General features: G+C 40.6%; 5 protein-coding genes across 6 annotated transcripts; 1 reads left to right on the top strand and 4 right to left on the bottom strand.

Moving 5' to 3' along the window:
• Positions 1–17,161: 17,161 nt before the first annotated feature.
• Positions 17,162–17,947, bottom strand: LOC109173063 (uncharacterized mitochondrial protein AtMg00810-like). Its single transcript, XM_019322321.1, has one exon. The coding sequence runs from the start codon at positions 17,945–17,947 to the stop codon at positions 17,162–17,164; it is 786 nt and encodes a 261-aa protein (XP_019177866.1).
• An 8,279-nt stretch (positions 17,948–26,226) lies between these two features.
• LOC109173098 (BAG family molecular chaperone regulator 7-like) lies at positions 26,227–27,081 on the bottom strand. Its single transcript, XM_019322356.1, has 2 exons — positions 26,788–27,081; positions 26,227–26,421 (listed from the first exon to the last, which is right to left on the bottom strand). Exons 1-2 carry the CDS (start codon positions 27,064–27,066, stop codon positions 26,242–26,244), a joined length of 459 nt encoding a protein of 152 aa, XP_019177901.1. The 5' UTR covers positions 27,067–27,081; the 3' UTR covers positions 26,227–26,241.
• A 16,662-nt stretch (positions 27,082–43,743) lies between these two features.
• Positions 43,744–53,099, top strand: LOC109173234. Of its 2 annotated transcripts, XM_019322546.1 has the most exons (5): positions 43,744–43,754; positions 50,430–50,603; positions 51,210–51,885; positions 51,928–52,783; positions 52,886–53,099. In XM_019322546.1, the coding sequence occupies exons 3-5, from the start codon at positions 51,239–51,241 to the stop codon at positions 52,907–52,909; spliced, it is 1,527 nt and encodes a 508-aa protein (XP_019178091.1). In that variant the 5' UTR covers positions 43,744–43,754; positions 50,430–50,603; positions 51,210–51,238; the 3' UTR covers positions 52,910–53,099. The 2 variants fall into 2 exon arrangements, with proteins under 2 accessions (XP_019178091.1, XP_019178090.1); XM_019322545.1 differs by lacking the exon at positions 43,744–43,754 and having other exon boundaries at positions 50,298–50,603.
• Positions 53,100–60,264: 7,165 nt separating this feature from the next.
• LOC109173062 lies at positions 60,265–61,751 on the bottom strand. The gene is made up of 5 exons (XM_019322320.1): positions 61,487–61,751; positions 61,254–61,339; positions 60,850–61,166; positions 60,668–60,739; positions 60,265–60,552 (listed from the first exon to the last, which is right to left on the bottom strand). Exons 1-5 carry the CDS (start codon positions 61,749–61,751, stop codon positions 60,273–60,275), a joined length of 1,020 nt encoding a protein of 339 aa, XP_019177865.1. The 3' UTR covers positions 60,265–60,272.
• Positions 61,752–63,427: 1,676 nt separating this feature from the next.
• On the bottom strand, positions 63,428–66,776 carry LOC109173233 (putative leucine-rich repeat receptor-like serine/threonine-protein kinase At2g24130). The gene is made up of 2 exons (XM_019322544.1): positions 64,120–66,776; positions 63,428–63,955 (listed from the first exon to the last, which is right to left on the bottom strand). The coding sequence occupies exons 1-2, from the start codon at positions 66,707–66,709 to the stop codon at positions 63,561–63,563; spliced, it is 2,985 nt and encodes a 994-aa protein (XP_019178089.1). The 5' UTR covers positions 66,710–66,776; the 3' UTR covers positions 63,428–63,560.
• Between the last annotated feature and the right edge of the window lie 5,053 nt (positions 66,777–71,829).

The following is a 71,829-nucleotide window of genomic DNA, read 5'->3' as shown; positions in this document are numbered from 1 at the left end:
TAATTTCTAATTTAAAGACTAACACAATGTGAATATGATACGTATTAAACACCATGCATATATATAAATTCTCATAATCATGGTGTTAGGAAAATTTGCACTTTGCCTTTGCAAGCTAAGCTCATTATCAAACGTTACGTTAATTATTATGCCTATTCTTACAAACAGTACGAAAGTTACTACGTACCAACTTTATAGTTGATGAGTTTATTATTATGGACCCCTTTTTCTTGGTTTTTATTTCTTTTTACTTTTTTAAGTTGTTGACCTTGGTCCTATTAGTACTATTTCCGTCCAATAATATTGTCTAGTTTGAAAAACACATAAAATATTAAAAAATATATTTTTTTTTGAATGCTACGGCCTCTATTACAATGTAGTACATGTTCATATACTTTCTCAACCTACTGAAACTCAAAAAAAAAAAAAACCAATAACACCTCCACTGAGGCTCAAACTCACAACCTTTCATATAAAAATCCAACCCAGATACCATTAGACCACATAGTCTTGGTAAAATATATATTTAATTTATTGATTAATTAAGTCCTATAATTATCTATAATTTTATTTTAAATTTATATTATCCAAAAATATACACCGATTCTTCATCATCAATGGATGTCACATGCTAAATTAAAGTTGTCAAGTAAACCATGACATAGAAATCACACTGGTTACTAAAGTTTAGCAATTTCAACACCAGCCTGAAATTAAGAAAGAACAGGTAGGTATGACGGTAAATATTTATTTTATTTGAAAATTTCAAAGACATTTCAAAAGTATAGATACATGAAAAATTATTGCTAGCTTATTGTTTATTTAACCAATACTTGTCATTTTTATTATATTTCATTATAATTTGAATTTATTACATTGAAGTTTTAAAAATCATTTAAGAAACATTGATATATAGAAAACTTAAAATTAAATAAAAAAAATATAGTAATGCATATACAGAATAAAAATTATATTAAACAAAACATAGATACATTGCATACATACATATGTGTATGTAAGTTTATATACATACATATACTTAAATACCATGTGTATGTAAGTTTATATACATACATATACTTAAATACCATGTGTATGTAAGTTTATATACATACATATACTTAAATACCATGTGTATGTAAGTTTATATACATACATATACTTAAATATTCATGCGTATGTGAATTTATACATATACATATACTTAAATACCATAACTACTTTTAATTTTTATTTAATTCTTTTTAATGTAAGGCATTTAATTTGGACACTTGTTTTAGCACAACACACACTAAGGTTGAATCTTCAATCCCAAAGGCATCCCATATCCCGACCCGACATAGTATTTGAGAGAATGTAAATCACGGTAACTCAGTGGCTAGTAAATAGGGCCAAATGTTAGTGTGCACAAGGGATATGCTCACTGTGGACATAATCCTCGCACTGTCATTGCAAAGTTTTGAACGCTTATCTCTTCCCCAAATATTGTCTACTGAATCAGTGAGTTAAATTAGGCCCATCAGTGAGTTAAATTAGCCCGTGCAAGTACGATAAGTGTTAATCTAAATATATCAATCATTATTGCATGGACCATGGTCCACACAATTGTGTGGACCATAAATAAAAAATACATTTTTAATATACTAAGAGTACATTATTTTTGTACGTAAAGTACATTTTTTTAAAGTACATTTTTAATATACTAATGATACATTATTTTATACAATGTACCGTCAACATAAAAATAATGTACCTTCAATACAAAAATAATGTACTTTTAATATATTAAAAATGTACCTGATATTCATGGTCCATACAATAATTTGCCTAAATATATACACCATAATTAATTATCTTTATTTGTAAAATATATATGAAGAGATAATAAAATAAGTTTATAAAATATATATCATGATGGCTTGGTATTAAATTGTATAGCGTTTTCACTAAATTTATTCATAATGGTATCGCCTAATAATTTATAATAAATTAATTAAAAAGATTGTGACACACATCAATAAGTTACATTTAATACAAATATTATGGAGTAACATGTTATTATGTTAATGTATAAACTTCAACCAAGTAATTTAAATTACATTAATGTTTTTATTTTTGGAGGAAAATTACATTACTGTTAAAACTAGAAGCTTGAAAAGAACTTTTTTCATGTGTTAGTATTGGAATTGTGAACTTCTAGAATATAAATTGTGTTTCTACGTCAAAACATGCACATAATAGAATATAGAGTCACTATATCCTAATCTGTTGATATTGAGTGATGTAATATTTGAAAGGAACTTGTGAATATAAAACAAAATAATCAATTACATATATGTTAATATTGTGTGTTCGTAGTATATAAAATTGTGAATATTTTAACTCGGATCCACAAAATAATTTGCGATAATAACATGCACATGTGCAGTATATTATATGAACAGAAATTAATAAAGGGTTAATATTTGTGCCGTTTCCAATTGGCTCTATCATACAACACTTCTGTATATGATCATAAAAACTGAAGATGGATCTTAGTTGCTCATCATAATTCATTAATAATTGATGGTTTTAGTAAAAAATGTGATTAATTTTATAATTATTGCAATTATAAAACTGACTCACTAATTTTATCTTTATTTTTCAGCAACCCTTAACTGTTATCTATCCAAATAGGTCTCTCACACAAAAGGAGACATTATAAAAAGAATTCATACATTAATTAAATATAAAATATAGGCAAATAGAATAATAATATGTACGTAGTATAATTTTAAGAGAACAGTGTAATTGTTTTTTTTTTAAAAAAAAAAAGAAAAGAAAAAGAGAACAGTGTAATTATTGGAAAATCCTAAACAACAAAGATGCAATAATTTTCTTTGTGGGAGTTTTATACTTCGGACTTTTTTATGTATTATTTTTTTAATGACGAGAAAAATTTATTATTATTATCAGAAGGCGTGTAATGAATAAACTTCACTCTTGTATAATAGCTTATAAACTACCCTAACTCATAAACCACACACCCCTTAGATTTTAGGATGTGTAACATGTCCTTCTCTTAGTTTTTTTTTTTTTTTTTTTTTTTTCAATATAATAAAGAAATAAAAGTTTAGTTTGTACTTTAACCTTGCGCTTTGTAATTAGAAACAGAGTTAATTTCACCGGAGGTCCTTTGTCTTTGGTGGCAATTTCAAATTTTGTCCCAGATTATCGTTTTTGTCATTTTACATCCCAGACTATCGTTTTTTGGACACTTTTAGTCCTTCTCATGATTTTTTCTATTTTTAGTAAGTGCATTTTTGTCTCTTCATGGTTTTCTTTTGTTATTTTTCTGATTTCAACTAGTTTAATTGGTTTAGGACTTTACTAAAAATTGGTTGAAAAATATGGTTACTAAAAATCAGAGGTTACCTAAAGTTCTAAACCAATTAAACTTCTTAAAACCGGGAAAATAACAAAAGAAAAATATGAAGAGACAAAAGTGCCCTTACTAAAAATAGAAAAAATCATGAAAAGGACTAAAAGTGTCCAAAAAACAATAGTCTGGCAAAGACAAAGGATCTCCGGTGGAATTAGCTCTTAGAAACATGCAATAAAAGTTTCACTACAAATTAAAGGCTCTCAAAACATCATTAAGTGCTATTATGATCAATAACATAATATTCCCTTATGTACTACTTTTAAGTGAAGTAATAATGTACATTAATTATAATCAAAACCATCACCAAATCTAATTATTTGGTAGTAAATATTAATTACATCATTACAAGTGGATTAGCTTTAAAAAATGTTTGGATTAGCTTTAAAATTTTTTTAATAAACAATTTAAATAAAATACCCAAAAAAAAAAAAAAAAAAAAAAAGTAAAGAGAACTGATACAATGCAAGTCTACACAATTTTGATATAGCCTAGGCATCTCTCATGTCTGCCAAGTAACAGTTTTAAACTCACAAATAGAAATTAATATTATGAAACCTCATTATTGCAGGTTTCTAATAAAGTAAATTAATTTATAGAGACTATTAAGTTTAAGCAACTTATCTTTTTAAACTTCTATTGACTCTTAAGAACATCTCCAATTGTTTGATTTTTGCACAACATTTTAAAAAGTTAAGTAGGAGAGAGCGAAAAAAATGAAAGAGAAAAAGAAAAGGAAAAAAAAATTCTGACAATTAGAAAAACATCAAAGGAAAGTCACACTAATACGTCAGAGTGGCCGCCGACTGACGACCACTCTGACACGCAATGCGCTCCAAATGCGCAATTTACACCCCCTCTCCCTCCCCCCTTTTTTTCCCTATGTTTTTGCAGGAGAAAAGTTTAGCAAAAAATCATGCTCCCCATTATTAGACAAAAACTAGTTGTTCAATTTTTTTCATGTTCTAAAAATCAACAAAAAATTTCTATTGAGATTGTTCTAACATTAAGAGATCAATCAATTATTCTATATTAATTAATTATTTATTGACTATCAATGAATTGGATGATGACCTGATTATAAATTAATAAAAAATTTACTTTTTTTTTTTTTTTGTGTAAACCACACATTGTTGTCCAGGTCTTTCTCTGTCCGTTTAACAGTCCAGGTCCACCCGGTTCGCTCCGAGAAGCACAGAAGCTAGCCCAAAGGGAATCATCACTTGTGGAAATTGAACCCGGGTTATCCCGAAATTCTCCCCCACAAAGAAAGCTCATTTGCTACTTGAGCTACCTTGTTGGGTTAAAAAAATTTACTTATTAGTCAAATACAAAAAAGAATCTACATGTCATGCATGTAATGAATATTAGAGAGTGATTTTTGTAAGAGAATGTAACAGTACTTAATAAAAAATTAAAGAACACAAAACCTTAAGCCAGCTTGGTCTAAAAGTATATAAAAGCAATGGATAAGAAGCAAATTTCCACCAAATCACACACATATAAAATACCAATTCTTCCACAGGAGCAAATTAAATGAATTTAATTTGGAAAAAAAAAATTGAACTAACAATGATGGGCACACATGTGCTTGAAGATGCTAACATAATTATGATAAGCAAATCAATTTTACGTACATGCCATGCCTTTGCAATGTCTCTTTGCACCCCCACCATGTTCTCTTCCTTAATTAGCATGCCATTTTTTTTTAATTTCTCAAATAAAAAAAAATCATCCAAATTGTCCTGCTTGTATGCCTAAATGCATGTATAACATTTTTTAAATTTATAAATAAATAAAATATTACATTTTCCCTCAACCTAAATTGCATGTGTGGGGTTTGTATGTTTGGAAGAGGGAAAATCATCTAGAAAGATATTTATCTTGTGGGCCTTAATTTTTTTTTTTTTCCTTTATAAAAATATAATTATATTAATAATCGCCGGTGGTTCTTTTGTTTTTGCTTTAGAATATAAAATATAGTTTTTGTTTCCATGTATTTGATGCCATGGTCCATGTGCTTGCATTCCTTGCAATGTGGGCTTTATAGAAAGTATGTTCATTCGCATATTTTTATTAACCGTATCGTTCCTACAAGGGTTTGCAATCGTTATACCCTCGATCAGAATTCAGAGTGGACCCTTTTATCGAAGGACGTAGTTTTGAATTTTAATTTTGACGGTGACCGTTTTTTGTTCAATTCATGTTATAGTTTTTTTTTTTTTTTTTTTTTTTTTTTTTTTTTACTGTAAAGTATGTGTATGTGTCTTGTGTTATACGTTTTTGTGTCTTGTGTTATGCAATTTTATACTTTAATAAGCGTATGGATTTGATCTGTACCTGAAATAAAGCAAATATAACATACTGGTAGGGAATATCCTGACCGACATAATTTTACCCCGGTTGGTGTGCCTTTGTTTTTGTCTTCTTGTCTTTGCAGGTAACAGGTCGGGTTTCTTGTGAAGAACCCGGTCGGACCTCGACCGGGAGTTGCCCGAGCGGAAGTGTCGACCACCGAGTGGTAGCCCTTTGGCGAGAGAGCTGACAAGAGACACGTGGCGGCTCCACACGCTGACAGGCAGGGTACCCGGGACGGCGACACGTGGTGGCTACATGGGAAGCATGCCGAACGGCCGGATTTGTGTCTCCGGCGCCGCGGCTATAAATACCCGCAATAGCTACAGTGTGGGGGACTTTTGGACGATCGATAGGTTGTTGTTAGAGAATCCCGACCGCAGTCAGTCGGCACTCAGAGCAACCAAGTAAATTGTACTTAGGGCCTTCACCGTGATCAATAAAAGTCATTTACTTGCTTTAATTGGTCTCGTATTTATTTAATTACTGCGTACGTGGCAATTAGCAGTATCATTTTGGCGCCGTCTGTGGGGACCCGTACAAGAAAACCATTGTCTTGACGAGCACCCGGTCACTCACCAACCATGTACCCGTGGACACAGAACCTCTTTGCCGACGATCAGGCGGATGCAGCGAGCTCCTCCGACCACCAGGCCACACAACAACAAGGTCAAACGATGGACCTCAACCTCAATCTCTCACCACCACATCCATCCAACACATACCCGGCCGCCCAACAGCCGGTGAACTGCATTCAACCGGGGTACCAACACCCGGTCAGCAATATCCACAACAGCCGATGATGTATCCCGACCAGTATCCATACGGGTATTGGCCTGGCCAACCGATGTACTACACGCCCTCGGTTGGCTACCCACCATACACGCCTGCGTACACGGCTCCAGCCGCCGCCCCTCCAGTTTACCCGGCCGCACAGGTAGAGCCGCAGCATCAGCCCGCTTCCCGGGCTCGACGCTTGGCTCGTTCGCGGTTGGGGTCGGGGGGTGCTGATGCGATGGAGGCACCACGGCAAGCCCAGCAAGCAGCCATGGTTCCCGCTCAAGCAGATGACCCCGAAGAAGTTGCCCGAGCGGTAGCTTTTGATCGTCTTCGACAGGAGATGCGACAACGTTTGGGGCCCCAAGACCCGAACCGGCAGCCGGAGGACGTACAGATGCAGGAAGCCAGCCAGGAGGCTTCATCCGGGCATAGCGGGTCGAGATCTCATCGACGACGACGCGCTCGGGATGCAACCCAAGCCGCAGAGCTCAACGAGACCCGGGGATTGCTCTATAATCTCCAGGCGGAGTTTGCGCAATTCAGAAACGCGCACCCTGCAACACCCCCGGTCGACCAATCGACCTTACTCCGGACGCCTTTCACGACCGAGGTAATGGCACAGCCCTACCCGCTTGATTTGAAGGTCTCCGGGGAGAAGAGTTATGACGGTCGTACGGACCCTGAGGTCCACGTTAACGATTTCTACGGCAACATGATGCTGAAGCGCGTATCAGACGCCGTGATGTGTAGGGCCTTTTATTCCACGCTCACCGGTCGGGCGGCGGAGTGGTTCCGGACTTTGCAGCCGGGATCAATTGCAAATTTTGATGCCTTGGCGATCAAGTTCGTGAGGAAATTCATCACCTCCAAGGTGGTGAGAAAGCCTTACATGTACTTGGAGAAGGCCAAGCAGCTTGAAGGGGAGAGCTTGACCGATTTCCTTGTCAAGTGGAAGGCGGCGGTCGGGGAAGTTGAGCCCATGGATGATGCGACCGCCACTCACATGCTACACATCTCCCTCCGGGCGGGTTATTTGTATCAAGACTTCATTCTCCACCCCCCGGCTACTTATGAGGAGACCCTTCGAAGGGTCACAGACTATGCCAACGCCGGCGAGGCGAATGCCGTAAAGCGCTCGCAGGAGGTCGGGTCTTCGTCCCATAAACCGGTCGGCCGGGCGGAACACCGATCTAGTGATGACCATCCCCGATCCCGCACCAGGCCTGGTGAGTTTACGGCCCTGAACCGATCCGCAGCGGAGGCCATGCAGTACGCTCAGTCCTGCAATCTCATCAAACTCCCCCATCCCGATCGAGACGGCCCCGACAAGAGTAAGCATTGTGCTTACCACCGATGTGCCGGGCACGACACTGAGGAGTGTACCCACTTGCGCCAACTCTTGGAGGATTTGCTTAATCTGGGGAAGTTGGACAAGTGTGTGGGGAAGAGAGAAGACCCCAAGAGGAACACCGATCGGAGAGATCACCGGCGTTCCCATCACCGCTCCGATCGTTCTGATCGTGATGGACGCTCCGATCGGTCAGGTCAGGACTGAAGAGATGATCGAAGAGACGATCGTCGCGATGACCTACGGGACCTTGACCCTCCATCTAGCAGCCGACCAGCAGGAAAGCCGACCATCCACGTCATTTTTGGTGGATTGGATGATGCTTCCCGGTCGAGGGCCAATTGCCCGGTCGCTGTAGTGGATTCCCGGGACACCGGGAAGAGGCAGAAGATAGAGCCTATAACCTTCACCCTCGAAGATCAACCCAGTAGCGGTGACCACGACATGGAGGCGCTCGTGGTTACGATTGATGTTAAAGGGACGGATGTCCAGAGGGTTATGGTGGACACTGGCAGCAGTGTGAACGTCCTTTACTTGGACGTGTTTGAGAAACTTGGACTTGACAGGAAGGAGCTGACTCCGGTCGGTGTACCACTGTCGGGATTTACCGGGGCTCTTATCTACCCCGAGGGAAAAATAATGCTCCCGGTCGAGATCGGCACATCCCCGAAAAGACGGAGCTAGAGTTCGTTGTGGTCAACCTCCATTGCGTCCACAACATTATCTTGGGCCGACCTGCCATCATGAAGATCGGTGGGATAATTTCAATGCCTCACCTCTGCATGAAATTCCCCACCCCCAATGGGGTCGGTGTAGTCTGCCGCGATGTTCAATCCGCCCGGAAGTGTTACACCCGAGCGGTTAATAGACCTGACTCCGGTCAGTCTTCCCAGGTGAACACTATAGCCAAGGAAGAGGCAAAAGACCGGAAGGAGCAACCCGAGCCTTCCGAGGAAATAGAGGAAGTTCCCCTGTCCGAGGACCGACCGGACAGGAAGATCAAAATTGGCCGGGCCCTCACCCCCGAGCTACGAACAGAAATCTTGGCCATACTCCGGGAGTATGCCAATATCTTTGCATTGGGGCCCGAAGACATGCCCGGGATCGATCGATCGGTAATTTGTCACAAGTTAGCCGTCGATCCCGCAGCAAAGCCGGTCGTACAGAAGACCCGGCACCTTTCTTCCGATCGCCGTGAGTTTGTCAGAGAAGAAGTCAAGAAGATGGCGGCGATCGAGCACATCCGACCGGTGATCTATCTCGAGTGGGTGGCCAATATTTTCCTTGTTCCGAAGCCCCCAGCTTGGAGGATGTGCATTGACTTCACCGACCTTAACAAGGCCTGTCCGCTCGACCCGTATCTTCTACCGAGTATCCATCAGATGGTCGACGAGACGGCCGGGGCCGAGTTGATGAGCTTCATGGATGCATTCAAAGGATATCATCAAATAATGATGCACCATGAAGATGAGAGCAAGACAGCCTTCGTAACTCCGGACGGGCTGTATTGCTACCGAGTGATGCCGTTCGGCCTCCGCAACGCGGGAGCGACCTACCAGAGGATGGTCAACATGCGCTTTGCTGATTTGCTAGGCCGAACGATGGAGGCTTACATAGATGATATGTTGGTCAAGAGTCGGGACCGAACCGACCACACTCGGGACCTTCGGGAGTGCTTCCAGATCATGAGGAAGTACCAGTTGCGGCTGAACCCGACCAAGTGTACATTTGCGGTTCAGACCGGGAAGTTCCTCGGCTACATGATGACTAAGAGGGGAATCGAGCCCAACCCGGCCAAAGTGAAAGCGATTCTGGACATGCAACCACCTTCTACCGTTCGGGAGGTCCAGCAATTGACCGGTCGGTTAGCGGCTCTCAGCCGTTTCCTCTCTAAGTTAGCCGAGCGCGCTTTACCTTTCTTCAAGGTATTGCGTAAAGTGAATGGATTCGTCTGGGACGAAGAATGCCGAGTGGCTTATGATGAGCTAAAGCAGTACCTCATGTCACCAATCGTGCTCTCAAAGCCCGAGCACGGGGAAGAGCTAGACGTGTATCTCGCTGTCTCCGATCGTGCAGTAAGCGCAGTGTTGTGCCAAACCAATCCGGAAGGGGTCCAGCGACCGGTGTACTATGTAAGCCACGCACTACATGGTCCCGAGCTCCGGTACTCCCGGTTAGAGAAGGTCGTCCATGTCTTGTACATTGCCGCGAAGAAGTTAGCTCCCTACTTCCAGGGTCGAGCAATTCGCGTGTTGACCGATCAGCCGATCGGGCCAGTCCTCCGAACTGCTTCATCATCCGGTCGCCTAGTCAAGTGGGCGTTAATGCTGACCCAGTACGCGATCGAATACCGACCGAGACCAGCCATCAAAGGTCAAGCCCTTGCTGATTTCTTGGTCGAGTGCACCGCCCGGGATACCCGACCCCCCGAGGTTGCGGATCCCGAGGCTGAGTGGTGGTCGTTGGCTACTGACGGGTCAAGTAGCAAGAAGGGAGCAGGAGGAGGAGTCGTGGTCACAAGCCCAGAGGGATTCAAAGTTTACTTCGCCCTCATGTATCAGTTCCATCCAACCAACAATGAAGCCGAGTACGAAGCCTTCATTAATGGCTTGCAGTGTGCTCGGGACTTGGGGGCTGAATACATTCGAGCTCAAACAGACTATGCGCTCGTGGTCGGGCAGGTTCTCGGAGACTATGAAGTCAATGGAGAACGTTTGCAATTATACCGAGACCTAGCCATGGAGAAGCTTGCTCAGTTCCGGGGGTATACCGTCCGGCACATACCCCGATTGGATAATGCCGATGCGGACATCTTATCCAAATTGGCTCAAGACGCCCCGGAACACATGTCGAAAATAGCTCGGATTCTGGTGATCCCGAGACACAGCATCCATCGCCTACCGGTCAATCCAATCTAACCGGTAGAAGACAATTGGATCACCGATCTGAAGGAATTCCTCGAGCACGGTCAGCTTCCGGACGACCCCCAATGTGCTCGGAAAGCCAAGCTTAGAGCCCCGAGGTTCCAAGTCTTGGACGGTCGTCTTTACAAGCGATCGTACGGAGGCCCTCTTATGCGTTGCTTGACCGCGTTTGAGGCCGATTTGGTTATGAAGGAATTGCATTCGGGTATTTGTACTTCACACCAAGGAGGCCGATCGCTAGCCCGTCGTATCATGCTCATCGGGTACTATTGGCCGTCCCTCCAGCTAGACTGTGAAAAGTTAGCTCGGGAATGTGAGACGTGCCAACTGTTTGCCCGGATGCCTGGACGACCGGCAACCTTCTATCAGCCGGTCACGACTGCAATTCCCTTTGCTAGGTGGGGGGTAGACATTTTGGGTCCCTTCCCTCAACTCTCCGGTCGGAGAAAGTTTGTGATTGTCGCCATCGACTATTTTTCTAAGTGGATTAAAGCCGAGCCGTTAGCCACGATTACATCTCAGCAGTGTGCTCGGTTCCTTTGGCGTAATGTGATTTCCCGCTTTGGCGTGCCTGTGCATCTCATCAGCGACAATGGCCGCCAATTCGTAAGCCAGTATTTTCAAAATTTCTTGGCCACGATCGGGACGACCCACGTCCGGTCGTCGGTGGCTTACCCGCAGGGAAATGGACAAGTAGAGAATGCCAACCGGACGATTTTGGAAGGTCTAAAAAAGAAGTTACACTCGGCTGGTCGTAGTTGGGCCGATGAATTGCCATACGTGTTGTGGACTTATCGGACGACCCCGAGAGAGGCTACTTTGGAGACCCCTTTCGCCTTGGTTTATGGAGCAGAAGCCCGACTCCCGATCGAGGCTTGGATCCCGACCGATCGAGAAAGAACTTACAACGCGGAGGAAAACGAACATGCGATGGTCTTGGATCTCGATGGGGTCGAGGAAAAAAAAGAGCTAGCCGCTCGGCGTATGGCCGAGTATCAGAAGCGAGTCAAGAGTTCAAAGGATGTCCGGGTCAACCCTCGTTATTTTCAGGTGGGGGATTACGTTTTACGACGAAGGGAGGCCAGTCAACCTTTGGAAGGCGGGAAGCTAGCTCAAAAATGGGAATGGCCGTTTGTTATCAGCGCGGTCGTACGACCGGGGACATACCGACTGGAGACGACAACCGGTCAGGTAATCGAGGGGACTTGGAATTCCAGCACCTCGTCATGTTTAGGCATTAGCCTATTTTTTGTAATTTTTGGACGAAGTGGAGGATCGACCTGCGAGTTAGTCCCGGTCGTCATGTATATTTCCATTTATTATTGTAAATATTTATTCAATCGCCTGCGAGCGGGAAAGTTCAATGTATATACGATCGGCGATTGCTTGACCGTTTGCATACGGCGGCCCGGTCGGTTATTTTCTTTACCTTCATTGCATGCAGGACATCTCATTACAAGTCACATCGACCGGGCGAGTCAGTCGAACGGTCCAATGCGCTCCTCTTCGGCGGACAATTGGGTCACGCCACCGATCGGGAAAGCCAGAGCTCCCAGCATAATTCCCCGATCCGTCCAACTTCTTTCCACTATCGTACTCACTCGTGCCTCGAGGGCACAATAGTGTGGGGGCTGGGATGAAAGGAATTAGGCCCGTCGCTCGGGAAAACCCCGACCGTGGAGGCTTATTCATTTTCAAAATTTAGGCCCGTCGCTCGGGAAAACCCCGACCGTGGAGGCTTATTCATTTTCAAAATTTCGACAAGGCCTGGAGATCGGGTAAACCCGATCGAGTAGGTCAGCTAATCGTCGAAATCTCAGATGCACGATCGGGCCTTAAGGCCACAAGGTCGGGTGTCGAACATGTCGACTGGTGCAAGACCGGGCTAATAGGCCGTAAGGTCGAGTGCTAAGGGTCGGCGCACGCATTAACTAGAAATAGAAGTGCGAATAAGAAGGAAAAGAAACGACCAACACAACTTTGACAAAAAACGGATTTCATTGAAATTTCAAAGAGTGCCCGGTACAAACTCGGGACCGGGCTCCCGATCAGCGTCACTTTACAAAAAAAGAAGTAAAACCTATTTCTACTTCTTCACTTCCTTGGCTTCGCCCTTCTTGGAAGCCTCCGCCTCGCTCGGGACAGCCGCCGTAGGCCAGCTCGGGTCGACCGCTTTCTCCTTCGGGGCGAACGGAGAGGGACCGGGGTCAGCAAGGTCCGGAGGGAGTGCAGATAGAACAAGCTGGAGGTCATCTCCTTCAAGAGCTTGCCCCAGTCGTTTCTGGGCCCTCTCGAGCATTTTCCTCTGGCCGGCTTTGAAGGCCCACCGACCGAAGGATAGGATCAGATCCTCCCTGATCTTCGTCCGTCGGGCCGCCGTGAGGAATGCCGAGCCCGTTTTGTCGTCCTTGAAAGCCGACTGGGCCAGCTCGTCCGGGTTCTCCAACCAGGCTTTCAACTCTGTATTTTCCCCGATCGCCCGTTGGGCGACCCTTTCCGCTAGGACCCGATCATCCTCGCTCTTCTTCAGGTCCTTCTGGACCTTCTCCAGCTCGGCCTGGATGTCCTTGACCTCTTGAAGGCGTCGGGCGGCCGTCTTCTTGTGGCGGTCGGCTTCCTCGGCCAGCATGGCCTGACCGTGCAGAAGCTGGGCCGCTCGGGAGATCTGCAATGCAAAAGGCAATCAGAGTTAGCCCGGTCAGAAACACTTGTGTGAAAAATTAAAAGAACAAGGTGCTTACCTCGGCCAGGTCATGGCCGATCCTTTCGGCCACCTGAGTTGGGGTCATCTTCCCCAGATCTTCTCTGACTGGCCCGGCGTTGCCGATACGGGCCAGTATGGACGACTCGTCCTTGCTTCCCCCGGTTGAAGGGCTCGGCTACGCTGCTCCCTGCGGCGTTTCATGCCGCCAACCTCGGTCACTCCCTTTTCGGGCACTTTCTCCTTTCCCCGGGCGACCTCCACCTGGGTGACCAAGACATCGGTCGGTTCGACCACGAAGCCCTCGGCCGTCGTGATGGTCGAGGCCCCGATGGGTCGGGCTGTGGGGACCTCCTTCTGCCCGGCCGGCTTGGCCTTTGGTTTCTTCTTGCCGCCCAGTGAGATCTTGGCGGGCGGGGGAAGAGAGGCGTCATCATCTCCGAACTCTTCCATGGCTGCAAATAAAGAAGAAAGTTAGGTCGAGAAATTAAGCAACGTTCGAGGAGTTGCGATCGGGAGGAGTTAGCTAATGTTAGACCTTTACCCTCCCGTTTGCCCCGAGCGGGCATCCTTGCAACCGTCACGCCCCGAGGCTCGGGCTTATACTTCTCGGGCACGACATATACGGGCTCGGGCAGGTCGGCCGCCTCCAAAGACTCGGGTGTCCTGAAGATTCGGTACTCGTAGATCTCCCCGGATATCTTGGTGGCCGCGTCCTTGAGGGCCTGGGTCTCGACTGGGACAACTTGCTTCCTGAAACGTTGACTCCAGACCCTCTCAACCGGGAGAATCCACGGTTCGTACTTCACGGAGAACAACCGGTTCTTCCATCCTCGGTTGTTCCCGGGCAGACCTTCGATCGAGCACATGTCTGCCCGGGACTGGGTCATCAGATACCCACCCCCGTATGAGGCCGCTAACACCTTCACCTGGTAGATGAAGTTGAAGAGCTCCATCGTGCAGGCCAGCTGGTGTCGACCGCAGATCTGCGGGAAGCACGCGATCATCCGATGCGCGTTCGGGCAAATTGACCGGGTACGACCTGGTAGTAGCCCAGGAATGCGGTAAGAAGGCTTGAGAAGGGGAAAGTGATCGGGGCCAGTCATAATGCATCCCGACCCACTTTCCCCGGTGCCGCTCGATGATGTTTCCGAGCTGCCTGCTGGTGTCGAACTCGACCCGACCGGCTAGTGTTGCGGCGATTCTGCTCGCTTCTCCTTTTGTCAGCAAGCTCATCTGGGACTCGACGGACTCGCTGTTGAGGAATTCGAAGCCGTCCCCGGCCGGTGCTGCCGGCCCGGCTGGGTCTTCCTCGACCGCCTCCGCGTCCTCTGTCCGGTTGTCCTCTTGGGAATTTCGTCCCTTGACGCCTTGACCCCCAATTACCCTCGTAGGCGTTCACTTGACGCCTTCAGCCGGGGAATTTCGTCCGCTCGTGGACGTTTCTCCGCTCCTCGCGCTCGAGCTCCCCGACCCGCTGGAGCTCGACCCCGACGTCCCCGATGAGCTTGATGACCCTTCTGGCTCGGGGGTTCGGTCGGGGATTTGCTGTGGTCGTTGCTCGACCTCTGGAGAATAGGACATGATGTCCACCTCCTCGCTGCTTTGCTCGACCGTGTCGTCGTAGTCTGCAACCGAGACGTTCTGGCTATCCGAATCTGACATCTTTTCTACCTAAAGGTCGGTCGTGGTTAGTACAGGACTCAGGATGTTAAGTCGGAGTTAGTCCTATCCTACTCCTACACAAGGCTAGAAATAAAAGACAAAGCAGGGAAGTAGAAAGCTTACCGATCGCGAAGACTTGGATAGAGCTTGAGGATGTTCTGCTCGGTTGATCTGCTGATGATTCACTCGGGACTCTCTGAGGGTACCGGTTGATTCAGAAGATTGAGGAAAGTTCAAATGAGGGCCTCAAAGGCCTATTTATAGGAGAGCATTTGGGCGGGAAACCAATCCACTTGCGCGATGTGACCCGCACTGATTCCGAGGCGACCGTTGCAATCGCCGAGGCCGGCAGTCGCCGACACGTGGCAAGAGAAGGAATGACAGCTGGCCGGTCGGTTGGGTAGCCGACGGTTGGGCTTCTTCATCCCGTCCCGTTTTTACCCGGACGGTCAAAAAGGCCCGGGCTGGGGGGCTCTTGGTAGGGAATATCCCGACCGACATAATTTTACCCCGGTTGGTGTGCCTTTGTTTTTGTCTTCTTGTCTTTGCAGGTAACAGGTCGGGTTTCTTGTGAAGAACCCGGTCGGACCCCGACCGGGAATTGCCCGAGCGGAAGTGTCGACCACCGAGTGGTAGCCCTTTGGCGAGAGAGCTGACAAGAGACACGTGGCGGCTCCACACGCTGACAGGCAGGGCACCCGGGACGGCGACACGTGGTGGCTGCGTGGGAAGCATGCCGAACGGCCGGATTTGTGTCTCCGGCGCCGCGGCTATAAATACCCGCGATAGCTACAGTGTGGGGGACTTTTGGACGATCGATAGGTTGTTGTTAGAGAATCCCGACCGCAGTCAGTCGGCACTCAGAGCAACCAAGTAGATTGTACTTAGGGCCTTCACCGTGATCAATAAAAGTCATTTACTTACTTTAATTGGTCTCGTATTTATTTAATTACTGCGTACGTGGCAATTAGCAGTATCACATACGCTTTTTGTATCTTGTGTTACGCGTTTTTGTGTCTTAGGTTATGCAATTCTGCATCTTAAAATTATTGATTTTGTACCTGAACTAAAGTAAATATAAAACATGTGTATGCGTCTTGTGTTATGTGTTTTTGTGTCTCATGTTCTGCAATTTTGTACCTTAAAGCGTATGGATTCAGTAGATGAAATAGATTAGTAGTTGTGTAACACAACATATTGTGTCTTATTTTACTAATTTATTTCTGACATTATGAAATTATGTGGCTATAAGACATATACTATCTACATAAATCAGATTTGAGAATAAAAATATATAATATGTGTATGTGTCTTGTGTTGTGAATTTTGTGTCTCGTGTTATGAAATTCTGTACCTTAAGAGTATTGATTTTGTACCTAGAATAAATTAAAATTTGTGTTGAAACATGAGAAATAGAAAATTATCGAATCTGTTAAAGCTTAAATATCAAAACAATGTCGTTTTGCTCTAGGGTCCACAATGTTATGTGGACCCTGGTCCACGATATACATTGCCAAGGACAATTGTTATACCAATTGTTATAAATTGCTTCATTTCTTGCTGTTTGTCTTCAGAATTCGTTTCTCTATATTCACAATTTTTTAACTCTATATTCACAATTTTAGAACCTTATATTCACAATTTTAGAACTGAATATTCACAATTTTAGATCTCAATATATAAAATTACATAACTCAATATTCACTATTGCAGAACTCTATATTCACAATTTTAAAACAGAATATTCACAATTTTAGATCTCAATATACAAAATTACATAACTCAATATTCACAAGATTAGAGTTTGAATTTCATCAATCAGTTACAACCAACGGAGATTACAGATTATTAAAGATAAGTGATGAGAGACTCTCCTATCTAATAGAGAAGCTCAAGTCAACTAAATCTAAACCACATAAAAGAACCATATAATATAAAGAATAATAACACTCACTAACACACCCCCCTCAAGCACAAGATTGGTGCGAAACAACATTGAGCTTGTCTCGAAGGAGCGTGAACCTGGGCCCTGTGAGCGGTTTGGTGAAGATGTCTACCAGCTGGTTTTTGGTCGACACAAAGTTGACCACGAAGTCTCCTGAGGCAACCTTATCTCGAACAAAATGGTAATCAATCTCGATGTGCTTCGTCCAGGCATGAAACACGGGATTTGCACATAGATAAGTTGCTCCAAGGTTGTCACACCAGAGAGTGGCCGGGTGAGAGGAGTGCAGACCTAACTCTCGGAGTAAAGAGACAACCCACGTGACTTCTGCGGAGACATCGGCTAGAGCTTTATATTCTGCTTCTGTGGACGACCGTGCTACTGTTCGCTGTTTTCTGGATAGCCATGAAATCAGGTTGGTGCCGAGAAAGACAGCATATCCGCTTGTGCTCTTCCTGTCGATCGGACATCCTGCCCAGTCTGAGTCTGAGAATGCCTGAATAATCGTGGATATGGAAGGAGCAATACGCAAGTCGTAGCTGATAGTACCCTTTATATAGCGCAACACTCGTTTAGCTAAACCCCAGTGATCATCTGTAGGCGCATGCATAAACTGACATAAGCGATTCACGAAATAGGACAAGTCTGGCCTTGTGATCGTCAAATACTGTAGAGCCCCAACAATGCGCATGTACTGAGTGGGGTTCTCATACGGAGTTGTTGCAGAAGACACTAGTGACGTGACAGCGGCAGGTGTGGTAAGCGGCTTACAGTCAAGCATCCCGGCACGATTGAGTAGGTCCGTCATGTACCGCCTCTGAGACAGAATTAAGCCACCATCTACTTACATGGTTTCAATCCCCAAAAAGAATCCCAGCTTTCCAAGATCACGAATCTTGAAGGTGGTGGCAAGCCGTTGAAGCAAGGTATATCAACGCAGCATCATTTCCCATCATGATGATGTCATCTACATAAACAAGTAGAAACACTCGTGATGTACCCGATGTGTAGTGAAACAGGGATACATCAGTCTTGGATGATTCAAACCCTGCAAGAATTAATAAGTTGTGAAGCCTCTTAAATCATGCCTGCTTTAACCCATAAAGAGAGCGCTACAGGTGGCAGACGTGATCCGGATGTGTTGGATCTTCATAACCTGGCGGTTGCTTCATGTAAACAGTCTCGGCTAAGTGTCCATTCAATAAAGCATTATGGACATCTAACTGGCGCATCGTCCAGTTAGAAGAGATAGCAAGAGAGAACAACAGTCGAACGGTGGTCGGTTTAACCACCGGACTATAAGTATCAAAAAAATCTTCGCCTGCAACCTGGTTGAACCCTTTGGCAACTAGGCAAGCTTTATAGCGCTCGATTGAGCCATCAGTTGTGCGCTTGGTGCGAAACACCCACTTGCAGCCAATGATGTTTATGTGTGGTTCTGGTGCAACCAGACGCCAAATGTTGTTGTGAAGGAGCGCATTAAACTCCTGATCCATGACTTCACGCCACTGTGGATGCCCTACAGCCTGGGAATAACAAGTCGGATCAGTAGTTATATTCAGAGCATGAAACTGCTCTTCCGTGCCCCTAGTCTGATGACGAAGGCGCATAACATGTCCTCGGTCCTAAGGCTCGGTACGCCGTCGCTTAGCCCTGACACGAGGTGGTCTGGTAATGGCTAAGGGAGCAGGTTCACGCGCTAACGGCATAGGTTCAGATTTCGAGGACACCGGGGTGCTGCTAGGCCGTGGGACCATCGGGGCAAGTCGTGGGACTATGGGCCCAGACGCCCACGGTGTTGAATCTGGAGGTGTAGACGGGACGGGTGTCTCCATGGCAAACGGGAACACCGTCTCGTCAAACCGGACATGACGACAGATATAAACTTTCCCAATTACACGATCCATGCATCTATATCCCCTAAAGGACGGGGGGTAACCTAAGAAGACACAGGGTGCCAAGCGGTATTCTATCTTATGGCGATTGTAAGGCCTTAGATAGGGATAACACCGGCACCCAAAAATTCGAAGAAACGTGTATGGAGGAGACACTTTTTATAGACGTGAGTAAGGACTGTCAAAGTTCAACACTGGAGTTGGTAAGTAATTTATTAGACATGTAGCGGTTTCGAAGGCAAAATCCCAATATTCCATTGCTACCGACCCTTCGGCGAGTAAAGCAAGACCCGTTTCGACAATGTGTCTGTTACGGCGCTCAACTCGTCCATTTTGTTCATGTGTGTAGGCACATGACTGTCGGTGATTAATACCCAGTGTTTGGAACATAGTGTGTAATTTTTGGTACTCACCCCCTAGATCAGATTGTATACTTTTGATAGAGCGCGAAAATTGTCGCTCTACCAACACCTGGAACAACTCAAAACTTTTATAAACGTCTGATTTTACCCGTAACGGATAAAACCAGCAGAATCGAGAATAGTCGTCTACAAACAATAGAAAATAGTGAAAACCAGTACTAGAAACTACCGGAGTCGGGCCCCATACATCGGTAAAGATTAAATCTAACACATTTGTACTGGAATTATGAACTCTATCTAATTTAAAACGTGACGACTTGCCGAGGTGACAAGCCGTGCAAGACTCCAAAGACTTTTGTTTATTTGGTGAAACTGGACAGTTCTTGAGAATACGGTTCTGAATGACACCGTGCGGGTGACCTAGCCTGCGATGCCAAATATCTGAAGTGGCCCGGGAACTGACAAACGCAAATTGAGTGTGAGAAAGCGGAAGCTTGTACAATCCCCCAGAGGTTGGCCCTTTAAGCAGAGTTGCCCTGGTTTTGGAATCCTTCACAATAAAACAGTCGTTATGAAATTCAAAATAAACGATGTTTTCTTTAGTGAATTTATTAACAGAAAGTAACGGGACGGACAAACTCGGGACATGTAACACATTAGACAAACTTAGAGACTTTGACACGGACGAGATCGATGCATGACCGATACGTGAGATAGTAAAACCTGCGCCGTTCCCGACTCGTAGGACATCGGGGTCGGTGTATTCATCTGAGCGCGACATCATGCTTGCGTCCGGCGTGGCATGGGCGGTGGCACCAGTATCGGGATACCACCTGTCCGACGAAGCTGCCGACGGCGTAGCAGGTAGATCGCCGGCAGTAGCAACGTGGGCTTCGGCAGGCGGCTGCGTAGTGTAACGTTTAAAACAATAGACCGCCGTGTGTCCCTGAGCACGGCAAATCTGACATCTTGGAGCGCCACGTCCGCTCCGGCCTCCTCTGCCACGGCCATTGCGCCCATTACCGCCACGGCCACCGCGCCATTGCTGTCCATTGCCGGAATGTCGACCGCCATCGCCGTTCGAACCTCGGCCTCGGCCCACATACATGGCCGTATGATGACCGCTGCTATCGCCAACTGAGGAGTACTCATCGGAGATGATGAACTCCTGGGCTTGAAGGAAATCCGCCAGTTGAGGTAGCGAGACAGTGTTGTTGGTAGCGGTCAGTGATGCCGCCATGACACGAAGATCCTGCCGCAAACCTCGCAGCACATACAGAATCTGCTCGGAGGAGGAGAGCGGTCGACCGGCTTGTGGTAATGCCTCCACGAGCACCTCTGCACGCCCCAAGTACTCAGCGGTGGATAGATTCCTTTGCCTCAGCGACTGGAATTGGCCAAGAAGGCTGAGGCACCGCGCTTGCGTAGAGGAGCCGAGCGCCGTGGTGATCGACGTCCACACCTCCGCTGCAGTCTCCCGGCCGACGGCTAGATGAAGCACCTCGTCGGACATGGAGGAGATCATCATCGACAAGATCGACTGGTCTTGGAGCACCCAGGCCTTGTGCGCTGGGTTGGGAGTCATGCCGGTCGCTGGCGTCGCACCGGAGCCGGAGTCTCCGGTCGTAGCAGCTGCAATCGTTGTCGGTGGACACGGCGTGGAGCCGTTCACGTACCCCAGCAGATCCTGTCCTCTCAGAAACGGGATTAGCTGAGTCCTCCAAAAGAGGAAGTTGCGGCTGTTTAGTTTCATTGAAACATGGTGATGCGCGCCGGCAAGAGGGTTGGCGATTGCCGGTGAGGGAGAGCCGTCGCTGAGACTGTGCGCTCAGAAGATTGCGACATATCGTTGATGGGTTTCCGGTTGGGATTGGGTGGGTAAGGTGGAGAGAGAAAAAGTGATCGTAACCTATCTGATACCAGATTAGAGTTTGAATTTCATCAATCAGTTACAACCAACGGAGATTACAGATTATTAAAGATAAGTGACGAGAGACTCTCCTATCTAATAGAGAAGCTCAAGTCAACTAAATCTAAACCACATAAAAGAACCATATAATATAAAGAATAATAACACTCACTAACACACAATTGTAGAACTCTATATTCACAATTTTTGAACTCTATATTCACAATTATATCAACAATATAACACAAATTTTGAATCTATATTCACAATTTTTGAACACTATATTCACAAAAATAAAATAAAAAAATCATTGACTGAGAAAACGGGCACCATTATTCTAAACGCGCGTTTTAAAATTGGGTCTAACTTGCAAGGTGGACCCGGTCCATGGCATAATAATTGGATACATACCAGGCCTAATAATCAAGAGTAAATACCCAAAATGGTCCCTCGACTATACCTAAATTCACAAATTAGTCCTTGACTTTCAATTTTAACCAATTAAGTCCTTAACTTTGCAATTTTAACACAATTTGGTCCTCCGTCTATTTGACCGTTTGTTGACTGTGATTTTTGAGGATATATATGTAATTTCATGGTCCATCGTCGATTTTTTAAGGTTCCGGTTGCATTTTCAGAACGCACTGTTACATTTGAATCCACCGCCGAAAGCAGATTGCCAAATCCTGTCGCCTTTCTTCGTCCTCCCTTTGGATTCAATGTAGTTGAGTTCGTACCAGAGTGAAGAAGACAACGTGTTTCTGAACCGGTGCAGCGTCATCCTGGAGACCTCCATGTGCTCCGATGAGAGCTGTAGGTTCTTCTGGAGATCGTCGATGACGGCGCGGGCGCGGGCGTTAATGCAGAAGTGTTCGAAGGACCAAATCGTGTTAAAATTGCAAAGTTAAAGACTTAATTGATTAAAATTGAAAGTCGATGACCAATTTGTGAATTTAGCTATAATTGAGGGATCATTTTGGGTATTTACTCAATAATCAACGTAGCCCTACTGAGAATAGAATTAAAGTTAGATATTGCAAGGCTCCAGAAATTTATAAGACATGCAGCCCACTGTCCAGTAGAACAGCCCAAACCGAAGATGAAATTTCAAGAGTTGTATTAAAAAAAAGTTAAAATTATGTATGATCTTTATAAGATGAGTATATTCTTGTCTACAAAAGATAAAATATTTTTTCATTCTCAAAGGCTTTCACACTCTGACCTAACAAGATGAGTATATTCTTGTGCAAGCGAAAGATTGTTTGATATATATGCCCTAAGAGCTAAGCAATAAAAAATAAAATTGGAAGAATATTAACCTAATACTATTATGATTAAAGGTTTATTAGTAAATAAAATTTAAATTTTTGTTGATTGTATTGGGATATATATGTTTAAGATTAAATGCTTAAAGAAGGGTGGAAAATAAAGTTGAACGTGTTTCTCTCTCAGTAAAGTTTGTTAATTCTTCCTAAAGGCTGAACCCCAACCCTAAGGGCCCCTCACACCCCGGAGTAAGGTTTGTTAATTAGTTGTGTAAAATGGGGTTTAATTAAACACTTTTCTTTTCACCCTTAAATAACAATGTGAGAGAATAAAAGTAAATTTCTACATTAAGAACTCTTCAACTTCTAGCATGATTAATGAAAGTAAACTTCCAAACAGGGGCAGAGCTACGTTAATTTGGGGGTAGGGAGCCCCGGTCCCCCACCAATTTTTTTTTTTAATAAATAAATAAATAAATAAATAAATATATATATATATATATATATATATATATATATATATATATATGTATGATCAAATGAAAAAGCTTCTACAGGTACAAAATGTGCACAAATCTTGATTGTAGATGCAGTCCAATTCAACAGCTCAGATTGAATACTAATTAAAAAACGCGCGGTGACATATTAGTAATTTTGAGTAAGTTGGTTAGATTTGTATTCGAGTGTACATTTTTCTTTTTTTCAAGTGCATATTTTTCTTCTTCGAGTGCATCTGTTTTGTTTCAATACTTAGGTTCTCCTTTGAGTGCACATCTTTGTGCCTTTGAGTGCAAATTTTTTACTTTCAAGTGCACGTTTTGTAGCCTTCATGTGCATGCTTTCATTTCTAAGAGTGCATAATTAATATCTTCGAATTTTTCCTTTTAGTGTCCTTTTTTTTTCTCCCTTGCTTTCTAGTGATCCTCTTTATGTCTTCAAGTGCTCAATTTAATGCCTACAACTGTATATGTGTTTTACTATTGTGTAAAATTTTTTTAAAAAAAAAATACTTAGCATTCAAGTGAACTATTTTTTTTCTTCAGTGCAGATTTTTTGCCTTCAAGTGCACATTTTTATGCCTTGAAGTGCATGTTTCTTTGCCTTCAAGTACACAATTCTGGGCAATATTTGTTATATCTTGTGCATTCTTTTTAACAACATATAACTAAATTTCTAATGAAATTTGTGAGATTTACAAACGATTTGTATGGATAATTGGCTTAATAACACTTAAGTTGCATAACCTCCATTTTTGGTACCATAAATTGCATCATAGCACATCTATTTGCCTTCGAATGCAAATTTTTTGCCTTTAAGTGCACATTTTTATACATTCAAGTGCATGGTTTTGAACTTTCAACTGCACATTTCGCATACAATTGATTTTAAGAAAATCATTAATCATAGTGCAAATCATAGTTCACCGCATTTTCGCATTGGAAGTGTTGTGCGCACCTGATCCTAAACACACACACACACACACACACACACACACACACACATATATATATATATATATATATATATATATATATATATATTTGTATATGTATATGTATATATTAATATAATAGGGATAAAATACACTTTTTGTCACCCTCCTTTTAAAAAAAAAATTATTATGTTTATTTAGAAACTTAAAATATATATTAAGGTTCAAATCTTTAAATAAAAATAAATAAATCAAAGTTTTCAAAAATAATAATAATAATAATAATTAAATTCACCATTTTTTATTTGCTTATTTCTTTTATCAAAATTTTAATAATAGAGGGTATTAAGTATCCAATTTAATTTAAAAAATTCTAAATTAGAGATATATGTTTTATTTTTATTAGTTACGCTGATTAGTTAATTAGTGATTTATTGTAAGTTTTTATTATTTATTTACAATTTTAAAATGTACATTTGCTAGTTTAAATGATTAGCTTTGAAATTGGAAAAAATTAATATTGATTCTTTAATTCGTGATTTTGATTTTAGTCTTCATCCCTCAAATTTTAAAATATTAAGTTAACTAGTAAAATAAATATCAGTTAAATATGAAAAATTTTGGTTTTTTTTTTTTGAAATACTCATAATCCTTTACAATGTAGTATCTGTTCTATATTTTCTCAAACATTTTCAGTTTAAAAAATCTAAGTCCCACGGCCCCCCGGCCACCGGGGTTCAAACCTATGACCATCCATTTGGATGGATAACCGGGATATCATCACACTACATGATAGTTGGCAAGTGATAATATATATTTAAATAAATACAAATATGTATTATTATTATTATTATTATTATTATTATTATATTTTATGTTGTGTGAAAAAAATTCTAAAGTAATGATTGAAACCCCTGCCGATCGTACTCATATAATTATGAATTTCATACATTATTGCACATAATATAATTAGAAATCATTATTAATAATAATCACGTACAATAATGTATGGTATATATAATGATATGGTATGGTTGATACTAATGCCTGTTGGAAAAATATCATAAAATGGCATGGAAAGTGGCTATTTTGTGGTACAAATATATGTAGGGTCCACTTTTAATTTGGGGCAGGTCAAAGTGGCTTCTGGTTCTTCATAGTAAGATGAAGAAATTGATATATTGTACGTTCGAAACTGATAATGGGTGAATGAGAAATTAATTCTCAACGTACAACCATTTGAGTTGGAAAATGAAGGTGGAAAAACTTTTAAGTAGTCTTTGTCCCACATTAGTTTGGGAAGTGGGTTTGCACCACTATATATACAAGAACCTTTTTAAGGCATATTGAAGTGTATAGCATAGAAAAGTTATCTAGGCTACAATGTTCTTAGCATCTTTGGGAGGTAGCAAGTAAGATTTTAAGGAGAAACTGTTTTGTTCGACTCGTACTAATAACAACCTACCATTTTACCTTGCTTGTGCTTGTTAATTTTTTTTATAGAAATAATTCTTTTTCTGCTTGTGCTTGTTAATTTTTTTTTAGAAATAATTCTTTTTCGTAAGATTATTTTGATAACAATGTGCGACTAACATTGTAAATTTTCTCTACAACTTCGGTCCCATTTTAATTTTTCTAGCTCCACCCTGCTTCCGAATTACCAAGTTTTCAACTTGGTTGCGTGATTATATTTTTTATGCAACAAGAATGAGAAGGATATACTCAATAACTTGAAAAATATCTTTGATTGCAAGGTTTGATTGTGTTTGTAGGATTCTTATATTATGTTTTCCTTAGTGGTTGAAGCACTATTTATAGATGTAGCTTGTGTTGTTCCTTTGCAAGCAACCAATGCGGAGAATCACCACTTGAAGAGAATAGGTCCTAATTTTTTGGAGAGTTAAATCCATTTTTGGTCCTGAGCATTGGACACATTTAATCCATATTTATTAATTTTGCCACATTTAGTTCAGACATAATAAAAGTTGAACAATTTTAGTCCACCGTTACAATTAACGTTAAGGCTCCGTGAAATAGATGGGCAATTTTGTCCTTTCATATGTAATTCTTCATCAGCCTCCAATTTTAAAATTCACCAGTGATGTTCTTCACCACAGACCCAAGCAAAATATAATATTTTATATTTCTTCTAAACTATTGAGTTCAAAGTGTAAACAACACCATCAATGGCATCAACAGTGCAATGATCTTCTCAGGGAACCTCTGTATCTCCTCAGCATCACGACTCACGAGCCACCCGCAACTTGGTTTTTGCAATGGTCGGCTCACGAAGAGCCCGCAAAACCTGAGATCTCCTTATAAGATAAGCCCTAAAGCCCATTTGTATTACCAAGGCTGCATCTTGCAGTGACAACTCCTTTCTATTCCCCTTGTTCTTCTCCGCTCTCCACCCAAATGTCTATCACCATATTCACAAAAGACAAAACATTCATCTAACATTGTTCACCTAGATTGTCCAAGACTGCACAACTATTACTAGGCAAAAAAAAATCCTAAATTCAATCTCCAATCAGACCAACATTATAGTACGAAAATCACATCTTTTTCAATGACAAGTTCAAGTATCATTATAGTACACACTAGCAGAATTACACTAAACTGAAAGCAAAAATTATTCATCTATTAAAAAAAAATGAAAATTTAAGAACTTTATGAATCAGATTCGTGTACAAAAATAACCAAATGGATCATTGGATGAGTCATAATCAAGAAAATAAGCATAGAACTGTAAATCTGTAATGAGGGAAGTCATGATAATGCAGACCTGTCTTAGGACGATGGCGCCTTGATCAGAAGGCTCTTCAATCTTCGCCGTGGATTCTAGGGCGAAATGGGTATTGGAAATGGCAGAGGGTAATGCTGCCCTCTCCTCCCAAGCAGGGATTAGGTGCGAGTAGTTGGACTGAAGGGGTTCCCTCTGAGAAAATGCTCCGCCTTGCGAGAACAGCGCCGCCGCTGCCGGGATTGACTGGTGTGGGTGGTTCAAGAAGAACTCATCTCTACTCTCTCCTCCATTACCGCCGTCGCCGATCCAACCAACCATTCTTGAGGTCGCCTGATTTGAGGCCGAAAAAAGCGCATGTTGCTGGGAGGAGTGGTGGGGGATCACTTGGTGGGCTCAGCGGGGACGGATAAATAGTAGGCCATTCCATATTTTCCTCCGCAACTTTCAAAACTCCAAACTTCTCTGCAATTCCGTACGGGAAAACTCCGGCGATCCGAGAAAAAAAAATGAAGACGACGACTTTGGGAGGTCTTCGGGTTCGGATTTTTGGTTCTCAGTGAGCCCGAGTAGCCATTCAAAGTTGAGAGATAAGAGAGAGTAGCGGCAGTTGTGCGTGAGAATTTGAGAAGGGGAATGAACAGTGATGAGTGGTGGCTTGAAAGGACAAAAATGTCCTTCTATTTCACGGACCCTTAACGTCAATTGTGATTGTGGATTAAAATTGTCCAATTTTTATTAAGTCTGGATTAAATATGACAAAATAAATAAATGCGGACTAAATGTGTCCAACGCGTAATAAATGTAGGACCAAAAATGGATTTAACTCTTTTTTGGATCACATAAGAGAATTAGTTTTCCGATGTAATATAATATAATGTTCATGTTTGGTAACATAGTTAATTTATCAGTCAATTTTAATTTATTTGACTACTATTAGTTGTTTGACTTGATTAAACAGTTAATATGAATGTTTGATTAATTAACTTTTATAATAACTACTAGGACTATGTGGTCCAATGGTACCCGGGTTAGACTTCTATTTAGAAGGTTGTGAGTTTAAGCCTCAGTGGAGGCGTTATTAGCTCTTTGTGTTTCAGTAGGTTTATAAAGTATACGAACAGATACTACAATGTAATAGAGCTAGTAGCATTCAAAAAAACTTTTGTAATAACTTATTGCTTCAAAATGCTAAAATTCAAAAAATTGTTCAAAGTAATTTTTTCGATAAGCTTTTTGAGAAAATTATTTTGCATGTAATCAGCTATCAACTAACAGTTAGTCTACCAAACATTTTTCCACAATCAACTAATGTTATCAACTAGTTAAACCCACTAACTCAATCAGCTAACAACTATTTACCAATTACCCCAATACCAACAGTCAGCTATTTACCAATTACCCCAATACCAACAATCAGCTATTTACCAATTACCCCCAATACCTTTAGTCAGTATAATACGTCATTCCACATAGGCCCTGTTTGGTAAAAAATTGGCCTATAGGCCAATTTTGGCTTATTTGACCACTATTAATTGTTTGAGTTAGTTAAAATATCAATATAAATGTTTGGTTAATTAGTTTTTTGCAACTCCAAAAGGCTAAAATTCAAAAAGCTACTCCAAGTAACTTTTTCAATTAGCTTTTTGAGAAAAGAAATTATACCAAACAGCTAACATCTAATTTACCAAACACTTTTCTACAATCAGCTAATGTTATCAACTATTTATACCCTCTAATTAACACAATCAGCTAACAACTAACAGCTATCAGCTAACAGCCATTTTACCAAACAGGGCCATAATCTTTTACGACAATCATTACTATATTATTAGAACAATGTCGGTTGGATATAATGAGCGATTTCGATTAGCATACCATAAGGATAATAGAGATCCTTTATAAACTAACTTCTCTTATAAAATCGACAACTATCATGTAACGTGATGACATCAATCACACCCCAATTATCATTTTAAATAGATAATCATATATTTAAACCCCGATGGTAGGAGTTTAAATTCTTTAATTTAGGCTAAAAATATTTGTGAACACATACTATCTTATAAAGAATCATTAATATTTCAAAAAAAAAAATCTCATAAAATCAATATATTTCGATTAGGATGCATAATCTTTATTAGAGCTAATGTCATTTGGAGTCCTCCAAGTATAATGATTTTGTCACGTTTAATTTAGTCCTAAACTTTCAAGTTAATTACGCGTGGTCCTTCTATTTTCAAATTTTAACCACCCATGGTCCTTCCGTTACTTTTAGTCGCTTAGTTCTTTGGACAGTGTAAAGTAAGGGCAAAATCTTCGTTTTAGAAGGACTACGACTGATTAAAATTTAAAAATTGAAAGATCACGACTAGTTAAAATTTTAAAATTGAAAGACCACAGATAGTTAACTTGTAAAATTGAAAGACAACGAGATTAACTTGAAAGTTCAGAACTAAATATGACAAAATTACTATAGTATACTCGGGGGACCCATATTGCATTAACTCATTTTATTACCTAGGTTGCAAATGTTTTAGCTGATAAATCTTAGATATCTATCTAAAAAAATGAATGGATAGAGATTAGGCTTCGAAAAAAAAAGAAGACAGTGATACTTTTGCGAATAAGTAGGGATTTATATTGTTTCAAAAAGTAGGAATTTATGTGTGTGTGTGTGTATATATATATATATATATATATATATATATGGTAGGGAATATCCCGACCGACATAGCTCTACCCCGAGTGGTGTGTCTTTGTTTCTGTCTTCTTGTTTTTGCAGGTAACAGGTCGGGCTTCATGTGAAGAACTCGGTCGGGGTCCGACCGGGAGTTGCCCGAGCGATAGTGTCGACCACCGAGCGGTAGCCCTTTCGCGAGAGAGCTGACAAATGACACGTGGCGGCTCTTTACGACGACAGATAGGGCACCCGGGAGGATGACACGTGGTGGCTACGTGGAGAGCATGCCGAACGACCGGATTTGTGTCTCCGGCGCAGCGGCTATAAATACCCACAGTAGCTACAGTGTAGGGGACTTTTTGGACGATCGATAGGTTGTTACTAGAGAATCCCGACCGCAGTCAGTCGGCACTCAGAGCAACCAAGTAGATTGTACTTAGGGTCTTTACCGCGATCAATAAAGATATTTACTTGCTTTAATTGGTCTCGGGTTTATTTAATTATTGCTTACGTAGAATTAGCAGTATCATTTTGGCGCCGTCCGTGGGGAACCGTGCGAAAAAGCAACGTCTTGACGAGCACTCGGTTCCTTTCCAACGATGTATCCGTGGGCATACAACAATTTCGCTGACGACCAGGTGGATGCAGCGAGTTCATCCGATCACCACGCTACCCAACAGCAAGGTCAAACGGTGGATTTGAATCTTAATCTCTCACCACCACATCCATCCAACACATACCCGGCTGCCCAACAGCCGGTGAACTACATTCAACCGGGATACCCGACACCCGGTCAGTCGTACCCGCAGCAGCCGGCGATGTATCCCGGCCAATATCCGTACCCGGTCCCACCTCCGCCGTACGGGTACTGGCCTGGCCAACCGATGTACTACACTCCCCCGGTTGGATATCCACCATATACGCCTGCATACACGGCTCCAGCCGCCGCCCCTCCAGTTCACCCGACCGCACAGGTAGAGCCGCAGCATCAGTCCGCTTCCCGGGCTCGACGCTCGGCTCGTTCGCGGTTGGGGTCGGGGGGTGCTGATTCGATGGAGGCACCATGGCAGGCCCAGCAAGCGGCCGAGGTTCCCGCCCAAGCGGAGGATCCCGAAGAAGTTGCCCGAGCGACAGCTTTCAATCGTCTTCGATCGGAGATGCGTCAGCGTTTGGGACCCCAAGACCCGAACCGCCAGCAAGAAGACGTACAGATGCAGGAGGCCAGCCAGGAGGCTTCATCCGGGTATAGCGGGTCGAGATCTCACCGACGACGACGCGCTCGGGATGCAGCTCAAGCTGCCCAAGCCGCCGAGCTCAACGAGACCCGAGGATTGCTCTACAACCTCCAGGCGGAGTTTGCGCAGTTCAGAAACGCGCACCCTGCAACACCTCCGGTCGACCAATCGACCTTGCACCAGACGCCTTTTACGGCGGCGGTGATGGCTCAGCCCTACCCGCTTGATTTAAAGGTCTCTGGAGAGAAAAGTTATGATGGTCGGACGGACCCCGAGGTCCATGTTAATGACTTTTACAGCAGTATGATGCTGAAGGGCGTATCAGACGCCGTAATGTGTAGGGCTTTTTATTCCACGCTTACCGGTCGAGCGGCGGAATGGTTCCGAACCTTGCAGCCGGGCTCGATCGACAAGTTTGACACCTTGGCGATCAAGTTTGTGAGGAAGTTCGTCACTTCCAAGGTGGTGAGGAAGCCCTATATGTATCTAGAGAAGGCCAAGCAGCTTGAAGGGGAGAGCTTGACCGACTTCTTCGTCAAATGGAAGGCGGCGGTCGGGGAGGTCGAGCCCATGGATGATGCGACCGCCACCCATATGCTTCACATCTCTCTCCGGGCGGGTTATCTGTACCAGGACTTAATTCTACACCCCCCGGCCACGTATGAGGAGGCCCTTCGAAGGGTCACAGATTATGCCAACGCCGGTGAAGCGAATGCCGTAAAGCGCTCGCAGGAGGTCGGGTCTTCGTCCCGTAAACCGGCCGGCTGGGCGGAACACCGATCGGGCGATGACCATCCCCGATCCCGCACCAGGCCTGGTGAGTTTACGACCTTGAACCGATCCGCAGCGGAGGCCATGCAGTACGCTCAGTCCTGCAATCTCATCAAACTCCCCCACCCCGATCGAGACGGCCCCGACAAGAGTAAGCATTGCGCTTACCACCGATGTGCCGGGCATGATACTGAAGAGTGTACTCACTTGCGCCAACTGTTGGAGGATTTTCTCAATCTTGGGAAGTTGGACAAGTGTGTGGGGAGGAGGGAAGATCCCAAGAGGAACACCGATCGGAGAGATCACCGGCGTTCCCATCACCGTTCCGATCGTTCTGATCGTGAGGGACGCTCCGATCGGTCAGGTCAGGACCGAAGAGACAATCGTCGTGATGGCCGACGGGACCCTGACCCTCCGTCTAGCAGCCGACCAGCAGGAAAGCCGACCATCCACGTCATTTTCGGTGGATTGGAAGACGCTTCCCGACCGCGGAGTAATTGCCCGGTCGCCATAGTGGATTCCCGGGAGACCGGGAAGAGGCAAAAGATGGAGCCCATAACCTTTACCCTTGAAGATCAACCTAGCAGCGGTGACCATGGCATGGAGGCGCTCGTGGTCACGATTGATGTGAAAGGGACGGATGTCTAGAGGGTTATGGTGGACACTGGCAACAGTGTAAACGTCCTTTACTTGGACGTATTCGAGAAACTTGGACTTGACAGGATGGAGCTGACTCCGGTCGGTGTACCACTGTCGGGTTTTACCGGGGCTCTTGTGTACCCCGAGGGAAAAATAACGCTCCCGGTTGAGATCGGCACATCCCCGAAGTCGATCAAGACGGAGCTAGAGTTTGTTGTGGTCAACCTCCATTGCGTCCACAACATTATCTTGGGCCGACCCGCCATTATGAAGATCGGTGGGATAATTTCTATGCCCCACTTGTGCATGAAATTCCCCACCCCCAACGGGGTCGGCGTAGTCCGTGGCGACGTTCAATCCGCCTGGAAGTGTTACACCCGAGCGGTCAATAGACGTGACTCCGGTCAGTCTTCCCGGGTGAATACCATAGCCAAAGAGGAGGCTAAGGATCGGAAGGAGCAGCCTGAGCCTTCCGAAGAGATCGAAGAAGTTCCCCTGTCCGAGGACCGACCGGACAGGAAGATTAAAATTGGCCGGGCCCTCACCCCCGAGCTCCGAGCGGAGATCTTAGCCATACTCCGGGAGTACGCTGACATCTTTGCATGGGGGCCTGAAGACATGCCCGGGATCGATCGATCGGTAATTTGTCACAAGCTAGCCGTCGATCCCGCAGCAAAGCCGGTCGTGCAAAAAACCCGGCACCTTTCTTCCGATCGCCGTGAGTTTGTTAGAGAAGAAGTTAAGAAGATGGCGGCGATCGAGCACATCCGACCGGTGATCTATCCCGAGTGGGTGGCCAACATTGTCCTTGTTCCTAAGCCCCCAGCTTGGAGGATGTGCATTGACTTTACCGACCTCAATAAGGCCTGTCCGCTCGACCCGTATCCTCTACCGAGTATCCACCAGATGGTCGACGAGACGGCCGGGGCCGAGTTGATGAGTTTCATGGATGCATTCAAGGGTTATCATCAAATCATGATGCACCATGAAGATGAGAGCAAGACAGCCTTCGTGACCCCGGACGGGCTGTATTGCTACCGAGTGATGCCGTTCGGTCTCCGAAACGCGGGAGCGATCTACCAGAGAATGGTCAATATGCTCTTCGCCGATCTGTTGGGCCGAACGATGGAAGCTTACATTGATGATATGCTGGTCAAGAGTCGGGACCGATCCGACCACACTCGGGACCTTCGGGAGTGCTTCCAGATCATGAGGAAGTACCAGTTGCGGCTGAACCCAACCAAGTGCACATTTGCGGTTCAGACTGGCAAGTTCCTCGGCTACATGATGACCAAGAGAGGAATTGAGCCCAACCCGGCCAAAGTAAAAGCGATTCTGGACATGCAACCACCTTCTACCGTTCGGGAAGTCCAGCAATTGACCGGTCGGTTGGCAGCCCTCAGCCGATTCCTCTCCAAGCTAGCCGAACGCGCTTTACCTTTCTTCAAGGTATTGCGGAAAGTTAATGGATTCGTCTGGGACGAAGAATGCCGAGTGGCTTTTGATGAGCTGAAGGAGTATCTCATGTCACCAATCGTGCTCTCAAAGCCCGAGCTCGGAGAAGAGCTAGACGTGTACCTCGCCATCTCCGATCGTGCGGTAAGCGCAGTATTGTGCCGAACCGATCCAGAAGGGGTCCAGCGACCGGTGTACTATGTAAGCCACGCGCTACATGGTCCCGAGCTCCGGTACTCCCGGTTAGAGAAGGTCGTCTATGCCTTATACATTGCCGCGAAGAAGTTGGCTCCCTATTTTCAGGGTCGAGCAATTCGCGTGTTGACCGATCAGCCGATCGGGCCAATCCTCCGAACTGCTTCATCATCCGGTCGCCTAGTCAAGTAGGCTTTGATGCTGACCCAGTATGCGATCGAATACCGACTGAGACCAGCTATCAAAGGTCAAGCTTTGGCTGATTTCTTGGTCGAGTGCACCGCCCGGGATACCCGACCCCCCGAGGTTGCGGATCCCGAGGCTGAGTGGTGGTTGTTGGCTACTGACGGGTCGAGTAGCAAGAAAGGGGCAGGAGGAGGAGTGGTGGTTACGAGCCCAGAGGGATTCAAAGTCTATTTTGCTCTCATGTATCAGTTCCATCCGACCAATAATGAAGCCGAGTACGAGGCCTTTGTTAATGGCTTACAGTGTGCTCGGGACTTGGGGGTTGAATACATTCGAGCTCAAACAGATTCTGCGCTCATGGTCGGGTAGGTTCTCGGAGATTATGAAGTCAATGGAGAGCGTTTGCAATTATACCGAGACCTAGCCATGGAGAAGCTTGCTCAGTTCCGGGGGTATACCGTCCGACATATACCCCGACTGGATAATGTCGACGCGGATATCTTGTCTAAGTTGGCTCAAGACGCCCCGGAACATATGTCAAAGATAGCTCAGATTTTGGTGATCCCGAGACATAGCATCCATCGCCTACCGGTCAACCCAATCCAGCCGGTAGAAGACAATTGGATCACCGATTTGAAGGAGTTCCTCGAGCACGGTCGACTTCCGGACGACCCTCAGCGTGCTCGGAAGGCCAAGCTTAGAGCCCCGAGGTTCCAAGTCTTGGACGGTCGTCTCTATAGGCGATCGTATGGAGGCCCTCTTATGCGCTGCTTGACCACATTTGAGGCCGATCTGGTCATGAAGGAATTGCATTCGGGCATATGTTCTTCACATCAAGGAGGTCGATCACTAGCCCGTCGTATCATGCTGATCGGGTACTATTGGCCGTCCCTCCAGCTAGACTGTGAAAAGTTAGCTCGGGAATGTGAGACGTGCCAACTGTTTGCCCGGATGCCTGGACGACCGGCAACCTTCTATCAGCCGGTCACGACCGCAATTCCCTTTGCTAGGTGGGGAGTAGATATCTTGGGCCCCTTCCCTCAGCTCTCCGGTCGGAGAAAGTTCGTGATTGTCGCCATTGATTACTTCTCTAAGTGGATAGAAGCCGAGCCTTTAGCCATGATCACTTCCCAGCAGTGTGCTCGCTTCCTTTGGCGCAATGTGATTTCCCGCTTTGGTGTGCCCGTGCATCTCATCAGCGACAACGGTCGCCAATTCGTAAGCCAGTATTTCCAAAACTTCTTGGCCACGATCGGGACGACTCACGTCCGGTCGTCGGTGGCTTACCCGAAGGGAAATGGGCAAGTGGAGAACGCTAACCGGACGATTTTGGAAGGTCTAAAAAAGAAGTTACACTCGGCTGGTCGTAGTTGGGCCGATGAGTTACCGTATGTACTATGGACTTATCGGACGACCCCGAGGGAAGCTACTTTGGAGACCCCTTTCGCCCTGGTTTATGGAGCAGAAGCCCGACTCCCGATCGAGGCATGGATCCCGACCGATCGAGAAAGAACCTACAATGCGGAGGAGAACGAACATGCGATGGTCGTGGATCTCGATGGGATCGAGGAAAAGAGAGAGTTAGCCGCTCGGCGTATGGCCGAGTATCAGAAGCGAGTCAAGAGTTCAAAGGACGTCCGGGTCAACCCTCGTTACTTTCAGGTGGGAGATTACGTTTTACGACGAAGGGAGGCCAGTCAACCTTTGGAGGGCGGAAAGCTAGCTCAAAATTGGGAAGGGCCGTACATCATCAGTGCTATTATACGGCCAGGTACATACCGACTGGAGACAACGACCGGTCGAGTAATCGAGGGGACTTGGAATTCCGAGCACCTCGTTATGTTTAGGCATTAGCCTATTTTTTGTAATCTTTGGACGAAATGGGGGCTCGACCTGCGAGTTAGTCCCGGTCGTCGGTTGTAATTAAATTTATGGTTGTAAATATTTGTTTAACCGCCTGCGTGCGGGAGGGTTTAATGTATATACGATCGGTGATTGCTCGACCGTTTGCATACGGCGGCCCGGTCGGTTATTTTCTTTACCTTCATTGCATGCAGTTTAATTCATCGTAAAGATACATCGATCGAGCGACCCTATCGACCGGTCAAATGCGCTCCTCTTCGGCGGACATCCGGGTCACGCCACTAATCGGGGAAGCCAGGAGCTCTCAGCATAATTCCCCGATCCACTCAACTTCTTTCCACTATCGCACTCACTCGTGCCTCGAGAGCACAATAGTGTGGGGGCTGGGACAAGGAAGTATCTATAGGCCCGTCGCTCGGGAAAACCCCGACCGTGGGGGCTTACCCATTTTCAAAAATTTCGTCAAGGCCTGGAGATCGGGTAAACCTGATCGGGTTGGCCAGTATGATGTTGAAATTTCATATGCACGACCGGGCCTTAAGCCCACAAGGTCGGGTGTCAAACGAATTCGATTGCTGCATGACCGGGCCAAAAGGCCATGAGGTCGAGCAGTTAGGGTCGGCGCATGTATGACTAAAAGTTCAAAACGCGAAAAGAAAGACGAATGGCACAAGTTAAACAAAAGATGAGTTTCATTAATTGAAAAAAATGCCCGGTACAAATTCGGGACCGGGCTCCCGATTAAGATCATTTACAAAATAAGGGAGCCATAACTACTTCTTCGTCTCCTTCGCTTCATCCCTCTTAGAAGCACCCGCCTCGCTCGGGGTGGTTCCCGTTGACGCAGTCGGGTTGGCCGTAGTCTCCTTTGAGGCAAAGGGGGAAGGACCGGGATCAGCCAAATCGGGAGGGAGTGCAGACAGTACGAGTTGGAGGTCGTCTCCTTCGAGAGCTTGCCCCAATCGCTTCTGAGCTTTCTCAAGCATCTTCCTTTGGCCGGCCTTGAAGGCCCACCGACCAAAGGATAAAATTAGATCCTCCCCGATCTTAGTCCGTCGAGCGGCTGTGAGGAAGGCCGAGCCTATTTTGTCATCCTTAAAAGCTGACTGGGCCAGCTCGTCCGGATTCTCCAGTCGGGTTTTTAATTCTTTGTTTTCCCCGATCGCCCGTTGGGCGACCTTATCCGCCAGGACCCGATCCTCCTCACTCTTCTTCAAGGCCTTCGGGACCTTCTCCAGCTCGGCTTGGATGTCCTTAACCTCCTGAAGACGTCGAACAGCCATCTTCTTGTGACGGTCGGCCTCCTCGGCTAGCATTGCCCGACCTTGTAGAAGTTGAGCCGCTCGGGAGATCTGCAATGAAAAAAATGTTTATAGTCAGCTCGATCAGAAGCACTTACCTCGGCCAGGTCGTGGCCAATCCGTTCAGCCACTTGAGTTGGGGTCATCTTCCCCAGATCTTCTTTAACTGGCCCGGCGTTGCTGATACGGGCCAGTATGGACGACTCGTCCTTGTTTCGCCCGGTCGACGGGCTCGGGCTGTGCTGTTCTCGGCGGCGTTTGATACCGCCCACCTCAGTCACGCCCCGCTCCGGCGCTTTTTCTTTGCCCCGGGCGACTTCCACCCGGGTAATCAATACGTCGCTTGGCTCGACCACAAAGCCTTCGGCCGTCGTGATGGTCGAGGTCCCCATGGGTCGGGCCATCGGAACTTCCTTTTGCCCGGTTGGTTTCGCCTTCAGTTTCTTCTTACCGCCAAAGGGAAATCTTGGCGGGTGGAGGAAGGGAAGTGTCGTTATCTCTGAATTCGGCCATTTCTGCAAAATAAAAAATAAACAGTTAGGTCGGGAAGATAAAGAGCAATCGGGATATTAAGGGTTAGGGAAAGTACTTATCCTCGAACCTTTACCCTTCCTTTTGCCCCGAGCGGGCATCCTTGCAATTGTTACACCCGTCGGCTCGGGTTTGTATTTTTCGGCCAGGTCGTAAACCGGGTCGGGAAGCTGGGCCGCTTCGTAGCACTCGGGCGATTTGAAGATGCGATACTCGTAAATCTCGCTCGAGATCTTGGTCACAGCATCTATGAGGGCCTGGGTCTCGACTGGGATGACTTGCCTTCGAAAATGTTGGCTCCAGACCCTTTCGACCGGGAGGATCCACGGATCGTACTTTACCGAGAAGATCCGGTTCTTCCACCCCCGGTTGTTCCCGGGCAGCCCCTCAATCGAGCACTTATCTGCTCGGGACTGCGTCATCAGGAATCCACCCCCGTATGCGGCTGCCAGCACCTTCACTTGGTAGACGAAGTTGAAGAGTTCCATGGTGCAGGCTAAGTTGTGCCGATTACAAATTTGGGGGAAGCACGCAATCATCCGATGCGCGTTCGGGCAGATCTGACCGAGTACGACCTTGTAGTAGCCCAGGAATGCGGTGAGGAGGCTGGAGAAGGGGAACGTGATCGGGGACATTAACGAATCGTAATGCATCCCGAGCCACTTTTCCCGGTGCCGCTCGATGATATTCCCGAGCTGCCTGCTGGTGTCGAACTCGACCCGACCGGCGAGAGTTGCCGCGATTCTGCTTGCTTCCCCTTTCGTCAGCAAGCTCATCTGGCCTTCGACGCTCTCGCTGTTGAGGAACTCAAACCCGTCCCCGCTTGGCGCCGCCGGCCCGGCCGGGTCTTCCTCGACCGCTTCCGCTTCATTTGCCCGGTGTCCCACCTCGGGCTCAACCTGAGGGTAATCCCCTATTACCCTCGTAGGCGTTTCCCTAATGCCTTCATCCGGGGAATTTCGTCCGCTCGTGGACGTCTCATCGCTCCCCGACCCGCTGGAGCTCGACCCCGATGTCCCCGACGAGCTCGATGACCCTTCTGGCTCGGGGGCTCGGTCGGGTATGTGCTGTGGTCGTTGCTCGACCTCTGGAGAGTAAGACATGATGTCCACCTCCTCGCTGCTCTGCTCGATCGTGTTGTCGTAGTCTGCGAATGAAGTGTTCTGGCTATCCGAATCCGACATGTTTTTCTACCTAAAGGTCGGTCGGGGGTTAGTACAGGGTTCGGGAAGATAGATCGGAGTTAGTTCTACCCTACTCCTACGCAAAGCTAAAAACAAAGCAAGAGCTAAAGAGTAAAGAGCTTACCAATCAAGGAAACTTCGCTGAAGTTTGTGAGTAAGTTGCTCGATTGATCTGCTGAGTAGCTCGCTCGGGACTCTCTGAGGGTGCCGATTGGATCAGAAGATTGAGGAAAGTTCAAATGAAGGCCTCAAGGGCCTATTTATAGGAGAGCATTTGGGCAGGAAACCAATCCACTTGCGCGATGTGACCCGCACTGACTCCGAGGCAACCGTTGCAGTCGTAGATGCCGGCAGTCGCCGACACGTGGCAAGAAGAGGAATGACAGCTGGCCGGTCGGTTAGGTAGCCGACGGTTGGGCTTCTTTATCCCGTCCCGTTTTTTCCCGGACGGCCAAAAAGGCCCGGGCTGGGGGGGCTTTTGGTAGGGAATATCCCGACCGACATAGCTCTACCCCGAGTGGTGTGCCTTTGTTTCTGTCTTCTTGTTTTTGCAGGTAACAGGTCGGGCTTCATGTGAAGAACCCGGTCGGGGTCCGACTGGGAGTTGCCCGAGCGATAGTGTCGACCACCGAGCGGTAGCCCTTTCGCGAGAGAGCTGACAAAGGACACGTGGCGGCTCTTTATGACGACAGATAGGGCACCCGGGAGGATGACACGTGGTGGCTACGTGGAGAGCATGCCGAACGACCGGATTTGTGTCTTCGGCGCAGCGGCTATAAATACCCACAGTAGCTACAGTGTAGGGGACTTTTTGGACGATCGATAGGTTGTTACTAGAGAATCCCGACTGCAGTCAGTCGGCGCTCAGAGCAACTAAGTAGATTGTACTCAGGGCCTTTACCGCGATCAATAAAGATATTTACTTGCTTTAATTGGTCTCGGGTTTATTTAATTATTGCTTACGTAGAATTAGCAGTATCAATATATATATATATATATATATATATATATATATATATATATGTTTAAGTTCCAGTGCGGGTGAATGCTTTCCGTGCAGTTGTGCGGGTGACTAATGTGCGTGAGTTTTGTACTTAATGTGCGTGAATCTTGTGCTTAAGATGCGTGAGGTGCGGGTGAATGCTTTCCGTGCAGTTGTGTAGGTGATTAATGTGCGTGAGCCTTGTGCTTAAGATGTGTGAGGTTTTTGCTTAATGTGCGTGAGTTTTGTACTTAAGGTGCATGAGTCTTGTGCCTAAGGTGCGTGAATTGTGTGCTTAATGTGCCTGACTGTGTACTTAATTAATGTAAGTTGTTGTTGAAACTTTAAAGTGCATGAATTTTGTACTTAATGTGCGTGAGTTTTGTGCTTAAGGTGCGTGAGTCTTGTGCTTAAGGTGCGTGAGTTTTGTACTTAATGTGCGTGAGTGTGTACTTAATTTGAGTTGTTGTTAAAACTTAAGGTGCGTGTGTTTTTGTGCTTAAAGTGTGTGAGTTTTGTGCTTAAGGTGCGTGAGGGTTGTGTTTAAGATGCGTGAGTTTTGTGCTTAAGGTGCGTGAGTTTGTGTTATGAATGTATTTTGTTTGTGTGTTTAATGTGTGTCTGTTGTGTACTTAAAGTGTGTCAGTGTAATACTTAATGTGAGCCCACCCGCACAATTGCACTGTAAGCACTATCCGCACCTGATCCCTTCCATATATATATATATATATATATATATATATATATATATATATATATATTCACACACACAAAAAGAAAATGATAAAAATAAATTGTAGTTAAAAAAAGAATTTAGGAAGAGAATTGAAGTGATGGATTATGTGATGAATATTGATTTTAATTCATGTTATAATATGGACCAAATATTGTAATTGAAGCGTTTGCTTCATCTCAACTAAAAATCTAAGCTGATTGTTAGGCTTTACATTATTTATGTTTATACGTTATATATTATATTAGAGTTAATTCCATCAGAGGTCCCTTGTTTTTTATGACAATTTCAAATTTAGTCCAGACTATCATTTTTGCCATTTAACATTCCAGACTATTATTTTTGGACACTTTTATTCCTACTCATGACTTTTCATTATTTTTCTTTTATTATTTTTACGGTTTCAACGTGTTTAATTGGTTTAGAACTTTAGGTAACCTCTGATTTTTAGTAACCATGCATATTTTTCAACTCATTTTTAGTAAAGTTCTAAACCAATTAAATCGGTTGAAATCGAAAAAATAACAAAAGAAAATTATAAAGAGACAAAAATACCCTTACTAAAAATAGGAAAAATCATGAGAATGACTAAAAATGTCCAAAAAGAGAAAATTACACTTTTGGTCCTGTGACTATATGGGTCTTGTTAATTTCAGTACTTGACTTTAAAAACTAACATTTTAGTCCTGTGACTATGCAATTATTAACACATTTGGTCCACCGTGCGAAATCACCAGCCAAATGTCGCCGGAAAGTTGTAATATCATTTTAATTTGTTTAATTCAAGGGCAATATGGTCATTTCAAGTTCTTCTTTTTCTTACATTCTCCTTCCTACTTTTTTTTTTTTTTTTTTTTTTGTCGTCAACGCCTCCAACAGCAATATGAGATTACTTCCTCCATTGACAACGCCGTCGTCAACCACCGTCGGTCCTTTGAGTATTGTACACATTTTCTTAGGCCCAATTCCGTTAAGAAAAGCTGGGATCCACTAAACATATTGCTGTTAGTTTTTGCTATTCTTTGTGGTGTTTTTGCACGGAGAAACGGTGACGTTCCCGCCGCCGACAGCGCAGGAGTTTCTGCAGTTGAATATTCTGGTCAGAAAGTGTATGATTCCGGCACCGCCACCTCCACCTCTGCCGCCGCCGCCAAGTGTATGATTCTGGTCGGAAAGTGTTCAATAATTTATTCAGAACACTAGTCAAAGTAGCAGTTTAAAGAATTTATTCAAAATAGGGAGCATAACTTCAACTCCTCCTCCCCCACCTCCTTCAATTCTCAATTCTATATTAAAAAGTGGAAACAACTAAAGCATGCGACATTTGGCCGGTGAGGAAGCATAATTTAACGTAGCAGTAGATCGTTAATTTAACATAGCAGTAGATTGGTCGCCCTCCGACATTCCGACACCCTTGCCAAACATAGCAGATAATTTCTAGGCGGAAAGAACTCCACGCTTTGGGCGGTTCTGCCGCCGACGATAATTACGAAACCGTCACGTAGCATTTGATTGGTGGCGTACCACCGGCCTTGAGAGAGCTGAACGTCCTCAAGTTCTCGGCAAAGAACTCTGGGATTTTCCTTGCAACCGGAAATGCGTGGCGAACTGTCTTCTCCGGCACTGGCGCAAAGTTCTCGGCAAAGAAGGAAGAAGAAGTATGAAGGAAAACGGAAGAAAAAGAAGAAATTTGAAATGACCATATTGCCCTCTGGATTAAACAAATTAAAATAATTTTACAACTTTCCGGCGATATTTGGCCGAGTGGACCAAATGTGTTAAAAATTGCATAGTCACGGGATTAAAGTGTTAGTTTTTAAAGTCAAGTACTGAAATTAACAAGACCTCTATAGTCACAGGACCAAAAGTGTAATTTTCTCTGTCCAACAAATAATAGTCTGGGGTGTTAAATGACAAAAATGATCATCTGGGACTAAATTTAGAATTTTCATCAAAGACAAAGGACATCTGGTTGAATTAACTCTATTATATTATATATGCTCTTGAAACATGTTTCTATTTCCTTTATTCAAATTTCAAGTTTATAATACGATCCTACACATTAGTTTCACAAGAGATTGTGAAATGGTATTTAAGTTGGGATCGACTTTTAAACTAATTTTTGTGATGGGATCAATTCAAGCATCATAACATTGGAGCTCTTGTTCATGCATATATAGCGGGAAAGGGTTATCTAGAAGATGGATATCTACTTTGTGTGTGATAAGGTTCAAGGGGAACCAAGAAGAGTTCTGTATGAAAAGGCTATTCGATTCATAGTGAGAACTATCTAGAGTGAGAGTCATCTATAACGGAATGAGCAACTTAAAGAAGTGTTACTTAGTGTTTGATAAGGTTCAGAATATGTGAAGTCATTCAAAAGTAAAAAAGGGTTACTTAGTATCAAGAAAAATTATAAACACGATGTCATGTAGGGAGTCATTTCAATATGGAAAAATAGCATTTTTTGGTATTGTTTTTGGTATGAAAAACTGAAACATGAATAGGTTATTATTTCAAATTACACATAAAGCAAAAAATGTAGGAAAAATTGTAAAATTTGTTTGACAGCATAACTTATTACTATCTTTTTTTTAAGTGATAACTTATTACTATCTTGTTCACTTAAATTAATCAGCTAGAGGTTAAATGTTGTTTTCGTTACACATTAAAATTTCAATTTTGAGGCGAAAATTTCTCCTATTTGGTATTACATCCTTTTCATTTTTCTCCAAATCCACTTCATATATCCAATCTATATATTATTTTCTGGTTCGCATTTGACACGCAATTCGTTTAATAATATAATGAAATCAACGTAACAACCTTTTGTTAATCAATTTTTCATGTTTGCCTCCATAAACCCCTCACTAACGTATCACCATTACCATTAGATTAAAGGCCCCCTCCCTCCCCTCCCTACAGACACATATATACACTACCTGGAACAACTATGTGTTCTAACAAAAATTCATTTCTGGAAATTTTATTTTGGATTGAATGGATAGATTCAAGTTTATTTCATTGTGGGGTGTTTGGTAAATAGCTGTTAGCTGATTGGGTTAGTGGGCTTGACTAGTTGATAGCATTAGCTGATTGTAGAAATGTGTTTGGTAAATTAGCTATTAGCTGATAGCTAATTACATGTAAAATGGCTTTCTCAAAAATCTGATTGAAAAACTTGCTTTGAGTAACTTTTTGAACTTTAACATTTTGGAGCAATAAACTGTTACAAAATAGTTAGCCTATAGGTCAATTTTGACTTATTTGACTACTATTAACTCTTTGACTTAATTAAAAAATCAATATAAGTGATAGGATATATACCCCGGAGTCTGTGTTTCCGTTTATAGTCAGGTCGGAGTCAAACGATTCGGGTCCTGGTCGCCGGATCGAGGTCAAAGGTGGCGGGTTTGGTGACGGGTCAAACCCGCCACCTTCTTGGGCCTATAAAAGGGCTTCTAGCCCTTCAAGTTAAGGGGGTTCCCTTCTACTCTATCTCTAGAAAACATAAGTTAAGGGGTTCCCTTCTACTCTATCTCTAGAAAACATATCCTATCCCTTCTCTAAACCCACAAGAGACTATCAATAAGAGAATACTTGAGCTACATTATATGGTATACTCTATTGTTCATACACACTACATACCGTACATACATCCTATATATACGAGAATTAGTACTATCAATAAGTGTTTGGTTAATTAACTTTTTGTAACTTTAAAATGCTAAAATTTAAAAAGCTACTCAATTGACCTTCTACAAAGTTTTCGTGTTCATCTTTTACTCTAGTTCGCTAAACGTAGTAGATGGTTCAGGTGAGAATATACATGCACCTCCCTTTGTAAAAAGTGTAAACACATTCACATTCGTTATCTTGAGAAATTAAAGACTAGTATCTTATAATTAGTAAACTTTCAAGTTTGTAATAATTATAAAATGAGTCTCGCTCTTAACATTTTTTAATAATTATAAAATTAACCCTATATATATATATTTTTTTTTTATCAAAACACTCAACCAATGATGAACCTTGGTTGATGGTTGAGATTAGCCATTACTTTTTACAAGTAGACCAGTATTTCAATTTGATCATGTGTATTATATATATTAAAAAAAAAAGTTTAATTTGTTCATTTGAATGATTTGTTCACTTTAACAAATTCCAAATCCCATCTAATCAGCTATGCACGTGGCAACATTTAAATGGTGGGGAAGGTTATTCATTATTGCCTGTGGGCAAACCTTAATAGCCGTTGAACCGGGCATAACGACTTTTTAAATTTTTAATGAGTATGGTTGTGGCTTTAACTAGCAAAATATGCACGTTGACTTGTAATGATGTTAATTAAAAGAAATTAATACCACTACACCCCATATCATTTTATTATTTAATTTTTAATGTGTTGATTAAATATTAATTTTATAATTAATTTTTTTATTTTTTAACGTTCACTTAATGTATATTATTTGGAAAATGTCATTTGTTACAATATCGTTAATATATTTTATACTTTTGAAATATATCTTACGTTTTGTAAAATTATACTCTTTTACATATATATGATAAAAAATCGGTAAAAACTTTACAAAATATAAAATATTCAAAAATTTCCCAATATGCTTTAAAGTATATATTGTTTTCTTATATACCAATCAAAAAGCTGCTTTCTCATTAATTTTTTATTGCACCACACTCCCGCTCTCAAGAGTCAAATAAACTGCACGTTCATAGGGCCCATGGACATCATCTTGCCTTTTGCTTTTTGGGTCAAAATTTGATTTAAATATTTAGACAATTATTATATTAATTATAAACTTTTTTAATAATTATAATATTTGTTCAACAATTGGGATGAGATTAAAATCTGAAAACTTTGTTAGAAAAATAACAGTAATGCCATCAAACCACAATGCACTTGACAATTATATACTTATTTTTAAAAATTAATTAAGATTTTGTTGAAACATTTTTAGTTATAGAGAAGATTATAATGGATTACCAACATCTTACATGTTCTATAGTTATTACTCCATCCATGAGTAATTGTCTCATGTTCCATGTTTCAGTCTAATGTGCCTCCTCTTGTCATTAATGTTAGGCCCCTAACGGGAACTAAAAAAATGTTGGTGTAATAATATGCTATCAAAGATTGTACTTTGTGCTCTTCCAACTGTACAACGCCAAATTAAAATCCTAATCTATCCTCATTCTTTTTAGTTTTACCAAATTAAAATGTCAAATTAAACAAATTCTATTAAGCTCAAGTGACAGTGATAATTTTGTAGTTTAAGTAAAATTGGATGGCAGTTAACTACTGGTCTTCTTCAAACAAATTATGACAGCAAAAGTACAAAATTATCTCTGCCTACTACCGACATTTGAAAAAAATTAGTCTCTGCCGACTACCGAAAGGAGAAGCACAAGCCAAACCATACGATACTGACAATCAGAAGAATTTGGTCTTTGCCGACTACCAAAAGGAGAAGCACAAGACGAACCAGGTAATAATAACAGTTCGTTTGTTTCATGAATATTGAATATTGAGGAAAGCTTTTAGGAATAATAAATTTTAGAAATGATGAGGAGTCAAACAATGAGAATGAGTATGTCTCAATATCATGAAGATTTGTGGCTCACAGAGCTTATATATATAAGTTATTTTAGATCGTACTCCACACATGGTGACATGGTGAATTTTGTAATGTATGCATGATTTCTTATCTGGCTTTAGGTAGAGTTGATGAAGAATGCGAGATATATAATATATGTAACATCTGAAGGAGAAACTGCAAAGTTCAAGAAAATTGTCTATGATCCTTGTAGTGATTATCTTTTATTTATTTGCTTTAATTATACGAATTGAGCATTAATTAATTCGCGCAAAACGCGTGTTCGATGAGAATTCAAAATTCAATTCAATGCAGAACGATAAGATTACAGGAGAGTATATCTGAGTCTATCTCTAACTACTCCTATCTAACAGGATACAAGAAGAAGACTTATTCTAACCATATCCGGACCATTATAGTCCTCCGAGGACATTAGCATGCCGGCTTCGGGAGTTGCATGGGCCGTGGCACCCGTGTCCGGATACCACGCGTCGGCCGATGGCGCGGTTGTGACCGGTGACTCGCCGGAAACGGCCACATGTGCCTGCGCGGGCGGTTGCGTTGTGTAACGCTTATAGCAATAGACCGCGGTATGCCCCTGCGATCGACAAATTTAACAACGGGGACCCCACGCTGATTCCGGCCACCATGCTGGTTCCGACCACCAGGTCCGCCTCGCCAATTGGACTGCCGGCCTCCATCGCCGGCACTGTGAGTGCCACCGGAGTGACGATCGCCTCTGCCACTGCCTCGACCTGCATATAAGGCCGTAAGTGCGCCATTGACGCCTCCATCTGCGAAGTCACCTGCCAAGATGAAATCGGCAGCTTGCAGATGATCCGCCAAGTGCGGCAGTGAAACCGGTGCGTGGGCAGTGAGGGAAGCCGCATATGCCCTGTACTCTGGTCGCAATCCTCTCATAACATACAAGTTCTGTTCCGCCATGGACAACGGCTGCCCCGCCTGCGCAAGAGCTTCAACCAGTAGCTCCGCCTTCCCTAGGTAATCACCCGGCATCGACGCCCCTTGCCGTAGCGCCTGGAACTGGCCTAGCAAACTTAGGCACCTCGCCTGCGTATTGGAGCCGAGAGCGGTGCAGATGGACGTCCAGACTTCGGCGGCGGTATTCCGGCCAACCGCAAGATGTAGAACTTCATCGGACATCGATGAAATTAGCAGGGAAAGGATCGATTGATCCTGGAGCACCCACGCTTTGTACGCCGGGTTCGGGGTCGACGCCGTGGTGGTGGTGGCGCCGGAGACGGCAGTGATCATCGCCGGCGGACACGGGGTGGTGCCATCAACGAACCCGATCAGATCCTGTCCTCTGAGAAAAGGGATGAGCTGCGTTCTCCAAAATAAGAAATTCCTGGAGTTGAGTTTCATGGAAATAAAATGATGTGCGCCGGCCAAGGGGTTAGCGTTGCCGGAGACGTGCCACCGGCGGTGGACGGGGTTCGCTCCGATGAATTCGATGACATGGGTAAAGAGGGGGTTAGGTGTTTTGCGGTGGCGGATCGTGTTTAGGCTGATACCAGATGAGAATTCAAAATTCAATTCAATGCAGAACGATAAGATTACAGGAGAATATATCTGAGTCTATCTCTAACTACTCCTATCTAACCGGATACAAGAAGAAGACTTATTCTAACCATATAAAACTAACCATAAGTTATAAACATAAAATAATAATAATAATACTCACATGTTCTAACTAGTATAATAATTACTATAAAATTCGATAATGTGGTAAAAAATCTCCAACTAGACCCCACCTTAATTTCTAAGCGTGACATTATGCCATTTCCATATTAATTATTATATCATTGCAAGGGATCGGAATTTATATAAAGTAATTAAAGTCTTGAAATGGGATTTTAATTTATTAACCAAAAGAAGCATCATTATATAAAGTAAAGTCTTGAAAGAATTCGCTATGAAGGACAATATAAGTACCAATCCAGCTAAATATTCATAATCAATTGAGCTAAAGCACACTCATTTATATTTGCTTTGGTTAGAAAAAGTCTTCAATCAAAGGAAAATATTATAAAACGTTCATATAATAATGGGAAAATGGCACTTTTCCTCCTGTGTTATATGCTTATAGCACTTTTTCCCCCTGAGTTATTCATACATTCACATTTGCCCCCTCAATTATTATAGAAGTGGCGATTTTTTCCCCTGATAATATTAAATGGACATTTCTACCTTTAAAATAAATATTTTATTTATTTCTCTTCTTCAACAAATTATTGCTTATACGTAGGGATGACCATGGTTCGGTTTGAACTGAACCAAACACTATAGCAATCAAATTAAAAATTTTCGGTTATGATTCATAACATAACCCAATATTTGGGTTTCCGTTTATTAAAATCGTGAACTGGAAAAAAATGGATCCTGAACCGTGAACCGGAGGTTCAAATCGGACAACTACTAGCAATAGCTTAAATTAGAATTATAATATTTGCAAATAGTGTATGTTTTTTTTCCGCATTTATATTGACTCTCACATATAAGTATATATAATCGCGGTTTGAGTTTTATTTTGAACCTTCGGTTCACGATTTTGGATCCAATTTGAACGGTTGGTTCAAACTTTCTTTTAAAATTTTATTTTTTTATTTTTAAAATATTCTAAATTCAACACTTAATGTATTTTATTTTTTCAAATCGTGGTTATAATTTGTTGGAGAAGAAAAATAAATGAAATATTTATTTTAAGAGTAAATATGTCCATTTAATATATCGGGGGGAAAAACTGCCACTTAAATAATTTAGGGAGAAAAAGTGTTATAAGTATATAACAAAGGGGGAAAAAGTGTCATTTTCCCTATAATAATTAATAAGAATCAAAATAAAGCAAAAGTGTTGTGAAATTGAGATATATCCTCGTGTGAACAGTGTATCATCTCGATTGCATGAAGGTAATAGGAATATAGTAAAGTAAAAAGATCGAAGACTAGAGATATAAAAAGAATCATCAATCTTTTATTAATCATCATATCTTTCAGTATAATAATATATATAAGAAACAATTTTAGTATAATTACAATATTACAAAGAATTAAGATATATTATCATAATATAATACCTATAGTAATATCCATATATTTTTTTTCACAACAAAAACATAATTATATGAATAACTCCTGTCACTTTATGACATAAGTCATTAGCATGACCATTAAATCAGAGATGAAAATGAAGGGTTAGTGATACCTTTTTCATCTCTCGGGTCATTAATGAATTCTCTAGTTAAGAGCCCATTTAATCTATTAATATTAACATTAGTTATAATTTTTAAATATTATTTTATGAATATTATGATATGTTATGAATTAAATATCTATACTATTTTGTTGATTTAATTATGAATTTAGTAAAAAAGTTATTTCTAAAGTTTTATTTTATAAAAGGAAATTATATTAACATACCTAGTTGGGTTTTAACATGTTACCGTGTCGTATCGTGTTGTGTAAGTCTGAAACTTGTTAATTAAGTAAACGTGTTTATCGTGTTAATCCGTTTAAAAATTATGTTCGTACTTAGAATTATCACCTATTAGCTTTTATGGGTTGTTTTCATATTTAGTATTATTATATGCGTGTCGTTACCGTGTCAACCTAATAATAACGAATTGTCATGCCTATAAACATCATATCCATAGATGTGAGTGAAATTCATATGCAAATAAACAATTCTTCTTGTAACAAAAAGTGGAATCCCGCTCCAAATTTACTCACTGCACTACTACGTACTGGGTAAGACTTATTCTTAATCTCTTGTGACAAATTTTACTTCTGATGAACTGTCTCTCTTTCCAACAACTAATCATATGAAGTAGAAAGATAGAATGGTGGATAAATCAAATTTGGCCACAATATTTTCATGTCTCTCTCCTTGGCCAATTTCAATCCCTCCCGAATCTCTCACAATTTAAGAACAAAAAAAAAAAAAAAAAAAAAAAAAAAAAAAAAAAAAAACCATTTCTCATCCCAATTAGTAAAACCCACCCACCATCCAATTCATAACCAATAATTTTTATCGTGGAGCGAAAGCCTTGAATTTGTATGTACCAATTTTCTGGATAATTAAACTCCCTTACAATTCGGGTCAATGTAAACGAACCATCCAATCCAAGAACATAGCACCCTTTTTCCTTTTTGTAAAAGACAAACCAAGAAGCCGTTACGCCAATAAAGAAATGGGTTTTCTCCTTTTCTCCTCCCTGGGGCATTTTTTTCCTTCAAAAATTTGAATCAGGTTGCCCTTCTGATTCAATTCGATCATCATTTTCTTGGGGATTAGGGAGGGAGAGTTACCGTTTCTTGGTTGTCATCATTTTTTCTTCAAAAATATCATTTGATTAGGATCTTTTTTCTTCTTCTTCTTCTCCTTCTTGTAGTTGTTGTTGTCCTAGTCAGATTGTTGTTGTATCAGATGTGTGATAGGCATTTTCTGTCTCATCTCTCCTTTTTTCAGGTAAATTCAATCTCTTCTCTCTTCATAATCATATGTATTATAATATAAATTGTTTTGTTTTTATGCTGTGATCATCATGCTTGATTTTATATATAGATTTCCTCCATTGGTAGAAATGTCAGTTTTCTTGAAGATTGAAAATGATGACATGGAATTATTGGATTTGTCTTTTTGCAGTTTTTTTCTAGATTCTGAATCTTTTGATTGCAAACATATGCCCAATATTCTTTCTTACATGGATTGCTAAAATTTCATATCTTGTTGAGATTTTGTATAATTTGTTTTGTTATTTGGAAAAAAAAAAAAAAAAACATTCAGATCAAGTGCTTACCATTATGCCAAAAACTGTAGTTAGTAGCGACTGACATCACATTTTCGAGGGGCAGACTTGACCCTTTACTGGTCTCCGTCTAACAATTCCTCTAGCTATGGTGATGACCCTTTACCGGGCTTCTGCCCAACAAATTGATGGGCATAGCCCTTCACCGGCCTCTGCCCAACAAATTGATGGGCATAGCCCTTCACCGGCCTTTGCCCAACAAAAACGAAGAAATTTCTTGTTTTTAATAGTATTGAGTTGTGTAATTTTGATTGTGAATGCAACAGGTGTTGTAGGTTGTAGAGTGGTGGTTGCTATGGCTGAGGGTGGGGGGGTATCATCACAAGTTGATATAGCTTCTTTGAAAGAAACACTTTGTGCACAGCAAAAGCTTCTCCAGAGTCTTTACGGCGAATTGGATGTGGAAAGGGAAGCGTCGGCTAGCGCAGCTAGCGAGGCGTTGTCGATGATATTGCGTCTCCAGGGGGAGAAGGCGACGGTGCAGATGGAGGCGGAGCAATACAAGAGGTTGGCGGAGGAAAAGATGTGCCATGCCGAGGAAGCGTTGGCGATTTTTGAAGACCTTATCTTTCAGAAGGAAATGGAGATAGCTGCACTAGATTATCAGGTGCAGTCTTACAAGTACAAGCTGATGAGCTTGGGCTGTGCTGATCCTGGGGGCACCACCGAGATCAAATTCCCCGAGCATTTGTTGCAGTTGAACGAGAGTGTAATGGGAGATGCGGGTCTTCAGAGCCTCTCGAGGAGGAACTCTTTTCCCGTGTTTCCTCTCAAGTTAAGGAGGAGTGCTAATGGAAGAGAGAACTCTCCTAGCCCCGAGGTTGAGTTCGGCTCAAAGTTAGTCGATGAGCGTGAGCAGATATGCCACGAGATGATGATGATGAACGAACCCCCTCATAGTTCTTCAGATTATGTGGAGAAAAAAACCGAGACCTATGCTGCCGGGACCGGGATCGGGACCGGGAGCGGGGGCGGGAGCGGGAGCGGGGGCATCACTTCATACTGGGAACAGATTAGAAAATTAGACGAACGAGTGAAATTGATAGCGGGAGTTGGAGTTGGAGTTGGAGCTGGAGCGGGACCATCAATTCACACGAATTTTAGGCGTGAAACGAGGTCTCCCTCACCGTTCTCCTCTCTAAGAGGCTCTACTTGTGATCTAACAAGATTAGGGGGCGGAGGAGGAGGCGATATGGATCGAAGTATTAAGTATCCGGGAAGTACTTCCGAAAATGAAAACAATACAGATTTCCCTCGCTCCCCGAATGTCCTTGATGTTTTTGAAGTTCCTCAAACCGACGATGAAATCCCAATGCCGCCTATAAGAAACGAGGGAAAGCTTACTTTGCAGCAGGATTGCAATACGAGGCTTGAAAAACCGGATTCTCTCCCAAAGGACTCCTTAAATTTATCCGAGAAAGATAAAAGGGATTTGCTCAAGAGACTGCTCGCATTTCCTCCTCGTCGTCAAGACAACAATGCACGAAGATTCAGCGAAGGAGGGTCAACATCTGTTCTTAACATAAATTTCGAAAACGTTCATCAGCCCACAACATCAAGCGGTAACGCTCACGATTCACAAACGCACGAGCCGCTTCCTCAGCCCGATAGGCCATCTGAGATAATCGAGGCCGAGAGAGAATCATCACCACCACCACCCTCCTCCTCCTCCTCCTCCTCCTCCTCCCCCTCGTCCCCCAATAGGGAAGTAGAATTGCTCAACTTGTTACATGAGATCAAAGCACAACTTAATTCGTTGCACACCGAGGTTACTGATTTGAAAACCAACAAGTCTTCTTCATCTGAAGCCAACGAGCTATCCCTAGCTTCTCTCAAGGAGGTAACACTTTTTCTTGCTTACACATTCCTATATATATATATATATACATATGCAAAAGAAACAAGGAAAACCTGACCACTTAAACGATATTGGTAATTACAGGCAATGGTTTACTTTTGGCTCTGATATAGTGAGCTAAAACCGCCCACCAAAGCAGATGGATCGCTGGAAAAGCCATAGAAACGGGTTGCTGGTTATTGAGGTTGCAATCATGTATGTTCATTACAATGACTCTCTTCTCTCTATTAATAGGGGCAGGATGTATATGATGTAAAGCCTGTGTGCCCAATTTTTTTTTTTTTTTTTTTTTTTTTTTTTTTACATAATGGAATGAAGCTTTTACTCATCCACTATGAAGATTATTGTCAGATTACATGATGTAAAAACTTAACTATATTCTTCATCAACTAACAGTATACCCACAAACTGTAGTTTCTGTAAAGAAGAATATAAGTTGGTTCATCTGCACAATTTTCAAATACTTTTGTGAATAACTTTTTTGAGACTTTTCCTGCGTGTTTGGTACAATGGAATTGTAATTTTTTTCCAATATAATTTATGAGCTTGTAAAATTTTATTGTTTGCTTGGAGGAATTTGCAATTCCGCCGAATTACAATGCGGCCTCCTTTCATGGACTTTACCTTCACGCCAATGGAAAGAAAAAAAAAAAAAAAAAAAAAAAAAAGTAATGTGTGGATGAATTTTGTCATTGTTTTGTTTACCATGCACGAGTCTTTATTATTATTGCACAACAAGTCTTAGGTCCGGGCTCCGGCCTCCACGGCCCTCCCCGGACGTTCACCTTTCCACCCTCTGGCTTCGGGGCCAAAATGCAGGGACCTAGGACCCAAGTCCCAGGTCCGAGCCCTCGACCTCTACAACCGACCCCAGACGATCACTGTTCCACCCTCGGATCCCTCCTCCAAGGCTTGGGAAGCTGGATTTGGCTCAAACCCAACGAATACCGTGGGGGTTTGGCTTAGTCTTGTAGCCCACCACAAAGTCAGCAAAGTTAGTTGGATATTTCCAATAAGTATAAATTGTTATTTAATTAGTTATTAAAGTTCATGCTTTTTTCCCTTACAAAATATCACAATCATTATGTCTTATTACTACAAGCTTATTCTAATATTCTAGCTCTAATTTATTCAATACTACTAAATTCTACTCAATTATATATCCACTTTATCCATATATTTTATGCGAGCTAATTTGATCCGTTTAGAACCCGGGTCATTTAGTTCCATCAACTTTTCAATCAATATGTAATATTTGGGTTGAAGAGTTACTTATCATGAAACTTGTAATTGATAGGGTTTATACGTGCATAATCGAACGTGTGCAAGGTAAACCGACCAGAACTGAACGACCCCAAGTCCCTCTAGAACGCTTCCCGATCACCCCGGTCAAATCAGACTGGGATAATGCATATTCCTCCCCACAAACCTACTTCGCATCCTTCTCGGACTGAAAAAAGTAGTCAAGTCACGCCCCATCACCCTTTTTAATCTCCTTAAGGCATTTGCATAGTGTCTCCTGACCAATGAACCCGCATATTCCACGTACAGAACATGTCAGAACCCCGACATGTGTCCCTAAAGCCACCTATATAAGGTGCATTTATTACTCAGTAGGAATATGATTTTTCACTTTTCAACTACCCGAGACCTATCCGACCTAATTATCCCTGTTACCGGCCTCAGTTCACTTGACCTATTTGGAATGAGCCAATCCGGATCGTATATTATGTAATTAATCATATCATTTTTAACGTTGTTTAATTTTTAGAGATTGAGGGAGAGTAAGTCAAGTTAACAGTCTACCGTTCCCGAAAGCTATGACTAATCATTATCAAAACTTCTTCCTTGAAGAATACCACATCATCGACATTGCCGACTTTTGTTCACAAGTTTGAATTATATATCATAGATGCCCTATCTTGTGCACAAAGGTCGGCAATTCACCATTTGACACTTGTGTTTGGACTTTAATTGCCGGTTGTGCCAATTCCCAATTCTCAGAATATAACCCATATGTCCCACCAACCAATCCAATTACGTATGGAGTACCACCAGTTCTAACTCAGGCTCATGATGCAACAACTTGGCAATGGTGGCTAAATGCCGCCCGATATTATATAGGGAATACGGTGGCATATGCCCTTTATTGATAGATGTTAGCTGTTAGCTGATTATGTTAATTAGAGGGTATAAATAGTTGGTAACATTAACTAATTGTAAAAAAGTGTTTGGTAAATTAGTAGCTGATAGTTGTTTGGTATAATTTCTTTTCTCAAAAAGCTAATTGAAAAAGTTGTTTGGAGTAGCTTTTTAAATTTTAGCTTTTTGGAGTTGCAAAAAACTAATTAACCAAACATTTATATTGATATGTTAACTAAATCAAACAATTAATAGTGGTCAAATAAGTCAAAATTGGCCTATAGGCCAATTTTTTTACCAAACAGGGCCGCTATAATTTCCCTAACTAATTGAAACTTAACCCTAATATTACTAAGGTAAACTCACACAATACATGACGTATTAATTCTTATATTTCCCTATAAGAGTGCTACCCAAAACTCAGTAACAATTCTTTGTGTTCTGTTAGAAGTTTTTGATTGATCAATTGAGAATGAGAAAATAAATCAACCTAATTCTGTAAAACAAAGCCTTGCATAACACTTAACAAATGGACATGAAACATGTTTAACAAAAAATGGAACTAAATATTCATTTAGAGTACAGCTTGTTGACATTAACTAGGGGTACATACACCAAAACTTTGTAATTCTAGCTAAGTGCACATATTCTCGATTCGCTTCCTCTCAATGACACCAAGAACATGAAAACGTGAGTCTAAACTGCTCTGTGCACAAGATAGGGCATCTATGATCTATGATATATAATTCAAACTTTTTCAAAAGTAGAATTATATATATACTAGCTAGTACTAACTCACATTTTATTTTATAATGTGAGACAAAAATTTCTTAAGGCCAGTTTCATTTTTTCTAACTCAAATGTGTTCACTTGGATAATCAATTTCTCTCACTTAGGGCATTCACAACTCTTCTCCCTTTATCTCCCAATTTTGTGGGCACAACTCTATATCATTATATAATTTTCACATATTTCTTCTCCAATCCTTCTCCCTTTTTCTCTTTTTTTTTTTTTTTTTTTTTTTTTTTTTTTTTTTTTTTTGTCAGCCCTACTCCTCCACACTTGTATACATCATCTATTATTGTATTCACTTTTCTATAATTAATAATTTTAATTTTATAATTATAATTTCAAATTTGATTTTAAATAAAAATAAATGTAAATAACAAAATAAAATAATTTTAAAATTATACAATATAATTACATAAACTAATCAAAATATAATTTTATAAATTAAAATTCACCTTTGAAATCGTCTACGGAACAAATTAACATTCAAAATCGAATACAAAATTTTAAATACTAAGTTTACTGACCATTAATATAATTAAAAATTTCAAAAACAAATTAAAAATAGAAATTAAAAATTCGAATAACAAGTTAAAGCCATATATATATATATATATATATATATATATATATATATGAACAGCTTGATTTTTAAACAAATTTTTTAATTATAAAACTGACCCTCAGCGTGTCAGTGTATCGCATTAAATAACATCTGAAGATTACAATCTCTCCGAAGGTTGCATGCTTTCTCCCCATATTTTCCTAGCCCTTCTGATCTCCTCCATTTTCTCTCCTCAAAATCAAGTATTTAAAATGCTGTTAAAAGAACCCAAATCGACTTTGATAATACCTAAATATAAAATAAACTTCACTCAAAATTTTACTTTAAAATAACTATTTTTATGCTAAATTTAATTAGTTTTCCAACATGATTCACATTAATCTAGAAAGCTAGCTCTTGATGTGTATGATTATCAACAATTTTGTAGTTAGTGAGTTGGGTAATCAATCAACCCATACCTACCACTAAACTAGTACATACATAAGTAGTGTTAATGGCAGTAGGCTAAAAGGAGCCTATCCTATTTGTCAGATAACACTAAAATGATATTTTAGTGTATCATGACATAATCTCAAGATTTGCTCTGTTCTTGTATTCAAAAAATATTTCAAGACATTTTTGTGACGAAATTTTTTTTTAACTGTTATATGAAAATATATACTGAATAATTCGTTCTTGTAATCTTAACTGATAAAGAATTATAATGAGACAAAATATTTTAACACTTTTTGTTTATACTAAATATATGGTGTACTTTGTCGATCAACTAAAAATATATTTATTATTAATATGTATTATACATTTATATATACTTAGCAGTTATAGCAGAGATATTTTTGTGTGTCTATATATATATATATATATATATATATGTGTGTGTGTGTGTGTGTGTGTGTGTGCGCGCGCGCGCGCGCTAACTTTTATGGTATAAACTAATAAAAAATCACATCAGTGTCACCTTTTTGGATATTTAGTAGTGATGAACTGATGGATGCATTTTTTCATATGGTCTTATCAAAAAAGACTGTGTTTATTGGTTGCACATCCAGGTGACAATAAGATTCAGATTTAGAAAAATGTAATGAAGACGTACAAACAACATAATCCTTCAGGGAATAGTTTGAGAATGGAATTACATTTTTTTTAAATACTTATTTTATCGTTTGATAATCTATTCTTTTTTCAAAGGAAATAGTTATTCCCAGTAAACCTGATATTAAACTATTCCTAAATAATTCTCATTAATAGCTTAATTTGGTAATACCTCATTTATTCCTATTTAATTTTGTTACACCGTATTTACTAGTATTATTCAACAACAACAACAACAATATTACTATTATTATTATTACACATTATAATATTAACAAAAAAATTAATAATAATAATAACTCTTGAATAATAATAATAATAATAATAATAATAATAATAATAATATTAACAAGACCAAAATTGATATAAATTGAATAATTAAGGTACTAAATTAACAATTTTAAAAGTCGTGGATTGCAATTAACAAAACTCCAATAGTCATAGGACTAAAATTGAAATTATTATTATTATTATTATTATTATTATTATTATTATTATTATTATTATTATTATTATTTACAATATTATCAATATTTAAAATCTAAATAAATTTAAAATTTTAATACAAAGTACTAATATTGAGCATCTATTTTTGTGCATCGCATATAGAAAATATTAGTACATAAATAAATACACACATACCATTGGTGTGTGGAATAAGGGGCCAAACAACATATGAAAGAATTACTCATATATAATTAACACAAATAAAATAAATAGTTACATGTGAAAATCTTAAAAGGAGAAATTATGAACTTTAAAAAAAAAAAATTAAACTAATTAATTTTTTTTCATCTCTTAAACCGATCAAACACTAGAATATAGTTATCAAAAAAAAAAAAAAAAAAACACTAGAATATAATTCTTCTTTGTTAAACCAATTAATCAAACAATGAGAATAATATTCCAATTGTGTTCCTCACTTCCTCCTCTATTCCATATGTCTTTTTAAATAAAAATTTCCACCCCCCCCCCCCCCCCCCCCCCAAAAAGAAATGGTAAGAACTGCCATTTTTCATTTCAATCCATTTTTTACTTGGCCACATTGAATACACTGATTCACATGAATGGAAGACACTACAGAACAACTATTTTCATTGAATCAGATCAACTCAAATGGAATGATTACCAATTCCTTGTTCTTTCTCTTACAGCTTTACAAGTTTCATTCCATTCTCAAGTGAGGCAATTTCAACCTACCAAAGAGAGCCTTACTATAATTTAGAGACCAGACTAAGGGGAGTTTAGTAAATAGGTATTAGTTGATAGCTATTAGTTGATTGAGTTAATGAGTTTGACTAATTGATAACATTAGCTGATTGTAGAAAAATGTTTGGTAAATTAGTTGTTAGCTAGTAGCTGATTACATGCAAAATGACTTCCTCAAAAAGCTTATCGAAAAATTGTTTTGAGCATTTTTTTGAATTTTAGCGTTTTGGAGCAATAAACTATTACAAAAAGCTAATTAATCAAACATTTATATTGATAGAATTGTTTAACCAAGTCAAACAACTAATAGTGATCAAATAAGTCAAAATTTACTGATAAGCTAATTATGTTACCAAACAAGGCCTAAAACTGCCACTTTCACCAAATAATGTGAAAGTTCATAGAGTTAATGTCATCTAAGATCCTCCGAGTTTGGTAATTTTATCATGTTTAGTCTCAAACTTTCAAATCGACCATCTGTACCAAGCTAGGACCTTCAAATGGTCAAATCACTTTACATAGTCTCCGTTTTGGGTTGAGAACCATAGAAAAAAATTTATTTAGGAAAAATGACACTTTTTCCCCCTAAGTTATATACTTATAGCACTTTTTCTCCCTCAATTATTTATGTAAGCACATTAGCCCCCTCAATTATTTTAAAAGTGGTGGTTTTTCCCCCTGATATATTAAATTGACATTTCTACCCTTAAAGTAAATATTTTATTTATTTTACTTCTCCAACAAATTATTGTGTATATGTAGCAATGACCACGGTTCGTTTCGAACTGAACCGGACACTATAGCAATCGAATTAAAAGTTTCCGGTTATGATTCAGATCTAGAATCCAATATTTAGATTTCAATTTATTAAATTTATGAACCAAAAAAACTGGATCATGAACCGTGAACCGGCGGTTTCGGATCCGGTTTGTGATTTTGAACCGTCTTTATTTTAAATTTTATTTTATTTTTTATTTTAAAATAGTCTAAATTCAACAATAAATGTATTTTATTTTTTCAGTTCGGAACATGAACCGACCATTTCGATTTGTGATTTTAATAAACTCTAAATATCGCGTTTTGATTCTAAATTGTAATTGGAATATTTTGGTTTGGTTGCTATAATATCTGTTTGGTTTGAACCAAATTATAGTAATAATTTGTTGGAGAAGAAAAATAAATGAAATATTTATTTTAAATATTTATTTTAAGGGTGAATATGCCCATTTAACATTTTAGGGGGGAAAAGAGCCACTTAAATAATTCAAGGGGAAAAAGTGCTATAAGTATATAACTCAAGGGGGGAAAGTGCCATTTTCCCATTTATTTATACATTTTGATTACTAATGGTGACCAAATTATGGGCTAATTTCAGTCTTGTGGTAAGAGTTAATAAACAACTCTATTTATATATTTAAATATATAATAGAATAATATCTAATATAACTTTAATAAAATTTATGGTGTTATTCAATTTTATTGAGATGTATTGGAGCACTCTTCAAATAACAAATAACAAAAAATACATTGCATGCATAGCTGTATTGGAGTACTACTCAAAAAATACAATAAATGACCAGTTATCCAACAAAACTATTTATACAAATGTATAAGAATACATATGTTATCCAAATAGTAAGGGTCATATGATAGGCAAATATAATGACTATATTATTAGTACTCTGTTCTTGCTTGAAGAACTGAAGCTTTCGAGAGGGGAGGAAATTCTTCGTTTGCAGCAACAATGTTCTGGTACGTTGCATGTGCAAGAGAAGAATAATGGGGTTTATCATGCTTGACCTTTTCATTATTCTTGCCAACTCTTTGTGGAGTTGATGATTCTATAAATTGAGGGGGACGAAGAACAATAGGTTGAATTCTCATAAGCTCTGGGTCAGGTTTGTAGTTGTAAGGCAATTTACTTTCATCCATCCTTCTAAAAGTAATCGAGATTCTGCAATGAGAGGAAGTAAGAAAAGATTAGTACCGCAAAATAATGGTTCAATATGTAATATTTGGGAGAAAAAGAATGTTGTAGTGATCTTTATTAATGGCGTTCAATGATTTACCTTTTAGATGGAACACGGGGTATGCAATGCTTTGCAACATCAGCTCCATTCCCTTGTAAAACAAGCACCGATCTGCATTATAGTAATTCAAAATTAAGAGACTTCTATTTATTTTCATGATTTCCACATTTTCTCATTACGAATTTGATAAAAAAAAAAAAGATATTAAATAACATACATACCCGACTGGTAGAGGTACCGAAACTGGACCGAAAAATTCTCCAATGCCATGGTTAAGAATCTTCAAACTCGAGCCAAAAACAATGTTGCATTCTGACAAAAATGATATCGAGCAAAAGGGTCGAATAAAGTCGTGATGGTCGATATGAGGAGGAATGCAGTCACCCTCATCGTAAATGTTGACAATGCAGCTATTAGGGATACATGTTGGAGGCAAAACATGCCACCTGACCATCCGCTTAATCATTTGCTTGAATAAAGTAGGCAATGGATCCACTTCTTCATCTCTGATTATACCAGGAGGATTACCATTTTTGTCCTATATATCACAAAATCATAATAGATAAGCTTCTCAAAAAATAGGTAATAAGGAATATGAATATAACAAGCTAGGTAATAATTTTACCACTGCATAATTGTAACAACCACCAAATTGAATAATTGTACGCCCTCTGCGACCCATCCACTTCCTTGGCTCATAATATGTTCTTGCTGCATAGAGTTAAACACACTAATTAAGATAATCATCTATACACATTTTCAAATTACCGACCAACATTATTGTTAGACGGAAATAGTGAGATTTCCAGTGGTGAGAGTATATATCTAATTGATTATTAACATTGCTAGCTTATATACCTTTAAGCTGCCGTTTCCGACCCAATTGCTGATACTTGTACACACATTCAACAATCTTCATTTGCTCTTCTGTGTCGAAAATCCCAGTATGTAATTCAACACCTTCAACCACGTTTACTTCTTTTCCATCCACTCTCTCGTAGTGAACAAAATCCTTCTTACTCTTCACTTGCGCGAATCTCATATGCTCTATCTTCTCCTCGTCCGAGAATGTCGGTGCCTGTTTGCGATTTACCCGTGCCAGCGACGACGGGGAAATTAACATTTTCAACGGATTCCGGTAGGTAGGTGCAACTATGGGTGCATGCCGCACAGTAGCTTTCTCAAAGGGGCTATAAAACGATATCTCACCGAATTGGACTACAAAAATTTTTCAAAAAAAAAAAAAAATTGTTAACACACACTCGGAAGCCATGCAGTGAAAGGAAAAATAGACATGAAAGCAACCATGAATCTGAATAAGGATATTATAATTTAAATAGGGAGAGTACTGGCAAATGCTACCCTTGAAATGCAGAAATAGAATAGAATAATATATAAAATAGGAAGAAAATTATTAATATATAAAACTTGGAAATTTTATTAAAATTTGTATTTATAGACATGATTATTATAATTCATATATTTCTGGTGTGTACGGTTTAATTATGTGATATAAAACGTCCCAGTTCTATTGAGAAATCTGGTAGTGATTATATCAAGAGAAATTAGGTCATGTTCGTTAAACATTAAATAGGTAGGTTTCGATAATAACAGTAGAAATAGAATTAATATAAAATTAAGAAAATTTATAGGACTAGTCTAATCATAATGTATAATGAAAAGTATTTATAGGTTTATTATACATAAAATAGCCATGAAAGCATAACTATGAATCTAAATAAGGATATTAAAATTTAAATATGGAAGGGTGGCTAATGCTACCACTTGAAAGCAGAAATAGAATAATAAAATAGGAAAAAAAATTAATATAAAACTTGAAAAATTTATTAACATACACATGTATGTATAGGCTTATTATGATAACAACTAAATCATAAAAATAATTTGTAACAAAAGAAACTAAAATATTTTTACTTACTGTTTAGCTTCTCCATGGGAGCTCTGATAGGAAACCTAACGAAGTGAATGCCGAGTTGGAAACTATTGAGTGAAGCAATAATCTCACTTGAATGGGAATTTATATATAAGAGAGAAATTGGTTTTAACTTAAACCTGTTATGAATAGAATTACTGAATTAGGAAACCCAACCCTAATATGAATAGGAAAAAGTGATAGTTGGCGTCAAAATTAGGAAATATAGTCGTCATGGACAGAGCAGTAGGACAATCTAGTGACGTATGTATACGTCCGTTTAAATATTTTTATTATTATAAAATATATGGCGTAAAAATTAACTTTGTGCCCGTATTCGAATTAAAAATCAGTATTTAACTATTTAATTCCAATTTTGAGCCAAAGAATTTTGATAATAAATAGTGATTCTTTTTGGAAAAGGATCAAATTAGCCATTTTCAAGGATCGATGATATCAGCTATTTAAAACTTTTTAAAAATAACTAATTTTTCGTAATATTAAAGAACAGTACATTTTATAGATATATACATATATAAATCTACTATACTAATAAGAGTCAAAAAGAGTTATTTACTATACTAATAAGAGCTAAAGAGAGTTAATCCTATAATGAGTTCTCAGATTGGTCAGATTTTAATTTTTTCTTGAGATTTCATAATTTATCTTAATGAATATGATTAAGGATCACGAGTGTTCGATTTGAAAGTTTAAGACTAAACCTGGTGAAACCGTATCACCAAACTCAAAGGGCCTTTAAGATGTCATTAAGTCAAATTCATAATACAACAACTACCAGCAAACAAAATGAGACCTGTAATTAGGCCTGTTTGGACTTTGGTATGATAGTAATAGTAATAAAACTGTAACAAAATGAAGAAAAAAGAAAACCTCAAAATGCAAGAACAGGATGTGCCAAAATTCACAGTAATGCAACTAAACTACAACCAAAAATCCTCTGCTGAACTGTTCAGATTCAAGACAGAAAAGTGGCAAACTTCAGAAGCCATGAACATCTTCTTCACAATCTAGAATTGAAGGGCTAGCAAGATATTGCTTCAACCGGCCAATCTCGAGCGCCACATCCACCATACTTGGCCTAGTCCCCGGGTTATACTGTGTGCATATGAGCCCGACTTCGATAAGTTCCAAGATCGTATCACGCCAAATATTGGGATTGTATGAAACTAAGGCCCGTGGTTTGCACCTTCCTAATGCTTCTTCAACAATTGGCTCGAGCCTGTGCGGGTAATGGCTCTTCACCCATTCATGCAACGTTTTTCCCTCATCGAATAGGTGATCCGTGGGGCGTTTTCCTGTCACAATCTCTAGCAGAAGTACCCCATAACTATACACATCTCCTTCAGTAGATGCCCTCTTTCCCATTCCATACTCTATTACCAAAAGGGGAAAAAAGAAAATTAAAAACTGGTTCATCAAATTGAAGCATGTGTTCCATCTCAACTAAAAGGCTAAGCTGATAGTTGGATTGCACATTAATGGTTATATGCTCAACACATCAAATAACAGATAATGATAGATTGATAGTTGAGTTTACCAGGAGCAATATAACCAACTGATCCACAAAGTAGGCCATCTGTAGAGGTGGTATAGGAAGCTGTGTTATCAATGTCATCATCATTATCAGCAGCTTTAACCAATCTTGAAATGCCAAAATCGGTGACTAAAGCGGTCATGTCATCGTCGAGAAGAATGTTACTGGGCTTGAGATCGCAGTGCACAACTTTAACCGGGGAGTGATGGTGCAGATAGGCCATCCCTTCTGCGATATCGCTGCAGATGTTAACGAGCTGGACCAAGTCTAGGCGAGGACGGGTCGTGTTTAGGCCGTGGCTCGGGTAGAGATGGTTTTCGAGGCTCCCGTTTTGCATCAATGGGAACACGAGGGCTTTGAAATCCGGTCTGCTACAAGCCGTGATGATCCTAATCAAGTTTCTATGCCTGGTTCTTCTCAGAACTTGGCATTCCCTTTTGAAGCTCCCTGAAATGCTTTTTCCAGTTTCCAGGACTTTAACAGCTATTCTTGTGTTGTCCTTGAGAACTCCCTTGTATACCTGCCCAAATCGCCCCGCTCCTATTAGGCTTGCACTGCTAAAACCAGAAGTGGCTTGAATCAACTGCCCCCGGGAAATTCTCGGGTACTTTTGATCTGTTTTCTCCTCTTCTGTAAACTCTGCAACTTTGTTATTGTTCACCACAACTGCCCATTTCTTGAATTTTGACCTGTGGACTAAAGGGCACCCAACTATGCAGAATATAGGGGTGACCAGTAATGAAAGTAGGATTGTGATTAGAAAATGATGCCCTTTTTTACTCCCCTTACAATTCTTCATCCCATTGATTGAGCCACAGAGGTGATCATTTCCCAAGAAAGAAGTGATGGATAGTGTCGAGAATGCGCCCTTGTCTGTGACGTTCCCGGAGAAATGATTGTACGAAAAATTGAATCTTTTTAGGCTTGGTGATGACTGGAAAGCTTGGGGTATCTCCCCAGTTAAGTGGTTGAAGGACACATCAAGTTCCTTAAGGTAAGGGAGCTGCCCTACTGAAGCTGGGAGGGGGCCTTCAAAGAAGTTATGTGACAGATTTAGGCTTTCGAGGGCAATGCAGCTTCCGAGCTGCGAAGGGATTGTCCCGGTGAGGTTGTTGGACGACAAATCGATGGCTAAGATCATATCCATCTTGCTCAGCTCGCGGGGGATGTGCCCGTGCAGGTGATTACTAGACAGGTTTAAGTACAACTTTAAGCTCCTCAGCCCTGCAACTTGGCTTGGAATTGTCCCAGAAAGTGTGTTCTGAGACAGGTCAAGGATTTCGAGGTTTATACATTGTCCTAAACTAGGTGGGATTTGGCCCGAGAGGCGGTTCCCTTGAAGCAGCAGCCTCCTGAGCTGTGGGAGGTTAGCAAAGGTGTCGGGAATGGTACCCGAAAGCCTGTTTTGGGAGAGATCAAGAAGGCCTAAATGGGGAGCATTGCCAAAAGCAGACGGGATTGGACCGGAGAGACGGTTGTTTGATAAATACAGCCTCTCTAGCCTCCCAATCTGGCAAAGCTCAACCGGAATCGCACCATTCAAGAGATTGGCAGAGAGGTTCAAAAGGGTAAGGTTTACAAGATTCGAAACGTCCCGGGGGATAGGGCCATGGATATGGTTATCCTCAAGATGAATTTGTACAAGGTTTGTGGAGAGATTGCCAATAATAGAAGGAATAAGCTCTCCACCAAGATGGTTCCCACCCAACTCAAGCTCTTCCAAGTTGGAAGAATTCCTCAGAGAAGCAAAGAAAGGCCAGAGGTTAGTGTTCCCATCATGGCTACTGAAATGGTTATAGGACAGATAAAGAAACTGCAACCTTGGGAGTTTGGTCACCACTTCAGATGGGAGCTCTCCTCGCAACGAATTCGATTCCATATCGATCCATTCCAATTTCGACGAGTTTGCAAGAGCTTTCGGGACTTCCCCAGAAAGGCGATTAGACCAAAGAAGAAGAAACTTCAGCTCTCTAAGCTGGCAATGCGAGGACATAGGAATTTCCCCACTAAGGGAATTGTTTGACAGGTCCATATATTGCAGGGAAAAAGAGCCATTACAGAAAAGTGGCTCTGGGATTTCTCCACTCAGATCATTGCTCCCCAAATCGAGATAAACCAACTCGCTAAGCGCCCCCAACTCCCCGGGAATTCGCCCACCGAGGAGATTGGTGGACAAACTAAGCTGCATGAGGTGAACCAGAGAGCCTATCTCAGGTGGGATTTTCCCTTGAAAGAAATTCCATGATAGATCAAGAACTTCCAAGCATGAAAGATTAGAAAGATGGGGCGAAATTTCGCCTCTAAGCGAACGATGGCTTAGATCAAGCTCAACAACTCTGCTCATTTTCTTGTCACACTTCACTCCTGTCCAGTTACATACATGCAAACCATAACTAGAGGAATTACTATCATTATTATTATCATTCCAGCTCTCTAATGCACCCAAAGGATCAGAAACAACCCAAGACTTGAACCAAAGAAGAGAAGTGCGATCCTGATGAAGAGAATTGTGATCATATTTTTGTGCAGAAGTGACACAAAAGAGCATGATCATGAAGGAGAAGTTGAACTTAGAAAACTTGCAATAACCCATAATAATAGTAATAAGAATGTTTTGTGAAATGAAATTAAAGAATTGAAGAAAAAGGTGATCTGAATAGTTAGTTATAGGAGCTGAGATTGAAGTTGAGAAAGAGAGGAGATTGTGAGAGGCCGGGGGAGAAAGTGCAAGTTCTGTGCATGCACCACTGCTGCGCTTTATATCAGTTGCCGGCCGGTTGGCTCATGCAACTACATCAATATTATAGTACTGAATAGTATGTTCAGATTCATTGAATATAACGGAGTAGAGCGATGAAAATTCATTTGATAGCGTATTGAATACTCCGTATTCAGTTCAATCGTACGTGAAAACTATACATTTGAGACCGGAAATATATGTCATGTTTTGAAAATTGTAGGGCAACATTTACCCCCACTAAACAATTACCCCACTAATAATCTAGAAGTGACATTGATAATTGACATATTATGGAGGGACATAAATTACAAATTTTCCTATTTTCTATATCGCAATATAGAATCAAAATTGTGACCTTTAAATACAAAATTATGTTCCACCTATTCAACCATCCCTTTCAGGGTGCAATTTGGCAAATTGCCAAAGCCAAACGCCAAAATTTGGCGATTTGCCATCAAAAAGTTGCCCAAATCAGCTATTAAGATTTTTGACATTTTGACCATGTCAAATCGCTAAAGTGGTCAAATCCGTCAAAGTATGGTCAAAATGCTATTTACCGAACAAAAATAATGATGTGAGCTTATTTGTGCATAATTATATTGCTAATTTGAATATATTTTTGGGTTTTAAGTTCGTTAAATTGATACTTTCAGTGCATATTCCCTTGCTTTTTCATGAAGATATGGTTTTATACTTGATTTGAATGTTTTACGGTGTTTGTTAGTGTTTTGAAACCATTGTAGATCAATTGCAAAGGCAGGGGGGAGTCTTAAGACAAATTTGGAGCCGAAATGGAGTTGGATTGCTGAAATGGATACTGGGGTGGAAAATACTGGAGTTGGAGTTCTAATATTTATGCCACGCCAGTTGGGATTCTTGTTTCGCTACTGACCGTTAGGCTAACCACCTCCCCGTCTTGACTGCCTACCAACGCCAACAGGGTACTCCGGGTCGGGGGTATCCATCACTAGTCCCTCACTTTCCTAGGGCTCACCTTGCTGACGACACAGGAAAGTAATCACGTTGTTGATCATCCTACCTCATGTCCTTACATATTCGTTAGCTGTTGACTCCTTTTTCAAAGAGGCGCGGTAAATATGAGTGTCGACTCCCTTTTTTTACCGTCAACCTACCTCAAACTTCTTCAACCTTTTTACTGACTCCTTTATCAAGGAGACGTAGTAAAACTAAGCACCTACTCCTTTTTCTGACCACCAACATACCTCAAATTCGTTCCGACTTTTTTACTAACTCCATTTTCAAGGAGGTACGGTAAAGTATCTGAGTGGAAAAGTGGTAGTAATATATAGATAAGTGATTGGTGTGGAAGTTTGTAGCAAAGTGTAATTATGGATGTACTTATATGTATTTTTGTATTTGGAAAACAAGAAAAAAGTTTGTGTTTTTGGTCAAATTCTTTTGTTACTTAGGAAAAATAGAAAACGGTTTATCAATAGAAAAATGGAAAACAATGTTTAAAAAAAAAAAACATTTTTTTTGAATGTTACTGGCCCTATTACATTGTAGTATCTGTTCATATACTTTCTCAACCTACTGAAACACAAAGAACCAATAACGTCTCCACTGAGGCTTGAAAAATGAAAAATTTTCCAACGAATAAAGGCAACTTGTATTTCTTTAATCCTATGTGAATCACAATAGTCTTTAGCTATTCACTTTTATAAATATACTAGTATTTTTTATGCGCGATGCGCAAAAAATAGGTGCCCAATATTAATACATTATATTAAAATTTTAAATTTATTTAGATTTTAGATATTTAAATTATTCTAAATAATAATAATAATAATAATGTAAATCATTTTTATAAATTTGATATTTATATTTATGTAATAATTACGGAGTAACATATAACTCAAATATTGAATGTGTATATATTATTATTAATGAAGAAATAAGAAAATATATGGTGGATGCATGTGTATGGTAACAATAGTGGAAAAGATAACGGAAGTTATAACGGTAGGGGTATGTTTGTCCAAAATATTTTAATGTACAACCTTTATAACATAATGTACAAAAAAACTTAACGGAAAAAACGGACATAAATCAGGGGTATAACTTTCATTCACACTTATTATGTTTTTAGATTTTAGATTAGATTAGATATATATACAATTCTCAATTATGTTATAATATTATGTTTTTAGTCTAATTAACATTTGCATTTTTAATCTTTTATCGTAATGCCTCCCTATATTCTTTTCCGTCAATCATTCCCTAAATAAATTATGTTTGTTAACCCAAAAAGCAAGCAAGATCGGAAACCTTAAACAACTGTTAATGGAGGCAGACGATAAACATTAAATTAAAGAACCAAATTGAAGATTTAGCCGTGCACAACTGGTTCATTAAAAATACAAAAAATTACTCGCAGTAAATGCGTGGTCTTCCATCATAACATTATTTATTTATTTATTTATTCTCTCAAAAAATAAATCCCCAACTCCGGCCCCGACAGAACATTTGTGAGATATAAAAGACAGCGACTCAATAACTCAACAAACATGGTCAAATGCCTATGAGCACAAGAGATCTGTCTACTTTAGACATAATCCGCTGCTGAGATTTAAACATGGGTCTCTTTTCTCAAATACTGCCTACTAAACTAGTGAGCTAAGTTGGTACAGATTTTTTATTTATTTATTCATTTAATTAAATAATTAAATGGTTGACAAAGATATGATAGAATCAAACGTGCCTAACTGGGGTTGAAGAGCGGAACGTAAAATTTGGCGCCAAGGACTTTGAGTTGAAAGTTGGGCAAATAGGATTTGGACACGTGTGGACGGCGTTTAATTTGTCTGCCGTGAGAGCTGAGGAAGACAACTTGGTGGTGTAGATGCAAATAGGCCTAACTATGTATAATACTATATAATGTGGTTGGGTGTTTAGTTGTGGGATTAGTGGGATGATTAAGATAATCTAGGTTCTAAGCACGCCTGGATGTGCTAGGATTGTGACAATAATAATGTAACTTAAACTAAGCTGACCTTGTTTAAAGTTGTGGCTCTTGCTAGATTATATAGGAGGTTTTCAATTTATTTTATATAGAAATAAAGATATCATGCTAGGAAAGGATTAGGTAGTTTTCAATAGTGCATAACTCTATATAATTTTTTTTATTCATTAATACTATTCAAATTCCGACAAGTCATGTCAAATACCAGCAACCAGCAATCGTCAAACAGTCGTTGATATTTGACATGGATTGCCGAAATTTTATCGGACGTCGTTTACTGGAGGTTTGCCGGAGTTGACCAGAACCCTAGTTGACATACAATTACAGGTCACAAATAAGTTTGTGGGTTTCATTGCTTCAAAATAACATGTTTATGAGTTTAATTGTAAATTTTGAATGTTTAAGAGCAATTGACTTCTTGGATAAAGTTTAGGGGCTTATGACCCCCCTTTTTTTTTTTTTTTAATAAATATGAATTCAAGAGTTTATGTTATTTATAGTAATGAAGGTTTTCAAAACTCAATTTACGAGAGTAATCCTATTGATGGCTGAAGCTAAAAATGGTGTGTATGAATATAATTACCAAACTCATCTCCCACAAATAATTCCTCATGGTTGATTATATTGCTTTTTTTTTTTTTTTTTTTTTTTTTTTTTTTTTTTTTTATGTGCCAATTAAGATAACAACCTCCAAATGAAACTCTAGATTTGGAAACCCTTGAAACATTGTTTTGAGAAATATAATTTTGTAGTTTTCCTTAACAACCTCTTCTTCATTTTCTACTATAACTCATTGAATGATTTTTCAACAAATAAAAGTCATAAAATTTCATTTTTATGTCTTATACTGTTAGATATCTATACACTACATGGTTGAATACTTGAATGTATTAGTTCTAACATGTCTATCAAAATTAAAGCATAAATAATATTTTAATATTGTGGAGTTGAAAATATTATTTTATATCTAGTAGGAATTTAATTACATGTTTATTAACAATGTTGGTTATCTCTCATTTGTTGAGAAGAGTTAATATTCTTTGTTGATAAATCTTTTTGATTGGTTTTAACATCTGATATTCTCTGGAAAGTTTACATAAAGTTGGTAGACTTTGAATTTAGACATAAGTTAAGAGGTGTTCCTGAAAAGAATGGAGAAGATGTTCTCGAAAGGAATGTGGAAAATATTCCCAGAAGGAAATATTGAACATCTACTACTGGGAGGATCTTCTTGTGGTTTAGATTTACTACAAAGATCTTTTTATGATCCCCACTAGAACACGCCCTCATGAGAAAACTAAGAATCAATATCAGTCTTACATTTATAACAACTAAATATGCAAACCTAGAGAAAATTTAAAAAAATCAATGAAAAAAAAACTAAATTTTAAATATAAACTGTAAATGCTAGTACCTAATCAGTAAAAAGTGAACCCCAAAACCAAATAAAAACAAAACCTCAGTCCTAAACTCTAAAATCAAATTCTAAGTGCAATGCAGTTTTGTATTTTTGAAAGTGTGCAATATTTTAATACTAAATGTGCAATATGTTACTAGTCAATGTGCAATATGTTAATACTAAATGTACAAACCTGAAAAATTATGAAAAGTTCATATTTTAGTGTTCAAGTTTGCATATTTAAAATTATAGTAATAATTTAAGCTCAAAATAATAGTAATGATTTATGTTCAAAATATAAAAATGATTCATGCTCAAAATATATGAAAATAACTGAAATTATATATGCCACCCATTGCCGGTGCTACTGGAGCGGAAACAATGCCGCTGGTGCGTTGTTTTATTGACGCCGGGTATCGACCTCATTTGAAGGCCGCCACAGTTGGAGCGGTGTTATTCGATGCATACGGCGGATACATATCAACTTATGTCGCACCCTTACAAAACTGTTTCTCACCGCTTATGGCCGAAGCTCTTGCGTGCAAGGAAGTTTTATCATGGCTCAGGGCACGTGGCGAACCGTCAGTTGAG

This window comes from Ipomoea nil, unplaced genomic scaffold (genome assembly GCF_001879475.1).
Source record: "Ipomoea nil cultivar Tokyo-kokei standard unplaced genomic scaffold, Asagao_1.1 scaffold0465, whole genome shotgun sequence".
In the NCBI taxonomy this organism is placed as follows: Eukaryota; Viridiplantae; Streptophyta; class Magnoliopsida; order Solanales; family Convolvulaceae; genus Ipomoea; species Ipomoea nil.
The sequence above is the reverse complement of the archived record's forward strand: the minus strand, read 5'-3'. Positions and strand labels throughout refer to the sequence as shown.

Excerpts from the sequence above, each read along its gene's own strand:
- LOC109173234 (XM_019322546.1), top strand. The coding sequence starts at position 51,239 with ATGGCTGAGGGTGGGGGGGTATCATCACAAGTTGATATAGCTTCTTTG. Across the intron at positions 51,886-51,927 it reads AAAACCGAGACCTATGCTGC|CGGGGGCATCACTTCATACT; the intron begins CGGGACCGGGAT and ends CGGGAGCGGGAG. Across the intron at positions 52,784-52,885 it reads CCCTAGCTTCTCTCAAGGAG|GCAATGGTTTACTTTTGGCT; the intron begins GTAACACTTTTT and ends TGGTAATTACAG.
- LOC109173233 (XM_019322544.1), bottom strand. The coding sequence starts at position 66,709 with ATGGGTTATTGCAAGTTTTCTAAGTTCAACTTCTCCTTCATGATCATG. Across the intron at positions 63,956-64,119 it reads AGTTGGTTATATTGCTCCTG|AGTATGGAATGGGAAAGAGG; the intron begins GTAAACTCAACT and ends TTTTGGTAATAG.
- LOC109173062 (XM_019322320.1), bottom strand. The coding sequence starts at position 61,751 with ATGTTAATTTCCCCGTCGTCGCTGGCACGGGTAAATCGCAAACAGGCA. Across the intron at positions 61,340-61,486 it reads TCGGAAACGGCAGCTTAAAG|CAAGAACATATTATGAGCCA; the intron begins GTATATAAGCTA and ends AACTCTATGCAG. Across the intron at positions 60,553-60,667 it reads CCCCGTGTTCCATCTAAAAG|AATCTCGATTACTTTTAGAA; the intron begins GTAAATCATTGA and ends CTCTCATTGCAG.
- LOC109173063 (XM_019322321.1), bottom strand. The coding sequence starts at position 17,947 with ATGACGGACCTACTCAATCGTGCCGGGATGCTTGACTGTAAGCCGCTT.
- LOC109173098 (XM_019322356.1), bottom strand. The coding sequence starts at position 27,066 with ATGGTTGGTTGGATCGGCGACGGCGGTAATGGAGGAGAGAGTAGAGAT. Across the intron at positions 26,422-26,787 it reads GCGCCATCGTCCTAAGACAG|ACATTTGGGTGGAGAGCGGA; the intron begins GTCTGCATTATC and ends ATATGGTGATAG.